General features: G+C 50.1%; 2 long non-coding RNA genes across 5 annotated transcripts; one reads left to right on the forward strand and one right to left on the reverse strand.

The window, feature by feature from the left end:
* The first annotated feature begins 1,369 nt into the window (after window positions 1-1,369).
* Window positions 1,370-44,708, forward strand: LOC110345598 (uncharacterized). 2 transcript variants are annotated; one of them, XR_015452517.1, is made up of 7 exons: window positions 1,370-1,686; window positions 11,644-11,824; window positions 19,237-19,342; window positions 39,422-39,588; window positions 39,789-39,887; window positions 40,409-42,090; window positions 42,462-44,708. It is a non-coding gene; the product is annotated as an uncharacterized LOC110345598 (long non-coding RNA). The 2 variants fall into 2 exon arrangements; XR_002389029.2 differs by having other exon boundaries at window positions 40,409-44,708.
* Window positions 44,709-51,398: 6,690 nt separating this feature from the next.
* On the reverse strand, window positions 51,399-60,599 carry LOC147827370 (uncharacterized). Of its 3 annotated transcripts, XR_015452519.1 has the most exons (5): window positions 60,038-60,593; window positions 58,735-58,832; window positions 57,766-57,884; window positions 55,615-56,641; window positions 51,408-53,046 (listed from the first exon to the last, which is right to left on the reverse strand). It is a non-coding gene; the product is annotated as an uncharacterized LOC147827370 (long non-coding RNA). The 3 variants fall into 3 exon arrangements; XR_015452520.1 differs by having other exon boundaries at window positions 51,399-56,641; window positions 60,210-60,599; XR_015452518.1 differs by having other exon boundaries at window positions 51,399-56,641; window positions 60,038-60,599.
* Between the last annotated feature and the right edge of the window lie 349 nt (window positions 60,600-60,948).

Genomic DNA, 60,948 nt, shown 5'->3' on the forward strand with positions numbered 1-60,948 from the left:
GGCGGTCAGGACCACGCTGACTTTCCTGGCAGGGGTGTTTATTCTGCCTGCTTGAGGAAAGCACTCACTGGGAGCCCCTTTGGTCTCACAGTGGCTGCAAACATTTTTTTGGTAAGCAAGGAATGGCACAGAGGAAGCTACTTCCGCTCTTCCGACAGCTGAAACACCCTCTGAATGCGAATCCTCCATCACTGACTTTGAGTATTATTATTACAATGACTATTTTACAGGCCTTCGCGCCTGCCAGGTGAATGCCACTGAGCTGCACACCTGGTCCGAGTTTGCTGCCATCTTGTAAGAAAGTTACAGCTTCAGGTGCAGACACCGCTTTTTGACCAGTAGCTCTCGGAGCAAAAAGTGCCTGGGGTTCCCTTGTCCGCCTAAGGACAAGGAACTCGCTCCTAGCACCTCCTGAGAAGTCCAGGTGCCGGAGGTGATGAACAGGCGGGTGCTGGAGCTCGGCCCGCCACAGCAGCTCTCGAAGTTTCCCAGGGGTGTCGACACAGCATGCTTGCTGTCCACGTTAGGGACTGTTACGGAAGCCACGCGCTCCATCTTAAGACAGACAGCCTCTCGGATAAATGCAACCATCCTGTGGAAGCTAAATTTGTGCTACATCTTGAAGAACTCCATGGTTGGAAATGAGAAATATAAATTGCATTTTGGGCCAGAGATTTAGCTCAGTGGTTTCGCCACCTGCCTAGCAAGCGCAAGGACCTGAATTTGATCCCTGGTACCAAAAAAAATAAAAATAAAATAAAATAAATTGCATTTTTATCTAAAAAATAAAAAGACGTGGTCATCCTTTTGTTCTTTGAGGTCTACGAGATTTCAAAAATCTTTTCTTCAGATGAGGAAGGAAGATATTTCTTTGGACTATATCATGGAAAAGAATCTATCTTCTTGAAAGGGAAGATGGATGTAGGCTATGTGCACAGCCGCAAAAAGTATATGTGACTTGACAAATAGAAACATTTTTGAAATAGTAGTAAGTTTAAAAAAAAAAAAAAAAAAGAAAGAAAGTGGAATTGAAAACGAAAACACAGTAAATCACAAGATAATTTACTCGGAACTCAGAAATCACCCAACGCTGATAAGGACAGATGGGTCCTCACCCTGCAGGCCCCCTGGAATTTACTACACGTTCAGGTGGTTTAAGAATTTTTGAAGACAATGTGGATTTTGCAATGAGATTTACATGCAATTAACTCCCCAGTAGTTTCTTTTGTGTTCCCTTCCGCCGCCTTCTCTGTTTACCCAGCCAGGCCTTCGGGTTCCTGGAAGTCCCGGAAGAACCGGAGCTGAAGGTCAGGGCCACGTTTGCCCCATCCGGGCGGGAACAATTGGTTTCAGTCTCCGCCTCCCTTGGAATGCGGCTGGGCGGGAGCGGAGGGGAGGCGAGGGCGGCGGCCTCTCCGCTCGGATCCGGACGGGCCCAGCTCCTCTGGCTCCGCTCCTGCCCTGTCACTCGGCCCCTCCTGTGGCCTGCAGGGCGGCCGCCTGCTTCTTCGTCTTCCTCTTGGCTGGTGAACCACCAGGCTGATCCTTCAAGTCCAGGCCTCCCGACCCCCGCAGCCAGGGAGGTTGATGTTTCCAACACAGTGAGCAGCATTAGGAAGGAAACTCCGGGGATGGAACAACCCGGGAATCCTGTCTGAAGTGTTCACTTGGCGGATCTTATTACGGGTAGACGCTTTTATTAATTAGTAATTTGTTTTCCGCGAGTTGTGTTAATGTGCATCTATCTAGAGAAGGTTTCTGAATGTGCGTTGGCAGATTCTGGCCAGATACTCTAAGGAGACCCAGCCTCAGACCCGGCAGACCACCCATTCTTGGTGTTCTTGGGGGGGGGGGGTGCTTGGGACACTTAAGGAACCTATCCCAGGTCATGTCGAGCGTGGGCGAAGGAGATGAAAACTAGGCCTCTGCTTGCTAATCCTGGGTTCTTTGCACACACTGCTTCTCAGAATGCTACGGTTTGGATCTTAAATGTCCCCCGGAAGGCCCAGGTGCTGAAGGCTTGGTCCCCATCTGTGGAGCTATTGAAAGATGGTGGCGGGTCGGGGATTTAGCTCAGTGGTTCTACCGCCTGCCTCACGAGTAGAAGGTCCGGAGTCCCAGGTACCAAAAAAAGAAACAAATAAAAAAAGAGATGGTGGAATCTTTAGGAGGTGGGGCCTAGTGGGAGGAAGTAAGGTCATAGGGGGCATGGCCTTGGAGAGGATATTGGGACCCAAGCCCCGCCTCTTTCTCTCTTACCGCGTCCTGGACACCATGATTAGTCGCTTTGTTGCACATCATGACCCAAAACTATTGGCCAGCCGACTATGGACTGAAACTTCTGAAACCATGAGCCAGAATGAACCTCTGCTTATCCCATTGACTTTCTCAGACATTTTGTCACAGGGATAAGAAGCTGACTAACACACAAAGGAAAGATTTGGGCCTTTTGGAAGCTAAGAATTTTCTGGCAGTGCTGTGTATCTTTCCTGTGCCATACACATTCTACGCTTGGCTTTTCAACCCTAGAAACACCTTCCCCTGACCCTGCTTCCTCCTGGCCCTGGAGGGTGATGGCCTTGCTGAGAAGCCCCTGAATCAATGCTGATGGAAGGTATTTGTGTAGAGGAGCTGGAGGGCAGCCTTCCAGGGTCCCACACACCCAGTGACAGGAATCAGACAAGAGTCCCATCCACATGACAGGGACACTCGAGTGGCTGCAAGGAGGAAGGACCACAAGTAGCCTCAGATTTTGTTACTGAGGACTGGAGGGCCTGTGGCCTTTTGGATGCCATCACCAGGAAGGGTGGGACTGTCCTGGTGGGACGAGTTAATCTCAGCAAGACCACAACAGACAGCGGATCACTGGACCAAGTGCACATTTCTGCCTGAGACACTGTGTAGAGCACACCTGAATCCAGATCCCACCTAGGGTAAGGGAAGAAGGTAGACAGGGGGAGCAGGAGCCCAGACTGACCAGGACACCTGATTATACAAAGGAAATGGCATTCTACCAACTTTGGATGGCTCCCAAATGGCTAATGGCTAGTGTCTAACTTTCAAGAATTAGACACTGTCACTATGTATCCGTCGAGGCTCTCCAAAGAAACAGAACCAGGAGATACATTGTAGGGAGAAATTGGCTTGATTATGCTTGTGGGCACTGGCAAGTCTAAAATCTGCAAAACAGGCCAGATTTCAGGTAGGAGATGAGGCTTCCTTTGGAAGGGTTTGTTTTGTTTTTAGTTGTGATTAAAACAAAATACCATACGATAAGTAGCTTATAAATAACAAATTTATTTCTCACAGCTCCGGAGACTGGGAAGTCCATGGTCAAAGCAGACTAAGATTCCCCCAGTGTCTGGTGAGTGTTGCTCACCTGCTGGCGCCTTCTTGCTGTGTCCTCATGTGGTTGAAGGTCCCTGGGGACCCGGGACAAGGACATCATCCCAGCCACTGTCTCCCTCCTCCCTGCCTGCTAACACAGGCACATTGAGGGTTAGGATTCAACATCCACCTTTGAGGGGGCATAAGCATTTGGACCATAGGAGTGGTAAAGTGGACATAATATAAAATTTGTAATTCTTGGCATGTTTCAAGTGTGTCGTCTGGGGGCATTGAGTTCACTTACACTCTGATGAAACCATTACCACCACTGACCCTCAGAACTTCCTCATCTGCCCCACCTGAGACTCAGGACCCTATAAACCCAGGATCCCCCTTGTCCTTCCAGCGTGGCCGTAGCCACCAGCTGGAGGCAGAATTTCTCCTCTGGGGATCTCAGTTTTTTCTCTTAGGGCTCCAGTTCACTGGAGAAGACCCTCACACAATCAGGAGTAACCCCTTCCATTTCAAGCTGACCCATTGTGGGTGCATAGACCCACATCTACCAAATGTGCTCACAGCAACGTGGTCCCACTAACTGTGTAACCGCGTAGAGACACAGAAAACCGATGGTCACAGTGACACAAAGAGATGAGCCTAAAAGATGGACACATCTTTTGTGTAACATCCAAGTTTTTTTTGTTTTTTTGGTATCGGGGATCGAACTTGGGACCTGTACTTGCAAGGCAGGTAGTGGAACCACTGAGCTAAATCCCTGGCCCCAAGTTTCTGGTTCTGATAAAATTCACCCCTGACACAAATGTACCTCCATAATCCTAGACACTATAATTGAAAAAATATGATAAATATTTAAATTTTAAAATGAGAGTGACAGATACACTGCCAGGAGTCCTCCTCTAAATCCTCCTAGTGCTGGGTGCCCCTTATTCAGGAGCCCTCCCCCTGGGCCCTGCCTCCCTGCTGATCCCCGTCCTCCTGCCTGTCCCTTCTTCACCCCGTCCTTGTCCCATGACTGTAGCTGAGCCCACGTTCCCACCCTTCGCCCTTCAGGCCCTGCCACTCTGTCCCCTGGCCGGCCTGTGTGCTTTCTTACGCACTCCTCGCTCTCAGATCTGATTCTAAGCCGCAGCCTCTGCTTTTTGGTATTGGCAGACACCGAGCTGAGCTGCTCTCTCCTGGAGATGGTGCTGCCCCGTGGTGTCCCCTCAGCAGCCGGAGCCACTCTGGAGAGAGATGCACCCTTGTTAGCCACATGGCCCCACGAGTAAGCCACTGCTGTCCCTAATCCAGAACCCGCCTGGGCCCTGTCCCTCACACTCAGGACTGGCCATTCCCGAGCCTACTGACGGCCACCTGCTGGCCCTGGGACCCTCCCGGTCCTCCCGTCCTGCTCCCAAGTCCAGGCTCTCCTGCTTCCCGTGATGTGATGGCAGCACCTGGCAGCTCCCTGCCTGCGGTTCTGGTGCTGGCATTTCAGTGGTGTTCCTTCCACGCTTGCTTTCAGTGGCTCCTCTCCATTGCTCGGAACCAAGTCCCAGCCCTCACAGAAGCTTCATGGTCACAGAAAGTTCCGTGGTACAGTCCCTCCTGCTGCTCCTTTCATTCATTGACCTGGGGCTCGCCAAACTATGGCCCTCTGCCTTTATTTTTTAAAACCTCACTAAACACTTGAAAAATCGAGCCATAATGTGTGTGCCATAGAGTTTGCACTTTCAAAGTGCACAATTCTGCAGCTCTTCAGCATCACCGTCTGAGCCTGAGCGTGTTCGACATGTTCCCCTGCTGTCACCCACGCTGGCTGGCCCCGGCCCGCCAGCCCAGGGACCCACTAATCCGCTGCTCATCCACGGCTTTGCATGTTCCAGATGGTCCATACAAATGGTGCCCTACAACTTGTAGTCTTTTGTGTCTGGGTTCAACTCAGCATAACACCTTCAAGCTTTATCTAACGTGTTGTAGCATGTATCAGAACATCTTCCTTTTTTGTTTTTGTTTTTTGTTTGCTTGTTTTGGCTTTTTGAGACAGGGTCATGGCAATCCTCCTGCCTCAGACTCCTGCATGCTGGTACTACAGGCATACACTACCACTCCCCGCTTTTTTTTGTTCTTTGTTTTTTAAATACATCTTCCTTTTGGTGACTAAATAATATTCCATTAGAAGGAGAACCACATTTTATTTATCCATTCATCATTTGATAAACATTTGGATATTATAAATAATGCTGATAGAAACACACATGCACACGTTCTGGTGTGGACATATGCTTTTAATTCTCGTGGATATAAATACAGCTAGGAGTGGAATTCCTGGCTCAGATGGTAACTGTCTGACTTCTTCCAGGCTGTTTTCCACAAACTCTGCACTATTTTCCATTCCCACAAGCAATGGAAGAGGGTTCCCACTTGTCCACATCCTCCCCAACACTTGTTATTATCTCTCTTTTTATCATAGTCATCTTAGTGGGTGTGCTTTAGTTTGCTTTTGTTTTTATATGGCCTGTGAGCTAAGAATAGGTTTGACATTTTTAAAGGGACGTAACCCACACAGGCACACACCAAATACATGGCAGGATTTATATGTAGCCTAAAATATTACTGTCTGGCCCTCTAAGTCTAGCCATTTAATCCAGGTGAAAACCAGGATTGAACTATACTTTTTTCACCGGGCCTCTCAGTATGAGTGGCTGACTTTTCCTTTCCTCGTGGGATCCACTCTCCTTAAGGCCCAGATCAGATCTCCTTTCCTAGGAGAAAACCTTTATTGGTTCCCTTCTCATCCCCTTTATGCTTTTATCCCTGCTCTAGCCAAGAGCCCTTCGGACAGAGACTGGGGTGGTGGCTTTCCTCTTCCTGTGCCAGGTCTAGGGCTGAGCACAGCACAGGAAGATCAGACAAACTCGTGCCCCACAGAGAGAGCTTAAAATCGAATCAGCGACACAGCTCATGTTACAAGATGCTGTGGAGCTTTGGAGGCAGCTCAGTATCTGAGAGTGTTTGTTGAGCACCTACCTGAGCCCAGCATGGCGCCGGGCACCAGGGGCACAGCCGCAGACGAGGAAGCCCCCATCTGAACATGCCCATCACCGCCTTGCCACCCTCTGAAGGATGGGGTCTGTTGTACCAGCTGGCTGACCCCGCAGACTCTGCTTCCTTGGCCTGGCCAGCTCTCTAGTTGGCTGCTTTTGAGTGGCCCCGGCCCTGTGATGGCCTGGATGTCGTTAGAGATCGTTAAGGAATCGTCAGGATTTCTTTCCCTAAAATCTCTAGATCAGGCTGAGGCTGGGGAGCTCCTTGCCTCAGTTTGACTGGTGAGCTACACGTGGGGGTGATGGCACAACTACAGGTGGGGACACGACACGGAGGGCCCTGCCTCCTTCCTCGTGCTGTGGCCGCCACCACAGGGAGTGTGAGGCTGACAGCACCTCAGGACTCCACCAACCAAAACCTGATCTTGTTGGCCACGCCGAGTGGGGGCCGTGGCCTGCTTCACGTCCTGCGCGAGTTCACTGGAGGGGGGTGTCTGGGGCAGCTGCTGTGGGAGGGGGCGACCCAGGCCCCGCGGGGTGGATGGGGCTGGGGGAACAGAGGGTGAGGAAAGCCTGGGAGGCGCTGGCTGGCTGCTTGCAAAGGCCTTTCAGAAGCCCTCTCCCGTTTTCGTCTGGGGTAAAGCAGTCCCAAGAGGAAGCACTCCTGAATCCACCTGCCCCGGAAGACGTCCCGTTCCCATGCGCTCCATTTCTGGGCCTGGGTGGGCTCCCAGGGACTGCTGGGCCCACCTCTTCTTTCACTTGGCCTCTGGCCTAGTGGTGAAATTGCTGTGCTGTCTTCAGGTCCCAGGATCACACAAATCTGGTACAGATGAGGGAAAAGGTCCGATGGCTGGTGTATGTCCTGCACACGGTCAGGGCCTCAGGAAGTGACAGGTTCTTGTCCAAGAGTCACCTCTGAGCTGCAGCAATAGTGCTGCACCCTGTTTTGTGCATGAAAACCAGGTAAGGGCTCACTGGATTCTCAGCAAAAATTTGAAAAGCGCTCAGGAGTGTTCAGCACAGGCCACACTGGTTCTGTAGCTCTCCTATTCCTCGTCACTTAGAAATAACGACGCGAATGCTCTTAGTGCCTGTCTGGGTTGCTTGACCAAAACTGTTTCCGCAGCAGCTGCATTTCAGGAAAACACTGAGATTAGCACCGCTGGCTGCTTTTCCAGGAAAACCATCACTGGGGCTAAAGAAACCCTGGGAAATGGGAAATGCACGTCCAGCCAGGGCCCCCAGCTGTGCATCTGCTCAGATGCTGGGGGTGCGGAACAAAGGCTGCACTGAGCCACGGGTAACTAAACAGCTTCACTCCGGCCAAGGAGCCCAGGTGCTGTTTTCTCTGCAGGGAGTGTGCGCCTGGCTTTATGGGCTGCAAACGGCTATCAGGAGGTGATAAGAAAGGCACTGGGCCTTGGGCTCTTTGCTGATTGGAGAAATATTTCATCAGCCCCAAGTGTGAAACAGGATGAATCACCCCATGGAACATGTTCTCCAGAAGAAAATTTAGGCATTGACGCGCACACACACACAAACAGAGCCCTCCCCATACCTTAAACTTGTGATCAGGGCTCCTAAGGAAAAGGGGACTCGTCAGATGATGTGTGGACCTCTTAACAGCTCCACCACCAGTGCCCACCAGAAAGTAAGATTTGACACAGGAGAGGAAGGGGGAGCTGCTGTCGAGGACGGGCGAGTGCTCTCAGTCTCAATGGGCAGGCACTGGCGTCTGCGTGGCCTGTAGTCCTGCGTGGGACACCCTGGCTCTGGGAGGGCTGTGGGGCAGGGCCGGCCTTCCCACAGTCACCTGTTCCCTTGAGAAGGGCGCTCCGGGACAAACTCCCTTCCTGTGGCAGCTTGTCACCTTCTCCATGAGGCCGTGTATCCAGGGCACGGCCTCGCGGGGTCAGGCGCTGCATCGCGTGTCTGAGGGTGGCCCAGCCCCCTGGAGGTGCTGGGGCTCCGGGTGTTCAGACTTAATATTTTACATAGTGAGTCTTCTCCACACAGTGGCCAAGCCCCTCCAGTGGTTCGATCTTCACAGTGTGCCCATTGCACCTGAGGGTGGCTAGAAGGGTTTGATGAGAGATGGAATCTCCCACTGGAAATTCAGAAACGAAAGCTGTTATTTAAAAAAAATTTGTTTTGGAGACAGGGTCTCACTATGCACTTCTGGCCTTGAGCTCACTGTGCAGCCCAGGCTGGCCTCAAACTCACAGTGATTCTCCTGCCTCAGCCTCCCGAGGGCTGGGTTTACAGTCATGTGGCATCATGCCCAGCTTATTTTTTAAGTTTTGAGGGCCAGTCTTCATCAAAATGAACAAAATGTAAAGTGCTTTAAAGTACTACAGGAATGGAATCTAATTGCGGTGGGGCATGAGTCGGGGATCATGAATTTTACAAGTAAAGAAACGAGTCACAGATGCAGGCCCCGTGGTGAGGTCCCAGGGGCTTCCCCATTTGTCCTCCTCTGCCCCGGGATCTGAGCCTGGGTGGGCTGGGGCTACCTTCTGCAGCCCCTGTGGACTCCCCCTGGCCCCAGAATGTCCTCTCTGCCCGAGCTGTCCCACTCACTGGCTCTGATGTCCGCCGTTGCCCTTCAGAAGTCGGGGACTCAAATCTGCAACAAAAACAGGGTGAGCATCGCTGGAGACAATGTGAGATCTGCCCAGCTGGGTTAGCAGCTGGTCTTCACCTGGGTGAGAGGAGAGACAGACAGAAAAGAGAGAGGGGGAAGAAGGGCGGAGGGAGAGCCTGTCTGGCAGTGGCCCCAGCAAGACGGGAGGTTCCGAGGCATAGGCAGTGGCCCATTCCAGGCTGCACCACTCTACTGGCTCCCAGGGGCACGACCCAGGTGGTTTGATTAAAAACACGAAAAGATAGAAGGTGACAAAGGCCAGAGTCTCCTTCTGCTCAGCGTCAGCCTCATTAGGATCCTGGGAAAGGGAGGCCGCCCTCCGGTGAGGGCCACGGGGAGAACGACTGTCGTGGGGACTCAGGTGCCTGCCCTCTGGTTAGTGAGCACCCTGCAGCCACCATGGGCTCCTCCTCGAGGCCACCTCGGCCTTTTCCCCTGGGAGCAGTCAATGGAAGAGTAGGTGCCACCGCCGAGGACAGGGCCCGACACAGAGCCGGCTCCATGTTCCTCTGAACATGGTCGCTGGCAGGAACAGGATGCTTTCTGACGGGGCGCCATGTGACAGCCAGGGCTTAGCCCAGTGAGTGTGTGTCAGCTCCAGCTGCAGGTCTTCTGAGCAAAGAGAAGAAAGGAAGCCGGTGGTGTGGTGTTGCAAGCCTATCATCCTAGCACTCTGGGAGGCTGATGCAGGAGGGTTGCCCACTCTGGGCAATGTAGTGACTTAGCTAGAAAAGTTTTAAAATAAAAATATAAAAGGCAGGGGATGCCTCTCAGTGTGAAGCACCTGGGTTCAATCCTCAGTACTGGAAACAGAGCTGGTGGACAGGGAGCGGGCAGGGAGGAGCAGAGGAGGCCTGGGTGAGCAGCAGACAGCAAGAGGTTCCGCGGGGTCACTGGGCAGGGGACACTACAGAAGCCAGGAGGACCCCAGCCACGTGACTGCCATCGTGGGCTTGTTCCACAAGCAGACAGAGGCTGCTGCAGCTTGGGAAGCAAGTGGATCAGAGGTAGTCGCCCTCCCTCCATTTCTGTGGGCTCCACATCCACGGATTCAACCAGCCACAGGCTGAAATATGCAGAAAATAATTGTACCTATCTGAACACGGGCAGATGTTTTTCTTGCCATTCTTCCCTCAATGACACAGTGCCACAACTGTTCACGCAGTACTTGTGTTGCATTAGGGATCGAGAACCACGTGGGACAGTGTGCAAAGGCTGAGCCCCTTCCTGGAAGGGACTGGAACCCCCACATGGCCTATGGACGCTGAGGGACCACCCTTGTGATTTCAGAGGCCCCCTCGGGGGCTAGATGAAGAAGGCTGAGAGTTTACACCAAGCCCAGACACTGGGGTGGGAGCGAGGTGGGAGGGAGAGGACACTGCAGGGTTGGGGAACTGGGAACCGGAAGCGCAGGGCTCTCCAGGAAGGGCACTGTCCTGAGCTTCCAGGAATGTGTTGCTCTGTGCTCGGTGCCACCACCAGCCATGGCCCTAGCCTCACGTAGCTCATAGTAATGTTTCTGAGATTCTTCCATGCCGTTGAGAATATCAGTAGATATTCTTTTTTATTATAGAGTAATGTTTTATCATACACACAGACCACATTTTGTTCACTATGTAATTCGTGGGTTTCTACTAGGTTGTTTCTAGGTTTCTAGGTTGTTTCTAGGTTGATTCTAGTAGGTTGTTGCCTTTTCTGCATCTGTTGAGATCAACAAATGCTTTTCCTCATTCAACAACTAAGTTGTTTCTAGCCTGGGCTTTTTGTTTTTGTTTTGTTTTGTTTGAGGCAGGGTCTCCCTTTGTAGTACAGGCTGGCCTCAAACTCACAGCAATCCTCCTGCCTCAGCCTCCCGAGTGCTGGGATTACAGGTGTGCACCACCATGTCCAGCTAGCCTGGGCTTTTAAAAAATAATACTGTGTGAATTTTCTCTTTTGTGGATGTGATGCAGAAAAAAAATTTTATCTCAACTGTATGTTTGCTTATTATTCTAGCTTGTTTTTTAGCTCCATGAAAATAGCTTCATGTTGTACCTGAGCTCCTGGGACATTTCCATCACTCAGTATCTTGTCCCTGAGCTAGTCTGTGACCTGCATGCAGTTGATGTTTTAAGCTAGCTTTTACAGGCAGCTACCCTGCTGAACTAGTTTGCTATTTTAAAAAATAAATCTTTACCAAAAAATATATCTTTACATTCTTTAGGATTTTATATATGAAAATCCTACTATCCACTTGTTTCTTCCTTTCTGATTTTTATGCTTTGGAATTATTCTTATTATATGATCACATATATATTATTTTATATTAATTTGGAGGAGAAAGCTGTGATCACAGCCTCCTTGTCTTGATCCTGAGTTTTTTTTGGTTTTTTTTTTTGTACCGGGGATCGAACTCAGGACCTTGGTGCTTGCAGAACAGGTGCTGGCGCCACTGAGCTAAATCCCCAGCCCTTTTGCTCTTGAGTTTAAAGTGAATACTTTGAATACTTTTATGTCTACACCGTTCATGTTCTCTAGAATTTTCTTCTACCCTACTAGGTTTATTTTTAAATTGAAGTGAATAGGGAATTTTATCCATGCCTTTTCTGCACCTGTTGAGATCAACAAAAGCTTTTCCTCATTCAGTCTGTTACCAGAGAGCAACGACAGTGTTAGCTGAACCTGCTGTTCAGGACGGCAACCTCCAGGTGGCCAAATCAGCTCTGGACTTCGGACCCAGCCCCACTCAGACCTGCAAGATCTCTGGCTGCATGTTCCTTCTGGAGCGGGAAGCCCTCGAGCTCCCAGGAAGATGCACAGGACTCAGGCAAGTGCTGCGCTTGCGGCCACAGTTTTATTATGGGTGTGCGTGGAAGAGACACTCAGAGCAGAATCGGAAGCTGGAGGGTCGCAAACACAAACTTTCTGCATCCTCAGGACTCCCGTCCCCTCCTGGCATCGGAGCGGGGCCACCTGCCAACCCGGATGCTCATCTCAGCTCTGGTGTGCAGAATACTGGTGGCAGCTGAACCACAGAGGGGGTGACAGAGCTACTGCTCACGAGGTGGCCCCTGTTTCCCTAACACACGGACCCGTTCCGCCGGGGTCTGGCTCTTTTCGAGTGGCTCCACCCCTCCGACCACAGGGCTGGTCCTACTGGCACCATCAGCCCTGGCTGAGTCAACTCATTAGAATCAGCTCTCAGATGCGGTCCAAGGGGCCCAGGCAGTCGTTCTCAGCACCGGCTCGGGGAGGCCAGGGCCCACGGGAACAGCAGAAATCTCGGAGGGTCAGCCGTCACCACACAGGACTCAAGAAAAACTACATTCCTCACAGCACAGAGACACACACAGATTTGTCTGATGGCAATCTATCCTTATATTCTTGGAATAATATACCACTAGTTAAAAAACAAAACAAAACAGGATTCATGGTGGGATCCATTTTGGTAATGTTTAAAAGGATTTTCTGTCTGTGCTTGTGAATGAGATTGGATACACGAAGTCCATTTTCCTTTCTCTAACTGACCTGGCCTGATGTTTAAATTAAGGTTATCCTGAGCTCACAGGATGAGTTGAAGAGCATTCTTTTTCTTTCTGTGTGCGGGAAGATTTTGTTGTTGTTGTTGCTCTTGCTGTTGTTGTTGTGACATCAGTTCCATGAAAGTTTTGAGAAACTGAGTGAGCCTGTGTTTTGCTGTGGCTGGACTTTCAATACTATTTCTATTTCTTTATAAATCTAGGACTACTCAAACTTTCTATTTCTTCTTGAGCCAAAATAAATTATGTTGTTCTAAAAATTCGTATCTTTCATTTAATTTCTAAATATGTCCATAAAATCATTTATTGTGCTTTCCTATATTTCCCTTATTTTTATTTTTTTAGTTTGTTTCTGGTGTGTGTGTGCGTATGTGATATTGATGTTGTTACCAGTCTTTTGTTGCATATTTTCCCGGTATACCTTTTCCATGTCCTTTTACTTCGTATGTCTCTGTGATGTGTAAACTTGCAGCATCCTAATGAGGGGCGACACCGAGTGTGAACCCCACTGTCACCCCTGCTTGCGGTGACCAAGGCCTGGCCCCTGCCCACACCCCTACCTCAGCTCGCTTGGACTCTTCCTCAACTGCACTTTCATGAACAGCTCTGCGTTTTGATCAAGCGCTATTTTCTGGTTATGTACGGGGAGGAAACCAAATCTTTGGGAAATTAATGAATTCAAATAATTCACAAAGCTTTTCCCAGGAAACATCAACCAGCAGCATGGTGTTGGGAAGAAGTAAGGGCTTCGGTGCTCAAGTTTGCTTTGGCATTTTCAACCTGCAGGATTTGGGGTGAATTCCTTAATCTTTGACTCTGTTTCTTTGTCTGTCAGTAATCACACCCAAGATTTTTTAGGGCGTAAATGGAAGCAGCTGGGGCGAAGTAGGTGCTCCGTGAATATCCACCCCCTCTTTCTTCTCCCTCCTCTTCCAGGGCCTTGGTGTCAATGATACCAAATTCGTATTGTGAATATTACACAATAAGGTGTGGCATTGTGTTTCTTACTTGGAGAATCACTTTATTTCCTGACTTAGGTGCTTCATTGCAACCAAAAGAAAGATTCAGGTTGTCCTGGTTGACAAAAAGCCTTGCAAATCAGTGAATGCTTCTTCTCATCAGCCTGTCACTTGGGTTGTAGGCTCAATCTCCTCCACATCATTTCGGGCAGCAACGAGAGTGTAAACTTTTGGAAGCTTTCTGTTTGCATATTTGTTTTAGGTTACTTGGAATGTGACTTAGGTCACGTGATTGCCTTCTCAGGAGTTCGCAGAGGGTCACAGCACAAATCTGAAAATGCAGTGAAAGAAAAAGTGCTTCCCGGAAAGCTAAAACCCTCCAAGTCTGCCTCCTGTGTGGATGAGTTACTTAGAAGCAGCCACTTCTCTGGGCTTTTTGGACCAGCTTCATGCTGATAAATGAGGGTATCTTCACTAATCTGTCACAGACGTTGGTCTCCTCTGGCCACACTCCCTCATATTCAGCATCAAACATTTCAAACTCCAGCACCTGCAGGTATGAATTAAATGGTTCCATTTGGGAAAATGACTCCATAAGGGGTCATTTGGCCAGAAGGTGTTTGAGCATCACACCGCGTCCACTTTGTGTCATGCTCTGCAGCAGTTTGGAATCTAGTCTGAAATCAAAGAAGGAAAGACAAGGAGCCGGAAATGTGAAAATGCCCACGCAACTCAGAAAGCCAGGACACAAACTTGAGTTTCCCATGTGGGTTGTGTTGGGCTAAGTCGGGGACGTAGTGTAATCCAGGAAAGGTAACTGGGGAGGCTGAGGGCAGCAAGGCGAGGCACTCACGTGCTGGTGTCCTGACAACTACCCCTGTCTGGCTGTGTGATCTCAGGCAAACTCACCTCTGTGTGCCTCAGTTTCCTCAGCCATGAATAGAGGCTCCCGTCAGTCAGGGTCCTTGTAGGGAGCAACTGCTTGCTGCAGCCTAGAGCTGCCCACCAACACAATTATTAAGGACATTAGAAAAGTAAATAAAGGGGAAGATAAATTGACACATGAATAGTGAGGGTGTCACTGCTGGATCATTTTAGAAAAAAAAAAAGACTGGGCCGGGGATTTAGCTCAGTGGTTCCGCCACCTGCCTCGCAAGTGCAGGGTCCCGAGTTCGATCCCTGGTACCTTAAAAAAAAAAAGTGAAAAAGAACTCAGAATGAGAAAAAAAAAAAAAGACATTGTGCCAACAAAGGTTTATAAACGTAAATAATTGCATGAGGCTGAACAAGTGAGATTAGATTATATCAGAATTCCAACTGTTGTGGAATAACTTAGTGATTTGCATTTATGCTATCAAACAAAACATTCAAGAACTATATTTAATTTATGGCTAAACCCATTTAGTTTACCAGTCTTTCAAGGAAAAGTCCCCTTAGGGAAGTCTTCATGTCTTATCTGATGAATTAAAAGGAGAACGTCAAATCATCAGGAAGACAGAATACAAAATTTAGAAAATCAGTAGCTTTTCTATACACCCATAATGAACTAGCTGAGAAAGAAATCAGGAAAACAGTTCTATTCACGATAGCTTCAAACAAACAAAAAACATAGGGATCAACCTAACCAAGGAGGTGAAAGACCTCTCTAAAAGACAAATTACAGAATGCTGAAGAAAGAAATCAGAAAAGACATTAGAAGGTAGAAAGGCCTCCATGTTCATGGATAGACTGAATTAACATTGTTAAGATGGCCAAACCACCAAAGGTGATGTACAGATTCAATGCAATCCCCATCAAAATTCCAATAACATTCTCCACTGGACTAGAAAGTCTATCCTAAAATTCATAAGGAAACACAAAAGACCCCAAATAGCCGAAGCAATCCTAAGAGAAAAGAGCAAGGCTGGAGGCATCACAATACCCAATTTCAAATTGTACAAAGCCACAGTAACAAGGCATCATGGCACAAGCACAAAAATAGACACATAGACCAGTGGAAGAGAGGACACAGAAACCCACACAACTATAGCTATCCAATTCTTGACAAAGTAGTCAAAAAATGTATGTTGGAGAAAAGACAGGCTCTTTAACAAATGGTGCTGCAAAAACTACATACCCACTTGTAGAAGACTGATACTAGACCCACAGTAGAAGGATAGACATGTATCTCTTACTCTGTACAAAAATTAATTCAAGATGGATCAAAAACTTAGGTATAAGAGCTGAAACTTTGAAACTGTTAGAAGAAAACACAGGGAAATATTTGAAGCTGTAGGCACAGGTGAAGACTTCCTGTACAGATTTCAACAGCACAGGAAATAAGAGCAAGCATCACCACCTGGAACTACAACAACTTTAAAAGTTTTGCACAGCAAGGAAAATAACCAACAGAGCCAAGAGACAGCCTATAGAATGAGAGAAAATCTATGTCAGCTAATCTTCAAAAAAACCATTAATATCTAGAATGTATAAAGAACTAAACATCAAAAAAAATCAAACAGCCCCATCCATAAATTGTCAAATGAATAAATGAATTGAACAGATACTTCTCAAGAGAAGGGTATATATATATATATATATATATATATATATATATATGAATTTTTTCCATCATCTTTAGCCATTAGGGAAATGCAAATCAAAACTATTTTGAGATCCCCTCTCACTGCACTCAGAATAGCTATCATCGGGAATACAAAACGCGGTAAACAATGGGAGGACACAGGGAGAAAGACCCCTTCTACACTGCTGATGGGAATGTAAATTAGTACAGCCACGGTGGAAATCAGGGTGGAGCTTCCTCACAAAACTGAAAACAGAAGCACCATATGACCTAGGCATCCCGCTCCTTGGCATATACCCAAAGGAATTAAAGTCAGCAGACTACAGGGGACCTGAATCCATGTGTATTGTGTCACAGTGGCGAAGAAAAGGCAACCAGCACAGGAGCCCATCAAGAGATGAACAGATAAAACACACAACACAGTAGCATATCAGCCGGAAAGGAGAATGAAATTATGGAATTTGTGAGAAAAATGGATGGCCTCAGAGATCACCATTTTAAGCAAACTAACCCAGACTCCTTAAAATGTGGAATCTAAGAAAGGATTCCATGAAAGTAGAAGAGAGACTATTATTAGACAAGAGAAAGGGACAAGGGGAGAGGACAGGAGAGGAAAGGGAGCATTCCAAGAGGGATGGACACGATCAAAACATACCGTATACATTAAAACCCAATATTTTGTAAAATTAATAGGCACTAATAAAACATATCTTTTAAAATGACATCAAGCCTCTGAACAGCACTACTAGGAGTTATGGAACTATGCCTTCAAGATTCCAAGCAGGGGATTATTTTTGTCACAGAATTTTATAACTCAGTCAAGCACGGGAAGAAGCAAAGGCTAACAGTTGTTTTCAGGAAGAGAAAAAGTCTCCAAATTCACGCATAATATATTAATGATAAGTCATCTTCTATCCAGACATTGTGAAGACTATAAAGAGGGAAGAAGTAAAGGAGAAAGTGTTAGAGAAAAAGCAGGAAACATTGAAATAATTTTGCTCTCCCGTCACTGACCAAGAGAGGACTTGTGTTTTTGTGGCTGTCCTTTAGGGCAGCAGCAGTGACCAAGGAGCTGACAGCTGTGAGACATGGCTTTTTCCACACTGTGATATCAACCCTGCAAAATATGACTGCCAAACTTTCTAAGGCTGGGATATTGGACATAAAATTTCAGATGGTGTATGATGTTCCAGGAGCTTATTTTACAAGAAGTATTTATCTTAAGTCAAATATTGGTTTTTTGTTTTGTTTTGGTACCAGGGGTTGAACTCCAGACCTTGTGCACTTTTGAGGCAAGCAGCAGAACCACTGAGCTAAATCCCAGGCCCAATTTAAAGTTATCTTAAAAGTTATTAAATTCTGTAAAAAAGAAAAAAACTATAAAATTCTGCAGAAAATTACAAGACAGAAGAGAAAGTAATTGTTCAAAGATAGGATGGGGAAGAACTTGGCAAGATCGAAGGTCAGAGACTAAAGAGGGTGGGATGAGAGCCAGGTACCAGCTGAATAATAGCATGGAACCCCAAAACCAAACCAAAACAAAGAATGCCGGTGTGGTTTGGGAAGGTAAATACTCCTCCGAGTTTTGTGTCAGCCGAATGTTCGTGACAGTCGAGTGGGCAGTGACATGTTGACACTGGACAGGGTGGCAAACTAATCATAAAAGATTTTTTTTAGCGAATAATTAAACAAACCAGAATCATTTCATCAGAGAAAAAGATGGCCAGGAGGTAGCTTGAATTCTTTTTCAGGACTGTGATAGTTTTTCATTTTGTTTTGTTTTTGCCATGCTGGGGATCAAATGAACGGTTTAAAATATAAAAAGCAAAAGTACATTTCTCATGTCTGTGGAGAGCTGAGAACTACTTTGAAATAAAATCACACTTCTCAGGGAAGAGTCCAGACTTCAGGAGATGGATCCAAAGAATGCGTGATGAGTTCAGCATTGTTATCAGCAAGCACTGCATTAGGCTTGGGGACAGCTGGGGAGTGGACAAAGAAGACTCCTCTCTTCCCCTCTTCCCTGACACCCTACGAGCGCATACGCATCAAAATACGGGACAACTGAACAACTGTTCTGGCTACTAACCACAGAGAAAAGAACCCCACAAAACAACCACAAAAAAAGCAACCAGCCTAATTTTCCAGGCAAGAAGGTAGAGGAGGAAGGTGCATGGCTGGAGTAACAGGGGCCTCTCTGTCACCAGGATGCCACCAAACCTACTTTACTTTTACGTGATGTTATCAGCAACTGAGACACAATTAAAGACAGGGAGAACTGGCCATGCTCGTGGAAAATCTGCAGCTATTAAAATCTATTTCTGGAATTCAGACTGTCAGGTTCAAAACTGAACCGTAAAGAAATGTGCCGGTCGTGCTTGGGTCAGCTGCAAACTCGATGACTCAGGTCCTGGGCTAGATTGTCATAGGTCCTTTGAAAGCAGTGTGCCTGATACGTTGCTTGCCGGTATTCCGAGGACCAAAGGAACTTCAGACTAGTCTGGAAGTTTCTTTTGTTGATTGTCCTGGTCTGGTTGTGACGTTTTGAGGCCACTCGTGCGAACAGCATTGCACTGAAAGGCGAAGCTCTTCTTGGGGGGGCTGGCTATGAATCTCGTCCACCATCTCAGACCTATGAGGCACAGACACAGGCTCGATGAAGTGGAAACATTTTGGTTCTACAAAACGAACTTGGTTTGGTTAGAGAAAGCCAGGGTAATGAACAGTATGAAAAGGTCTTTGCCTTTGAACAAGGGACCGCAGCAGAGGGAGCTCTGGCGCCCATTTCATTGTCTGTGAGTACATAAAAGCAAATCCTTCTAGAACTCCAAGAGATTTTGCTTTGGCCCCCGGATTTATTTTCTATTAGGTCTTTCGCTGATTTGGTGTTGAAAGGAGATTTAAAGGTGGGCTGGGAGAAGCTCAGAGCTGGCACTGCTGCAGAGATAGAGAAGGAAAACTCAAGGGTGGACGAGTCTTTTCCAGAATTGCATCGCTTTGCAGAGAACACTGAGAGCTTCAGGATGCTGCACTCAGGGTAGTTCGCAGTGGGGACAGATCTTGACCCAGCATCACGCCATGTTGACGGGACAGCGGGCTGGTACTGGGTGGGGCTGGAGCTTCATAGGACCAGAACTCCCCTAATTCCTACTCATGTGGCTTCTGCCTGTGTGTACAGGAGGCAGAAGAGACAAAACGAGAACAAAGCCAAGAATGAAGTGCTCGAGTTGAGCTAGGATCTCTGTCTCCAGGAGGAAGAACTAGCACAGTCAAGCCTGGCTCAGGTAAGAGAATTCTTATCGGTCCTGTATGCTCAGAAGTGGGAGAAGACACTGGCCTCCATTTATGAGACAAAAAGTGCTGCTGTTAATTGCCTGGGGTCAGATAAGAAGGGCGACCATCCAGCCAACAGCAGGTGAATGAAGTTTCCAAGTTAAAGAATGCACTTGGGCGAAGTCTAGTAGCACCTGCTGCAGTTTGGCTATGGAAGGTGCCAAAGGGGAGGCTTGGTCTCTAGTGTGGTGGAGTGAGAGGTGATTGAAATCCTTAAGAGGCGGGGCTTAAAGAGAGGTTTTCTGGTCATTGAGGGTGTGTCCTGGAAGGTGATAATGGTCAGCAGCTGGGCTGTGATGTAGCAACGATGTGCCGGCTTCCCACCGGCCCAAGAGCAATTGGGCAACCAACTGTGGACTGAGACTTTCAAAATGGAGCCAAAACCTTTCCTCTTTATAAGTCAATCCCCTCTGGTATTTTGTTATAGTAACAGAAAGCTGAGGAACACAGCAAGCTATGGGTATATTTTCAAAGCAATATTATCTCAGTAGAAACTATCAGGTTATTCTCATTTTTTGGTAAAAATGATACTTTTTCCTTTTAAAAAAATTTATTTAAAAAACCTTCAGTGTGGCTATTTATCATCTTCTTATGTCTACTTTTTAATTGGGTTGTCTATTAATGAGCTCTAAGTATTCTTTATATATTCTGGTCATAGGTTATATGCATTGGAAATATGGTCTGCTTAAGGACTACTTTTCTTTTTAATGATGTCATTTAAAGTTCTAAATTTTGATGGAATCTCATTTATCAATTTTTTTCTTTTATACATCATGTCTTTTGTATCCTAGGTAGTTCTTGCCTACCCTGAATTCATAAACATTTTCCCTTATAATTTCTTCTTAAAGTTTTATACTTTTAGGCTTTCATATTTAGGATCATAGATCCCTTCAAGTTATTTTCATGTATGGAAATAAAGGGTTGAGGTTAATTTTTTATATACGGATACCAGGTGTTCTAGTGCCATTTGCTGAAAACACTATCCCTTCCTTGGCTCTTGAATTGAGTTTATATTCTATAAAATGCTAATGTTAAATAATCTTTCAAAACTCAGTGAACCATATATGTGTGGTTCTATTTCTAGATTCTCTGTTTTATTCCAATGATCTATATGCCTTATACCAACACTGCCTTGATTACTGTAGCTTTAGAAGAAGTCTTAAAATTAGGTACTAAATGTCTTCCAACACTTTTTTAAAAAACTTTTCTAGGTCCTTTGTACTCCTACATAACTTTTGAATTTCAGTATCCAATTCATTTATAGCAAGTATACACAGACCTGAATTTTTATATATACCTTGTGTTTTCTAATCCTGCTAAATTCAAATACAAGTTCTAGGGGCTCCTAGAGATTTCTTAGTATTTTTTCTATAGATGATCATTTCATCTACATATAAAGACTTTGCTTCTATCTTGCCAATCCTATCCTAATTGTGTCATTTTATTGCCAGACTATTTTGGTGGGGCCTAGGTTTCAAAGTTTAATGGACAGATAAAGAGTAAGCATATCTGACCTTGTTCCCCACCTTAAGGAGAAAGCATTATATCTTCTCCATTCATATAAGGCGTTTTTATTGGAAGTATGGAGTACATGTCTTTAATCTGTTGAGAAGGTTCTGTTCTACTTCTAGTCTCCTGATAGCTTTTACCATGAACAGCTGTAGAATTTAGTCCAATATTTTTTCTCCAACTAGTGACAGATCATATGGCTTTTTCCTTTTCTCTGTTAAAATGATGACTTTTGGGGGTGGATCTTCCAGTGCTGAACCAACACTGCCATCCCTATAACAAAACCACTTTCTACATACTGCCAGACTTGACTTCTAATAGTTTGTTTTGTTAAACAAATTTCTATCTATGTTCATACTTTTTTCTTCTATTATCTTTATCCAGTTTTAGGATTAGCACAATGTTGAGTTCCTAAAATGAGGGGAGAAGTGTTCCTTCTTTTTTCTGCTTTAATTGTTTGATATAATTTATCAGTTAAAATGTATATGAGCCTGCTGTTGTCATATAGGTAGGTTTTCAAGCTGGGAATATACTTTCTTTAATAGGTGCTATTCAAATTTTATATTTCCTCCAGAGTCAGTTTCATTAATTTGTCTTCCAAGTTACTTCTTAGAAGTTGTCAAATTTATTTCAAAACAGATTTTTGAAATATGCTTTCTATATCCTTTTAAATTCTGTAAAATCTGTGGTAATGTCTCCTAGATCTTGATATTGCAATTTAAAAAATGTATAATTGATATTGTGTAACAGGAAGAAAAGGTCCAAAGTTGCAGCGGAAGTGGGAGGGGTAGGGGAAAGGAAAAAAGGGAAAAGAAAAAATATGAGAAAAGGAAAAAAATGGAAACAAAGTCTTTGCAAATAGGGAAGGGTGGAGGGGGTGAAGGGAGGGCAGGGGAAGGGGAAAAAAATAAGACTCAAGATACCCATGTAAAGGTACAAGATCCCAATGGTGAATGTAACTGTATTTTATACCGAAAATGTACCAATAAACTTAATGGGAAAAATAAAATAAAATTTAAAAAAGTAAAAAAAAAAACCTTCAGTGCAATATTAAATAGCAATACACCCAGTTGGAGCAACAACCAACAGAAAGAAAGGGGAGGGAAGAGAAGACTCAGGGACCCCACCCAGCTGTCCCCCAATCCCCCCGTGGCTGGAGGCCAGGGGCAGAAGGCTGGGAAGGGGGCATGAGTGGTGGGGGAGGCCAGAGAGACTGCCCACCATTGAAATAATTTAACTTTTACAACAGTATGCTCTGTGATGAATGTCAAAATTGGCAGATTGATTGATTTAATTTACACTGTAGCAGAAATCAGTCATTACTAAAGCATTTAAAATTTGTATATCAATGCAAGTTTCACCCAGAATTGCCATTTTCACCAGATTTTACTGCAAGACACACCTCCGGTCCTGTTTGAAATAGTCTCTTTTTATAAAAAAACCCCTCAAAAATCGAATTAATGTTTACATGTCTATTAACCACAGCATAGTGGCATCATTGTTAATTTATAATAAATCTCATTACATTGGAAGCCTCTCTGCTGGTGACCAATTCTGCCTCTTGCACAATTTCCCAAGTTTGTATGGTAATGGCTCAGAAAACTATAGCTAATCATAGATCAGTTCTTTGTAGGGCAATGATTTCAAAAACAAAATATAAACGTGGTCTCCTATGTTTCCATGGAAAGTAGTACAACTACTGTAGAACTTTAGTGATTTTTAATGTTTGCAATGGTGTGTGAGAGTCCTTGGAGTTGAAAGGTCTTTAAAACATTCTGGAATAGGAGAGGGGATAAGAGGTTTGTCTTGCTTCCCTGAGTGCGTGAATGCATGGTGTTTGCACACTTCTAAAGGTAGTGGAGGGTACACAAATGGAACTGCAAGATAATCCCACATTTAGACACAACCACTATTAATATTTTGATGAAACATAATTTCCAAAGTTTTTCCTTTGCTTCTATACCTATAAATTTTTAACATTATTATCCCGCTACGTAATTCACCCATTTTAAAGTATACAGTTCAATGGTTTATTCATAGAGTTGTGCAACCATCACCACAATCAATTTTAGAACAATTTTATTGGTCCAAAAAGAAACCTCATACCCATTAGCAACCCCATTCCCCTTGCCCGAACCCTAGCCACCCACTAATCTGTTCCTATAGAGTTGCCTATTCTGGACATTCTATCTACTTTTCATATGAATGGAAGTCTTCACAAAAGACAAAATATGGTTTTTGGTTAATAAGCATAATGTTGCCGGGGATTCAGCTCAGTGGTTTCACTGCCTGCTGCACAAGCACAAGGACCCGAGTTCGATCCCCGGTACCAAAAAAATAAATAAATAAAATAAGCATAATGTTTTCAAAATTAGTCATCCCATAGCATGTATCTGTTCTTTGTTTCTTCTTAAGGTTGAATAATACCTCCGTAGTACAAACATACCACTTTTTACTTATGCACCAGCGGATGGGCATTTGACTTGTTTCTGCTTTGAGGATGTGTTGAATAATTCTGCTATGAAATTCATGTGTAAGTTTTTGTGTGGACATATGCCTTATTTCTTTGGGGCATATGGATTTCAGGGTCGTTTTTTTCAAAGCACCATTTTAGGGCCAGGGCTTTAGCTCAGTGGTTCAGCTGCCTGCCTCACAAGTGCAAGGCCCCGAGTTCGATCTCTGGTACAAAAAAAACCAAACAAAAACAAAGCACCATTTTACATCCCCATTAGCAAGGTTTCTCAACATCTTCCCCAAGTTTTACTGTCTTTAAAAAAGTTACAGGCATCCTAGCAGGTACAAAGTGGTACACAGATTTCTTAAGAAGGAAGTGAAATGAGTCAGTCTCTCTCTCCCTCGCTCTCTCTCTCTCTCTCTCTGGAAGCACTGGGGGTTGAACCCAGTGCTCTACCACTGAGCTACATCCCCCTCCCACATTGCTATTTTCATGTCACAGTTTATAGTAGATACATTCCATGTCAATAAACATAAATCTTGCACCATCATCTTAAATATCTGCATGGTGTTCTATGAAAAGGAAGTCCCGTGATGTTCAGAATCACCCCTACTGTCAGTCACTGCCTCTGCTTCCAGTTTTGCTATTAAACACAGCACTGTGGGCCATGACTAAGGGCCACCCTTCTGGTTCCTGCTGTATCTTTGTGATTTGCCCTTGTTTCTGCTGTGTACTAAAAACATGCTCTTGGGCCGGGAATTTAGCTCAGTGGGTTCGCCACCTGCAGTGCAAGCACAAGGACCGGAGTTCAATACCCGGTACCAAAAAAAGTGCTCTTTCTAAGAGGTTTGATTGATACTGATGAATATCTTTCCCAAAAGATCCTGCTGATAGATTCCTCCCCACCTCCAGATCTTTGTCCAAATGATATATAATATATAAGTCTTTTAAATATACTAGTCTTTTTCAACGCTCAGACTATGGCATGGCTCAATAAGAGAACACTTGCCTAGCATATACAAAGCTCTGGGTTTGATCTCCACCACTGCCAAAAAGAACAGAAAAAAGCCTCATTTTAATTCAACATCTTTGATTGCTAATGTGATGCAACATCTTTGGGTCGCTTCTCAGCCATTTAAAAAATTGTCTAGTCACTGTCTTTTATTTTTCTAATAGAGAATTCATCTTCTCTTACTGACCTGTAAAACCCATCTACTACCTAATTTGGCCTATGATTCCTATGTTTTTAGGAACATTTGTTTAGCATACATTTGTCATCAGCTTTTTAACTCTGAATATGGTATTTTTGCAGTCAGCAGTATAAATACTGATGTAGGCAAATGTTGGAATTTAAAATTGTGGTATAGGAAGTTCTTTCTCATATTTTCTGACAATGTTTACTTGTATTTTCATCAAATATATTAATATATATTTTAAACATTAACTCTTTAATCCAGTCTATTTTTTAGGTGATGTGAGGTAGAGAATCTAGCTTTTCTCCATATTGTGAATCAGTCCCCAAACTGTTAAGTGATCTTTCCAGGCTGATCCAATATGCTGTCTTTTGTCATACACTCCATTTCCATGTTGATCTGGTTCTGTTTCTCCGGGTGCTACCCTCCATTGTTTTTTATTTTAGTTAGCAGAGCTGAATGATCAGTTTAAAAACTTTTAGGGCAAATTCTCCCTTACTGCATCTTTCGCCCCCCAAAAACCTTCTAGCAATCCTTTACACATTTCTTCCAAACAAATCTTATACTATTAGGCCATTTGAATGTGTTATGTTCAAAACTGAAGTGAGAACAATTTCTTTTTAATGACTTACATATTCCCTGGTGGTGACTCACACCTGTAATCCAACACTTGAGCAGCTGAGGCAGGGTTATCGCTGAGAGTCCAAGACTGGCGTGAGAGAAAGCCAGAAAGAGAGAAAGAAAGAAAGAAAGAAAGAAAGAAAGAAAGAAAGAAAGAAAGAAAGAAAGAAAGAAAGAAAGAAAGAAAGAAAGAAAGAAAGAAAGAAAGAAAGAAAGACGTATTATATGTATTCTAATCCAGGGACCCACCCACCTTCAATGTTATTAATTCTCAAACATCTTTGAGCTTCTGGCTCTTTTATCTGCTTAATCACGTCTGTCTCCCCACTTAAGAGTCGCCCCATTTAGCAAATAAAAATCCAAGACATGCAGTCCACTGTGAATTTCAGATGAACTAGACCCAGGTTTTAAGCAGAAGCAGGAGGCTTGCAGTACTTTCCCCGGCCGCGGTCCCCTCCCACACTGGGCTCCGAGAGGCGCTCTGGTGGCCCTGGTCTTGGAACACTCCGGCTGCCTTGGCCTCTCCGTCCAGCAGAATCGCCAAGAGTTCCAAAGCCATGTGCGTGTGTGTCACTAGGGTGTGTGTCACTAGTTGAAAGCTAGGGGTGGGTGGGAGAAACGGTTGACATTTATTCTAATACTGCATTTTAATTTTTCTTTGGCAAGGCGGAGAAACCACGGGGCGGGAGGCAGGGGTGCGGTGAGGACTGTTTTTGCAGGAAGACCGAAGCCATGGGACTCACTCACCCTGTCCCCCGGCCCTGGCGCCTGTGTCTCCTTGGTGTCCCCAACTGTCTCCCTGCGTGGCCCTTTTCCATGATCAGCACCTCGCACAGCTTCCATCCGGGGTCCTGGGGGTGGGGGTCAGAGGGGCCCAAAACTGTCCACAGGACAATCGCTGGCCTTTTCAGCAGAGAGGAAGGAGGAGGGGCCCAGTGAGTGGATTCCAGGCCAGTCCTACCTCCTACCTGGGGCCTTGCACGCCATAACCGTGGGTGACTTCTGCTTCCGCAGGAGCCCAAATGGGAGAATCTGGATCAGGGAGTTGTGGAGATTTTTCCTCTCCCGTGAAGGGTGGTGGTATGAAGATCCTTAAATGAGAGGTTCATTGTCTGGTGAGGCTACAGCATAGTTTGAACACCTTCCATATCAAGGACATCTCTGCCTCTGGACCTGCGAATAGCTCATTGAGGTCCTAATGTCAAATGGGACCAGAGAGGAATCTGTCTATGAACCAGAAAAACACAGGGCACCTGGACAAACACGTCCTCACGGCAGGTGGTCCACCAAAGAGGGCCCGACGTGCTGTGTTCGTGCAGAAAGGTTAGAATCCTGCTCCGGGAACTACAAAGAACTATTTACCATCTCCCCCGAAAAGTACACAAGAGGAAACGGGCTAAAATCACAACAGGAAGTGCATATTACAGCAATAAAAAACATTTGCCCACAGTAAGTAGTTGTTGATAATATTATTGCAGTTCTGGGGAGATATAAATGTTTGGTCTGCGTCCCCCCATGCGGCAGGGATGCCAGCTTGTGTTTCTTGTGTGGTCTTGGACCAAGCTTTGAAGTTCACCATGTCAAAGAGATCAAATGGACAGATAAAAACCTCTGTGTGCTGCTAGGAACCAGCACCTCAGGGGCCAAGTTCCAGGCCAACAGGTAGCTGAATGTTTGCCCGGGCTGACCTGTCTCAGGCACACTGCCACGTGTGGTGTCGCCTCTCTAGAGGACCACTTGGCATTGAGGAGGCATGACATCATTCTCTCCTTCGTGTGCCGAAATGAGGCAATACAGGAGGAGGACTCCAGGCGGGGGCCTGGGCTGGGAGGCATCGCGCTTTGATGACTTAGTCAGAAAGTGACCTAAGGAGGGTCAGGCGCCGGCCCCTTCCTGGGTAGGACAGCACCTCGGCCACTGGAGTTGTTTATGAAGCAAGTAGACGTAGACGCAGCTGCTGTCTGCCATGATATGAGAACTCTGTCTTGGGCTGAGGAAGGAGAGCTCTCCCCCACAGGCAGCACACGCCCAGGGTGTTTGAAACCAGGCTAAATTTTGGAACATTTATGGAAAAGTCAGTATGAGGCGTAACTGAAAACTATGATGAATGTTTAAATTTTTAAAACTTTAAGCACATTGCCACGAACCTCTCCTCCCTCCCCGCTTTAAACCCATCCCATTTTTCTTGTCGCTTTCTGGAGCAGCTCTGGAGCTCTCTTTTCTCAGTGACTTTAGTTGTGATGTCCTGGCTTCCTCGATGTCCTGAACTGACTGAAAACGTGGACCTGCCATGGTCATTTGACTTTGGGTAGAGCCAGAAGTTGCGTGGTATCAGATACGATGAACAAAGTGGATGAGGACACTGTGTATGTCTTTACAAGCCTGCCTTTCAGCTGGACGGCACTCATCACTTTTTTTTTGGCGGGGGGGATTGGGGGTCGAACTCAGGACCTTGCACCTGCAAGCCAGGCAGTGGAACCACTGAGCTAAATCCCCGGCCAATCACATTTTATATTTCACCTCATAAAGCCCCTCCCAAAGAGGACTCCCTAAACTGCTGCAGAAAGTGGCCGGAACCATGGGGTAGCTGTTTGAAGTATTTTGAGGGGGAGGGTTAATGGCAATATGTCTTTCACTGAAATAAAAATTTTAAAATGTAAACATTCACCATAGTTCTTGGTTGCCCTGGGTGTATTCTAGTGCAGTACCACGCTGTTAGGGTGCTTTCTATGGAAGTGTGAAAACCCAGAGCCCTTGGAAGCAGCCTTTCACCCCTCAGGCTTCCTGCCACAGAGCCTTATGTGTGGTCACAGTGACATCGGCCTCTGACCCCAGGGCCACTGCAAAACCCAAAGGTTGGCGTCATACCCCGAGCTCTCCTCTCCTCTAGTGTCTGTGTGAGGTGAGCATGTGGAGCGCTCTAAGTAGAACCGAACAACACAGAAATGAGGAAAACCCAGCCCACCAATTAGGTGTCTGCTCTGCTCTGCAACACACCCAGCCGTGTGCCGAGGCAGGTACTCGAGATGGGATGAGCACCTGCTTCCAGGGACTTCTGACAAAGCTGGATGCGAAGACAAACATTTGTGAAAAAATCAGAAAGCTAGGTATGGTGGGTGGCCCATGAGCTTAGTCCCAGCTACTAGGGAGGCTGAAACAGGAGGACTGCGGGGTCTTGGGTACGTTCTGGAGCACTGGGATCAGACTCCTCCAGGAGAATGAGGCTGGCCACAGCCACAGTGTCCATGGATGGAAGGAGCTGTGGGAGCTGCAGCCAGGCAGGAGGCTGCAGCCGTGATCCCAGGACGCTCTGCCAAGAGCTGGAGTTAGAGAGAGAAGGTGAGAAGCACCGGCCAGAGGGCGACTCGGGCATGGCAACAACGTGGACTTAGGGCAAAGGAAGGGGAGGCAAAGGCGGCGAGAACCTCAACTTTCTAGAGGATTCTGGGGGCCTCGCCATTCGTGGAGGCCCCCAGGTGAGATGGGATGGGCTGGGGAGGAAGAGGGAAGGTCAGTTTGGGTCCCTGAGTCATAGCAACAACGGCAGGAAGGCCAGGCGAGTCTCCGTGCCGCTGTGCCAAGTGTGGGACCGAGCTGGAGATAAGGCTGTGGAGTCACCCTCCTGCAAGATTTAAAGTGGGAGAACAATGAGCACCTCAGTGAGAGCCTGCAGCCAGGCGTGGGGATGCAGGCCTGTAACCCCAGCACTCTGGGAGGCTGAGGCAGGAGGATCAGAACTAATTTCCTCCCTCCCTTCCTCCCCGCCCCCGCTCTGCCTCGCTTCCCCTTTCTTCCTCCCCTGCCCCTCCCTCTCTTCTCCTCTGTTAGAGTCTGCCTTATTTGTTCCAATTCTTTTCTCTCTCCCTTTCTCACTCTCTCCTTGTCACCGTCAGTCATTCCGCCACACTTGTTGGGTTTTGCTTGGTTTTGAGATGTTGCCATCGGTGTGCTGCTGTTGAAGCGTGTGTATCTTGGTAACTTGACTCTGATACCATTTCAAACGTACCGCAAAGTTGCTGAGGTAGTGCAAGGACCCCCCCTCCCCGGGCTGACTGGTGGTGTGGACTCTGGCAGCTTCACTGTCTCGTTCCCATTTGCACTCTAGCTCCTCCACTCACGCACACTCACGCAGCTACATGCACTCGTGTGTTCTGTCTGGGTCACGTGGGACTGAGGAGAGGCGCCATGGCCCTGGATTCTTCGATGTGCATTTCCTAAGAACTAAAGCATTCCTCAAAACCACACATAAATTTAATTGAACAGAACACCATGGCCCCACCCAGGGTCACCACCTTTCTGTTGGTCGCAACCCCTGCTGCTGTTCCTTGGTCTTACTTGGGCCCGGGCCAGGTCCAGGAGGGCAGAAGCCTGAGTCACGCACCTCCTTCGCCTGGCCTTCCCTGCCTGCCCTTCTTATCTCCCAGGTCCCGAGGCTCCCGGACTCCCTGCTGGCTCAGCTGAAGCAGGGCATGGCTCTCTCACAGCCTTGCTTCTGCCCTTGGAAGCCTGCCTCAGCCTACCCTGTCATCCCTGTCCTGCCTGTCCTTCCCCTCAGCCCAAGCAAGCGCGATCCCAGGGACACAGGCTGCCCCTCGCCAGAGGGTTTTGCTTTGTGTTTTTTGGAGTGCTAGGAGTTGAACCCAGGGCCTTGCACATGCTGGGTAAGTAAGGGCTCTACTACTGACCCACATCCCCAGCCCCACTGGGGTTCTCTGAGGAGTAAACAGGCGGTAGTAAGAATTACGAGTCCATATATGCCAATGAGCATGTAAATGTGTCTGTGTATGTAAAGCGTGCACATGTAAATGGGTCGCTGTATGCAAATGAGCATGGACACGCAGACCTGTAAATGAGTCCATATAGGAGAAGCCCTCCGGACAGTGCCTGCCACATGGCATGTGCTCAGTAAGGGAGAGCTCCTCCCCTCCTCTTCTCCTTTTCCTTCTCCCTCTTCACCCTCCACCTCTTCTCTTCTTCCTGCTTTGTCCTCACCATCACTATCATCATTGTCACCTAGCCTGGGCACTGTGGATGCTCAGCAGAACCCAGGTGTAGGCCGAGGGACAGTGGAAGGGGGGTGAATCCCAGCAGAGCTTTTGAGCTGGGCAGGGCATCGTCCCACTCAGCACATCATGGACAGGTCAGTGAGGGCCAAGAAATGCATTTGTGGACTCCAGCGAGGGAAGAATGAGCTGTACACCTGAGGAGGTGGCGGCACTCTAACCCGGTTTCAAGTGTGTAAGGACCAGGTAACGTGACTGGCTCAGCAGTGCTGTGTGTGCCACTGAGAGAAGGGAGGCTCTCTGGGTTGACCCACGGGGTGCTGGGGACAGGTTCATTATCAGCACCGCCACATCACCATCGCCACCTCCTCAGCATCCCTCCCTTCTTCCCTAGCACGGGTGTACAAGACGGACACGAGCATCCTCGCCTTGCCAGCGAGCAATTGGGGCCTGAGAGGTCCGGGCTGCCCAGGTCAAGAAGCGGAAATGGGATGAGGCGGGGGCTTGGAAGGTGGTGGCAGAGCTTGCGGAGAGGGGAAGCGGAGGCCCTGTCTGCCTGAAACCGGAAGAGAAGCTGGAGAGGGCGGGGTGGGATTCGGAGCCCAGACCCTGGTCAGTCCCCAGCCTCTGTGGGCTTTGGGGGGAAGAGGGCGGACCCAGGAGTTGGAAGATCTCCTATGGCAGGGCTGGGGACTTCACGGGAAAGAAAAGACGTAGTGGACACAAAGATGGAGCCGTGTGAGCGGTTTGAGCCCGGGAAGCCAGGACCTGTGTGTCTAAAGCAGGAATGGGGGTGGGAAGGGCTCCGCCAGGAGCACCAGGTCGGGGGTCCCGGGGGGAAGGCTGAGCCGGGCGAGAGCCTGTACCCGGAGCCTGCCAGCGTGAGTCGGTGTGCCGTGCTGACTCAGGAGGGAGTGCAAGCCCTGGGTAAACTGCGAGCAGCGGCCGGAGGGAGGGGCAAGGCCAGAACCTTTGGACAGGTCGGCAGCGGCGGGAGGAAAGAGGGGCGAGGTGGCCCGGATCCTCGGAGTCACAGAAGGGGTCTCGGGGGACAGAGCCCGATTGCAAGGCCTGAAGGACCAATATGGCGCGAGGACCCAGCAAAGGCGCTACCCGACGTTTACCACACGGAAACACAAGAGCCACCGGAGGCGGGGCCTCCCTGCTCACTTCCCTCACCAGGTGGCCTCCCCACGTGGCCCCTGCAGCAGGCCTGGCCATGTGACCCTGGGAGATGTGGCACTTCCAAGCTACGAGCTACGGTAGCTCGGGGCCACGCTCGGGGCCACCTCTGTTGTCCCGGGACTCAGATGGGAGGAGAACTCAGACTTGTAATTTAAATAAAACGAGGCCCCCAGGGCCGCAGCCCAGGCCCTCCCCCCAGGCCTTCCTCCCTGGGGTCTCCTGCAAAGGCTGAGGTCAGGAGGTCAACGAGGGAGTTGATAATAGCCCACGGACAGAAAATAGTAAGTGAACGTCCCAGAGCTAAATAGTTCATGAGTTTTAAATTGCACACAGCTGGATGCGGCCTGCTCACGTGCCATGGTCTCTTTGTCCCGCACGTCCACACTGTAACTGTCACCCGCCTTAGTCACTGGGCAGCCCTCTCGCCCGCCGGGTGGACTGTCCCTCTCCCACACAGCTTGTGTCCCAGTGACCTTTACTGAGTAACAGCCCCAAAGCACAAGAGCAGTAATACTGGCGATTCAGATATGCCAGAAAGTGCTTGCTTTGGGTGAAAAGGTGAAAGTTCTTGATTTAATAAGGAAGGGGGGAAATCACACATTAAGGTTGCTAAGATCGATGGTAACAGAATTGTGAAGAAGTAAACGAAATGTGTCCTTTGCTGTCCCATCTCAAACTGCAAGAGTTTCAGCCACAGCACGACACCATGTAAGTGTTTAGTTATGATAGAAAAGCTGACTGGGCATTGGTGGTGCACGCCTGTAATCCCAGCTACCTGAGAGGCTGAAGCAGGAGGATCACATGGATGAGGCCGGCATAGACAGTTTAGCAAAAACCTGTCTCAAAATAAAATAAAAAGGGCTGGGATGTCGCTCAGTGGCAGAATGCTTGCCTAGCATGAACCGGCCTCCAGGTAGCACACACACACAAAGAAAGAGGGAGAGAGAAGGCTGGGGATTTAGCTCAGTGGTTCCGCCATGCCTGCCTTGAAAGTGCAAGGTCCCGAGTTCAATCCCCGGTACCAAAACAGAGAGAAAGAGAGAGAGAGAAGGAAAGAAAGGAAGAGAAAATTCATTAAATCTGCGCATGCACACATAGCTGAAAACATATATGGAGCTTGGAACTCCACGACTTCATGCATCCACAGGGCCTTGGAATGCATGTCCTTGAATAAGGGGACCCTCTAACTGGATCGTCCCCTGGTAAGGGCAGGGCACACTTGGGCAGAATGCGTCTGTGCCTGGGCAGCAGGGCTGGGGAGGACCCGCTGCCCTCTGTCCCTTGTTGGGCCGGGTAGGGCTGGGGATGCCTGTAAGTCCTCAACCTTGAGGGGGAACCTTGGGGAGCTCTAGGTCAAGTCCTAGGAAGCCAGGCAGCAAAGACAGGACCCTCGAGGAGCGCTAGAGGGACAGTGACTGGTACTGCTGTCCACCTTGCCCGAGGACACCAAAGCCGTCACTTTTGATCTGTAAACACAAGCGGCAGGCCTTGCACCAGCCCTCTGTGCCCCGGGTGTTAACTGACTTCTGCTGCAAATGTGCAGGCTGCCCACACCCATCCGATGTCCCTGTGCACGCGCCAGCTTCAAGCAGGACGCCGGGAGGGGAGGGGAGGGACGCGTTTGTGATTTCACACCTGACGCCAGGGAGGCTGTGTCAACAGAGCCAGACACACGTGCCGCCTGGCTGCCCACTCACGGTGCGCGGTGATTACAGGCTGCGCTGCACGTATGAAGTGCGGTGAGGTCATGGCTCCGGTCCTGTGACTGTCACCTTTGCACATGAAGTGACTTTCCCCAAGGCCTCCTGCCAGGCCAGCAGCAGGCTCCCGGCTGGAAAGAAGGGAGAGAGGAGTTGTTTTATGCCTGTCTAAGAAAGCAGGGGCCCGAGGACACTGGCCGAGTTTCAAAGGGAACTGAAAGCTCTTTGAGGTCGGTCAGTGCCGGCTCTGGGCTTCCAGCCCTGAGAATGGCGAGCCTGTCATCCTTCAACCTGATTCCATCAGGATTATTTACATTCTCCGTCTTTCTTCTCTTTCAAGACTATTTTTTTGACATTTGCCTTCTGGCAGAGCCGGGGCCAATGAGTGGGAGTTGCAGGGAGATGGATTTTGGCGGAACACAAGGAAGAATTCTCTTAGTCAGAGCCGTCCAAAACTGGAACAGCTGACTCGGAAGCCGGCGTGTCCCCAGCCCAAGTGAGGCCCTGGAGGTGGCTTCTGGGGACACTGCCCAAGGTCTGACAGATGGAGCGGATGAAAGGTGACTCTGTTTCTGAGTTCAGGCCCTGCTCCAAGCACTTTCATTAGACAAACTCCACGAATCTTCACACCACCCTGAGTCAGGCACTGTTGTTTTCTCCATCTCACAGATGAGGAAACTAAGGTGCAAAGGGGCTTCATAACCTGCCCAGGGGGACACAGTTGGGGTGTGAGGGGGCGGGATTATGCCCCAGTAGCCTTACTGTCTGCTTGCTCCTCTGCACACAGCTTGAGCATCTCTAATCTGAAAATCCAAAATCTGAAATGCTCCAAAATCTGAAATTTTGTGAGCATCGACAAGATGCCACAAATAGAAAGTTCCACACCCACTGTCATGACAAGCTACAGTCAAAAGTATTAAAAATATTGTATAATGTTGCCTTTAGGCTGTGTATAAGGTGTTATGAAACATAAATAAATTTTTTCTTTAGACTTGGGTGCCAACTCCAAATTTGTCTTTATGGATATGCAGATATTCCAGAATTGGGGAAAAACCCAAACTCTGCAACGCTTGCGGCCCCAAGCTTTCAGATAAAGGACACCATGCCTGTGCCCTGATGCACACTTACTCCCTAGGCCTCTGGGGGCCACAAGACCGGCAGTCCAGCTGTCCTGGTCCTCCAGGAGTTTAAAAGGCAGCTGCTGCAGCATAATACCATCTGTTGGGAGTCAGGGGCCATGGGAGCCTGAGGAAGAGGCTGGGCTGGATTCACAGGGAAGAGGCCCTGGGATGGTGATTCGAATCTGCCCCACGCAGGATTGGGGGCAAATGTCTGGTCAGCGCTGTGCCCCAGTGCCCCAGGTCTGAGAACTGGCTTTTTGTCCAATCCTCCAAGCGTGACACCAGCTTCCTCTGTGGTTTCAGGAATCCACTTCGGCTTCTTCCTGCGCTGAGCCCCTGCCTTGTTCATCTGCCCAGGACACAGTTTCTCTGAGACAGCCCTAGGGGCAGTGGCACGAACCCCAGCCTCAGAATCTGGGCTTGCAGCCTGGATCTACCACCCTCTGGAGAAGAGGTTGCCCCTACTAACCCTCCTTCCCTTAGCTGTGTGGGAGTTCGGTGACTCTTTCACAAGATCGAAGTGCAGACTGCAGCGCACAAACACGGGAGATCGCGTAGCATGGGGCGGCCTCTGTGGGCAGTGACTGGCTTCCTACATTTCCGTACCATGGTCCCGGGGTGAAGGGTCCTGAGTTCAACCCTTCCACACTCAGCACACGAGGCTGAACCTGAGCCGGCTGGGAAGCTTCAACAAAAGGTAGTCAGCACGGTGGTGCACACCTGTAATTATAACACTCTGGGACACTGAGGCAGGAGATCTCATTTGAGCCCAGCCTGGCAACTTAGCCACTTATGAAACCTGTCTCGAAAGGGCTGGGGATTATAGCTCCATGCAAAGACCTTAGCTCAGTCTCCAGTAACACAGAAGAAGAAGAAGCAGGAGGAAGAGGAAGAGGAGGAGGAAGACACAAGTTCAGCAAGGGCAGAAAAAGAGTGGTCTTGCTACCTGCTGGCCCTGCAGGGGACAACATAAGCAGGGACTACCAGATGTTTCAGGGCCAAATGATCAAACCCTGAAAACAATGCTTCAATCAATGATGGGCCACTGAGCGCTTGGTTATAATGCAGCTGAAGACTTACCTCCCGTAAGGTTATAATGCAGCTGAAGACTTCCCGTCGCCTAGAGAAGACGTAGCTGGCGTACCATCTCAGCACAATGCATTGCTCACGCTCACGTGTTCCTGGTGACACTGCCGTAAACAAACCAAGCTGCCTTGTAAAAGTCTAGCCGATGAAATCACGTGCAGTAATCACACTTGATAATGACCATCAGCCGCTGTGCCACTGGTTTGTGTATTTACTGTTCTGCCTTTTATCATTGTTTTAGGGCTGTCCTTCTACTTACAGTTTTAAAAAGCTAGCTGTCAAACAGCCTCCGGCAGGGCGCCTGGGAGGGATTGCAGAAGAAGGCATTGGTATGGTAGGAGAGGACAGCCCTGTGCTCTGCTGCTTGAAGACCTTCCAGTGTGACAGGAAGTGCGGGTGGAGGACAGCAAGGCTGAGGTGTGTGTGTGTGTGTGTGTGTGTGTGTGTGTCTTAGCCTACACAGTATGTAGTACGTCATAGGCTCCACATCTACATATGTGCAAGTGCGCTCTATTATGTCCACACGACAATGGCTGTCAGTAAGGAAGCCCGGCCTGAAGTCCAGCCGGGTGGAGCTGGACAAGTCCTTCAGACCAGGGTCTGAGTCAGAAAACTTGGGTCCTGCTCAGCCCCAGCAGCCTCAGGGCCTGCTGTGTCTGTAAAAGGAGAAACAACTGGAACAACCCTAAAAATTCTTTGAGCTATAAAATGTTCTAATTTACTACCAATGAAAGGAAGAAAATGTGTACGTAGTAAAATAAAAATTCTTTCTCTAGTGGGCCAAGAAAGAGTACCAGAAGCATTTGGCTTCCCAGCTGCTCTCTGCCCTGTTGAAAATTCAGGCTCTGGCATGCTGATGCCCCGTCTGGTTTCCTTATGCTTTAGTCCTTGGTGGGCCCCAGATGGGACGTTCAGTAATGCCCCAATAATATATCCTAATCAGATGAGTTGGCCTAAAGGCTGTAACTTTATGCTACACAGACTTCCCAGAGCCCCGCAATCGTACTCAACTATGGGATAATTACCTAAGAGTAAAATATTTCTCCCAGCTTACCTATTGTTGCGTTTTCCTGGCAATAGTTCTCTAAAATGGGTTAAAATAATTTTTCTGATGTCGTGCCTGAAAAAACATATACAGAAAGTTTTAGACCTTTATCCAAAAGGTGTCAGTGTAGGAAAAGTGGGTGTATTGGTCAGCCTTCCTGTTACTGGGTCAAAACACTCTGACACCCACAATTTAAAGCAGAAGAGTTGAATTTGGCTCATGGTTTCAGAGGATTCAGTCCATGGTCAGCTGTTCCCAGGCAGAAACATCACGGTAGAAAGGTGTGGTGGAACACAGGGGAAGAGCCACCCGCAAGAGATGTACCTTCCAAAGGTACAACCTCAGTGACCCCCTTCTCCAGCTGGGCCCTACGTCCTAACAGCACATCCAATTCTGAACATTAGTGGATTAATCAACTGTTGAGTATGACACTTCTGTGATCCAATCACTTCTCCAGGAAGCTCAATCTAGTCAGGTTGACAATGGAGATTATCTGGCACAGTAGGAGAAGTTTGATCCTGGAATTATCTAGATCCTTCCTAACTAAGCAAGCCTTGGGACTGCCTACCTCTTGCATCCTCAAACGGAAGAAAATATCTTCTTTCTCCTTGCCAAACATTTGCCCCCAAGTCACTGCACCTGCTGTAAAATAAGACAAATCTCCTGAGAGCTGAAGGGGGTTGAAGCTTCTGTCTTCTGCCTTTCTTTCAAGATGCTTGGATCTGCTGCTAAGCCTTCATTTGGAATAAAGGAGGAAATATAATCAGCCCACAGTATCTGAGGGTTTCGAAAATATTTGAAAAAAAATCTGACTGTATTGAACATATACAGACTTTTCTTGTTGTTATTTAGGGAAAAATACAGTAGAGTTATTTACATAGAACTTAGGTTGGATTAGGTATTATAAGTAATCCAGAGCTGATTTAAGTACAGTAAGTCCCTGGTTTACAAACGAGTTCCATTCTGGGAGAACATTCATAAATCAGATTCATCCATAAGACCGACAAAGTGAGTCCTACACACCTTTGACACAGATACGCAAGGCATATTGCTATGCGCGCCCTTGCAGTACCCTGCACATGACCACTGCTTTCCCTCCGGCTTCCCGACATGCTGGGCTCTGGCTGAGCACTGGACCACTGTACACTACTGCACTTTCAGGAAGCACCCGGCGGCACAGCTGTTACAATGTCCAGCAGACATGTGAGCTACTGTCGTGGTTCATGCAATCTACGAATGTGTGTAAGGCGAGGTCCATTCATATCTGTGAAAGTTCACCACTCGAATGTTTATAAGTCGAGGATTTACTGTATATGGGGGCGTGCATAGGTTCTAAGCAAATACTGTGCCACTTTTTTTTCTTTTTGGTTTTTTTGAGGCAGGCTCTCGCTATGTAGTCTAGGCTGGCCTCAAACTCATGGCAATCCTCCTGCCTCAGCTTCTAAGTGCTGAGATTACAGGCCTGTGCACCATGTCTGGCTGTACCACTTTACATAAGGAATTTGAGCATCGCAGGACACAGTATCGATGTGCGTCCTAGAACCCATCCCCAGAGCACACCAAGGCCCGACTGTACCTTCATTGCTAACTCCACTGCCTTGGGAAACAGTTTGGGCCAGAATCAATCAGGCACTAAAATCTCGCTAAGCCTTTCGTGTCGGGAGGCACTCTTTAAAGCCTTTTTGTTAATTTTCCTCCAGATTATATTCCCCTTATTTTCTTTCTCATGGCCTCCTGGCCAGACAATCTGAACTCACAGTTTCTGAAATCCTGACTATGCTCTACCCACAAACACAGTTTGGCTCCTGCGGGCCCAGTGAGCAGGTTCCAAACACCAGGTGCTGGTGCCAAACAAGTGTGGTACGTTCCAGTGGAGGATGCTTTGCCCCATTGGGGGACACCAGACAGGAATGTGGGCAGCTTCAGTGTCATTAAAATCCTGTGCTGCAGATACAAATAAAAGTAGGCTTCCATGTGGGGCGTGCTTGTCATTGTACTGACATCTCAGAAGTAATCTTCGCTGGTTCCTGTATGTTCGCTAGCTTTCTCTCCTCCAGATTAGAACCCGTGAGAATTCTAAAACCGATAAGGTAATAGTACTGTTTCTTAGGACCTATGTGTAACTTTGGGGGAAAGGAAATGTTTAGGAAATGTTGAAAGAGTCTCCTTCTTACTCAAGGAAAATTGTCACAGATGTGGGGTGACAAAGATCTTAGGACATTGAATGTGGGTCAGATTCTCCAGTCTCTATGGGTTGGCTTGGAAGGGTGGAGGAGCTCATTTTCTGCACAGATGGGGAATTGCTGAGGTGCCGGAACACCCACGGGACACACAACCCAGTCCTTTGCTGCAGATTTTTTTTTCTTTTTTTTTTGGTATCAGGGATCAAACTCAGGTCCTTGAGTTTTCAAGGCAGGCAGGGTAACAACTGAGCTAAATCCCTGGCCCTCTTTGCTGGGGATTTTTACAATGACCAGGATGCAGATCGGGATTTCTTTCCTTTTCTGGTTGCCTTTAGACTTGACACGATGATCTGGAAGGGGAGATATTTGCCAATCTGTCACTTCCCTCTCTACCACATTGCCATAATTTCCTAGAGAACAACATGAGTCTAACACCCAGCGTGCCTAAATCCCATGCAGCTCTGTATAAACAAACAGCCCACGATAGGCCCCGGGTCAGTTCAACATTTCCTGATTTAGGATGTGATGCTAAGTTAAATCTTATGCCTTTGATTCATTTCCCAGTAACGCATGGCCTTCCTTATTCTACCCTGGCCAACGGCAGAAATGATATTCGCTAGCTTCCCACCCCAGTGCCCACCAAGCCCAGGACCTGAGATGGCGTGAATTTCTCCCACAGTAAATCCAGATCATAAAATGACACTTCAGACCCTAGGTCCTCTTCCATTGTTTCCAGCTGCTGTTCATTCTAAGCATTCCAGCTGCTGGGCGAGTGACTTCCAGGATGGTCTTCGGAAACCAGAGGGTCCCATGCTGTCCCTGGCGCTGGGTTTTCGGAGCTGAACATGGGCTTTATTGTGCGCTGGGAATCACAGGCATTTTCAGAACTAGAAAAGACCTTGAAAATCGTGTCTGACATCCTTTCGCAGGTGGGAAAATCAAGTCTTCTTGGAGCAGGTGACAGTGGGCCTCAAGCCATGGTGGCCACCCTGAAGAATGCCAGAGTCCTCAGCTCAGTCACAGCCCACGTGCCTCTGTCATCTGCTCTGCAACCCTCGAACCCTGAAATGCAGGGCTCGAGTCAGCCCGGCTGGAGGTGAGGTGTCACCCCGAGGAAGGATGCGGGCCCAAGGCAGAGCCAGCTCCGCCTTTCCTTCCCAAAGCCGGAGGAGGGCGTTTTCTATTCCTCTAGGGTCTCGCTCTCTCAGTCTGTCATGATCTTTATTTGCTGTTTCGTGGAGTGCACCCCAGGACACAGAGATTCTCAAAGACCATGAATCCCGCCCTCAACTCCAGGAACCCAACTCTGATCTCCTGGAGCACCACCCCCCAGATCTGCCTGAGCTCCAGAGTCCCCCAGGACTTGACTTATGAACCACAGAGTCAGAGAGAAAGGTATTCAGCTCAAGACAGCTGTCAGGGAGCGTTCAGGTCCCAGGGCAGGGTTCCCTCTGGGCACAGGGAGTCTTCATGTCTGCACTGGCCATGGCAGTGGGCAGTGGGCAGTGGGCAGCTGCTCAGACCCCTGTGACAGAGACTCACACACAGAAGGTGGGCTGAAGTGTGAGCCACACACCCTGCAGCTTTGGGCTGCAATGTCTTGGGTGGGGGGGTCACCCAGTCCCTGGGTGGGGTAGGAAATGGGCATAGGCTGTCTCTACTGGTGTTCCAAAGATTGAGCTCAGTCTGTTTCTCTCCCTCTCCCTCTCTTCTTTCTTTCATTACTGGGGATTGGACACAGGGCTTTTGCACTGAGCTGTACCCTGTCTTTTTTTTTTTTTTTTTTGAGACAGAGTCTCACTGTCACTAAGTTGCCTCAGCTGAGCTAGAACTTGCAAACCTCCTGCCCTAGCCTCCTAGAGTGCTGGGATTATAGGTGTGCACCACCATGCCCCACTTCTTTCTTTTTCTTTTAGCGCTGGAGATCAAACCCAGGGCCTGCACGTGTGAGGCGAGCGCCCTACCTGAGCGTCACCACAGCTCTGATACCACACCTTAAAGCGACCTCACCTTGGCACTGCAGTCCTGAGGGGAGTGGGAGAGAATTGCCTTGGGCCCTGGCCTCCTCGTCCGAGGCTTTCATGTGGTACATACAAGTTTTGCAGCGAATATGGCCTCATCTGAGGACCTGGCTGTTTCTCTCTGTGTCTGCCGAGCCTCAAATGTGACTCTGGCTCCCTGCCCTTTGCTGACCCCAGCATGTTTAACACCATCCCGGGGGAGCCCATGGACTGACCCCTTAGAGGCCACAGTGCAAACCTGGAGGCCCTGAGGCTGTCAGATGGTGAGTCCCACGACGGGAAGCACCCCTTGTGGTCACAGCCCCAGCGAGGGACATGGGTGTTATTCACGTGCACGGCGTATCACAAGGCTGTGGCCTGTCCCGGGCACTTGGGAGAAGGATGCGGTTCAGTCCTGATTTGGCCCCGATCACAGCTGCGACACGGGGGCTGTTCCTGGTCCTGGTTTTCAGATTCATAGGGCGGAGCGCACCAATGCTCGGACTGTTGCAGCAGGAAGCGGGAGCTGGACCAGCCCAGGCCTGGGAGCCCCTGCACCCCACATGCGATGGCTCCACATCCCTGCCCCAGGCAGGCAGTGCAGGGAACATGGCCACTTCCCCTGTGCATCTCCCACCGAGGCAGGGCAGGGATGGTTCGAGCAACAGCGAGTGCGGGAGCTCCATGCCTGTCTGCTTCTTTCCGTGCTCCTGGACCGTGCAAACCCGGTTTTGCTCGGGGAGAACCTCGGGGACATCTAAAGCCCGAGTGAGCACATCCCACCACTGGCGGGGCGATGCTTGTTAGCGACCTTGACAAACTGGGTTTGCTTTCTTCCTGGCGAGTAAGCGTGTGTTTGGAAATAAGAGCCTTCAGGCTGCTGGTCCCAGGACAGCGACCCCAACAAGCCAGCCAGAGGGGACCTGGGGCTGGGGCATTGGGGACAAGGGTGCAAGGAGGCCTTTGCAGTGCAGCCTAGGACTGGGCAGGGCCCACGGCTCATAGCCCAGTGGCTGCGAGTCTGGAGGTGGGCAGAAGAAGCAGGTGGCTCCTCTGTGGAATGTCATAAAACCCGGGCAGAGCTGGGCTTCATTCTCAGGGACAGCTGCCAGATTCTTGCCCTTGAAATAATTTTTCCAGGTCTTTCTATTAGGAAAATGTTCAATTTGGAGGATGAGGGAGGCAGTGTGAAGACTTGGAAGGAACAGGCAGATGGGAGCTGAGCCCTGTGACCTCTGATAGAAGAGGGAGGTGACGCCGGCGCAGGAGCCAGTTTGGGGACAGCATCAGGGCCACAGGCAGGGGTGGCAGAGCTGGGTTGGGCCGACACCACCCTGACTTCCTCCCTGAAACACCCCCTCTGCAGACACCCGAACAGCTAAGAATCTGCACGTAGGCAGCGGGCTCCTGGCCCTGACCCCTGTGGACCTCTCCCCGCTGCTCTGCACCGGCAAGGCCACAGTAGCCCCAGCGGGGAGGTGACCCTGTCCTGAGAACTCGCACTTCGCAGGGAGCCCTGGACTGCCAGGAACTCTGAGTCACCCCTCCTTTCAGCAGCCCTGGCCATGCTGCACTTCTGGGATCGACAGCCTCGGAGGGTACGTGACATTCCTTAGCTCGCAGTGGTAAGTCAGCCACCCACTTCCGCACTAGTCATGGGGAACAGGACCAAACAGATTGACTTGACGTTTAACATGCCTCTAGCGGGGGACAGGGGAGCCCAGGCCAGAGCTCCACCCCTCTCTGGAGGGCAGAGCTAGGTACCCTGCCCGGGGACATGGGCAGCCCCTCACCTGTCCCCGGATGGGAAACAGTCCCCGGCACTGTCGGTCGCAGGCACGGCTGCCTCAGAGACTTTGTCCGAGATGCTCAGGACAAGTCCTGAGAAAGGTGACCACTCTCTGAAACCCTTGGCCCCTGGGTAAACGTTTGTGCGTCCGAATCCCAGAAAAACGTCATCTATTACCAGGACAGTGAACACACAACCGAGGGCAGCCTGGGCAGGCGGCCACCACTGTCGCCATGGAGAAGGACCTCGTGGTGGAGCATGACATCCTGGGCAGTGCCAGAGGCTGCTTGGAAGACGGGTACCGGGGAAGACACTCTCGGGGCGCCGCGTGGGCAGGGCGGGGCTGCAGCCACAGACAGAGGCGGGCTTCTTGGGGGCACCCTTCACGGAGGGGTGGGGCTCTCGGAGAAGGGGCTGGGAGCAGACAGTGACACGCTCCGGACTGGCCTGCAGAGCTCATCCGATCCCTGGGATCAGGCCTGGAGGAAGCCGAGGCGGGGCCTCTTTGGGGGCCTTGTCCGTGCCGCACGAGGGCTGAACTAGGGTTGATGGACAGTGGCAGCTGGCGATGGCAAGGATAATGACTATGGGACTCATCCCAGCCTCCCCCGGAGAGCACCCTGTGACCAGTCGTGTGACACCAGGCACTCACCGGCACTGTCACCTGTGCTGTCAGAGCCATGGCCCTAAGTGGCAGGTGCGCTATCAGCCCATCTTACAGAAGAAGCAACTGAGGCTCAGGGAGGGCAGCGACAGCTCACAGTGGCTGCGTCAAGCGGCAGGGCCAGGACTCACACCAAGTGCCATCTGGCTCCAGCTGCACCCCGAAAGACGGGGTAACAGAAGTGCTGGGAACCAGTTAACCATGGGTCCCTCGGGGGACAGATGGCAGGACCAGGGCAGGCAGGTGAGGAAGGAGGAACTTGGAACTCCCTCCAGCCTGACTGGCGGAGGTGACAGACTGCAGTGGCAGGGTGAGGTCCAGGTAAAAGACAGGCTGGAAGGCAGGTTGCCTTGACCCAAGCGACAACTCGGGGGAAGAAGCAAGGGGCAGACAGTGACGGGGAGTGAGGTACTGTGCCAGGCATCCCCATGACACCAGGGACACGTCCTCCTGTGTCTCCAGCTGGAGGAAACGGAAGTCTGGAGATGGGAGGCTCTCGCGGAAGCCCTCAGAGCTAGGAAGTGGGAAGTGTGGGACTCCAGATGAAGCTGAACTCACGTTTGTCTGCACAGACCAAACACGCAGAGAATTCTCCTGCAGGGCAGAAAGCTACCTGCTGGAACCCCAGACACCTTACATGCTTTTTCTGTATTCTCTAAACCTTCTATCATCAATGCGCAAGACTTTTATAACAAGCAAAAGAAAAGCAGAAACTTGGAACTATAAACTGATAGATGTTTTGGAAGATAATTCGCCAGCCTCCACTTTCCAAAGCTGAAAATTTGGCATATTCTTTGACCCTCTGCTTCCAATTTTAGAAGACAAACAAGCAGGCATAGACGTATGTATAAAAATATCCAAAGCAGCAGATTAGAGAAAGCTTGGACGTAGTTTCCATATCAAGAATAAGGAATGGAAATAAACTTTGGCTCCGTCACCCGGTTGAACACAATAGGCGGCAGCGTATGGGCTGTCATGGTGCCATGATGTGAATGTCCTTCCAACACTCAAGCTGAGACACAATTGCCATTGTGATGGGATGAAGAGGTGGATTCGTCCTGTTTCTGTGGGAGTGGGATCCCCATAAAGAAGATGGGTTTGGCCCCATGTGCTCACTGCCTTGCCTTATGCCATGGGATGACCCAGCCCAGAGGCCCTGTCACGTGCTCCCACCATGCTCTTGGACTTTGCAGCCTTCAGAATCATGAGCCAAATAAACTTCCGTGTTTATAATTTACCCAGTTGGTGGGATTCTATTATAACAGCAGAAAACAAACGAAGACACATGAGTAAAGATTGTTCCCAATATATCAATACAAGAGAAAAATTAGTCTTAAAACTATCTACCAATTGATCTCATTTTGGTTAAAAAATGCAATTATACAAATGTCTTCATTAAAGCACTTGGTTTTGTGGAGAAGGAACAACACAAGTGATCATTTAGGGACTGGAGTTTTAACTCAGTGGTTCTGTTGCCCGCCTCGCAAGTGCAAGGTCCTGAGATCAATCTCCAGTACCAAAAAAAGGGTCCTGTGAATTAAATGCAGGACCCAGAAACAAGTGACCATTTAACCCTAACTGGGGCCAGTGTTACTTGGAAGAAGCCACGCAGAGTGTGTGTGACAGACAGAAAGCCCGGCCTGGTCAGGTGCTGGTCACACAGGAATTATGAGAATGGAAAGCATCTAATCTACCCCAGAATGCTCTGTGACTTTTTTTTTCTTGTTAATTGTCTGTATTTTTTCTTGCTTTTTACCCCTAAAATAAAGATGGATTACTCAGAAAGAAATATACTTTGAAATGATGTTTTTAAACAAAATAAGAGACAAATGTAGAGTAAGAAAAGGGGAACAGAGTCAGAGTGTAGCTCAGTGCCTAGCATGTGAAAGGGCCCTAGGTTTGAGGCTGTTACCAGGTTCGGGGGTCTGGAGTCTCCTTCTAAAGATTCTTTCTGAGTTCTTCTTGTCCTGCACAAAGAATTGAACAAAACAAGTGCAAAAAGCAGCAAGGTTTTGCATTTATTCAAGGTAGGGGAAAAAAACCTGCTCTGTAGCGTGAGCATGAACCACTTAAAAGAAGGAAAAGAAGTGCACTCTACAGGGTGAGAGCAACCAGTGTGAAAGAGAAGAACACCCAGTGGCCAGGATCTTAATGAAGGCCACCTTTTGTGTCCCTCACTCCTCGGCCTGGAGTCATATCTAGGTCGTCCTATCAAAAACCTGCCTGAGTTCTAGTGAGAAGAGTTGAAGATGGCACTTTCTGATTGGCTCCAGGTAAGGGCTTGGGTCCATGTCTCCTGGATATCTGTGATTGGCAGGTCCCACCCATTTGCACAGCCTGTTTGCTATGCCCTAATCTCCTGCCTTGGCCCCAGCACAGAGGTGGGGTGGAGAATGTGCACATTCAGACACAGAAGATGTCTCTGAAAGACTTAGCAGGATAAGGACCAAGTAGGACAAAGGAGAAGGAAGTCCCTGATGACCTTAGATATTTCTCTGGAAAAGGAGAAAGTTATGTCCAGTCACCTTCCTGCCTCAGCTGAGGCCCGAATTTTCCATTGGTGGATGTCATCATTTTGGGCTGTTCGTGCCCCGAACAGAACTGCCAACTCCTCCATGCAGGCGGACCCAGCACTCACTGGTATCCCTGTCTGGCCTGCGGTTGCATCACTATCTGCTCTGAATCTCATTCTAGATTCTTCTTCCTTCCGCCCCCCTATTCACATTTAAACGAGCCTTGAATATCTCCTAATCTGCCTCCTCATCTCACCACCTCCCTGCCTCCAGTCCTCCCTGTCCTCACCCCATTTCCATGCCTTCTCAGCAGAGCACCCCGGCCTGTGGAATAGTCCAGCCCCTTCGGAATACTGCAAGTCATGAAGCAATAAGCACCCACCTATGCACGTGTACAGACTTGTAAAAGTTTGATCAAATTATCATTAGATTATTATTCAAATGATTTCCTTGGGAGAAATTTCCAAGAATGGATTCACTTCCATGTTTCTGAATGGCACCCTAATGCACCTCCTCCTCCAACAAATATTTTTAAGGCAAGTGGGGGGGGATCTTAATTTTTGTGCCCTGTCTCTGCCTATATTCTTTTCTTTTGTCTCTTAAACCAGGTTATCTTTTCACCAAGAAAGAGCACAGTATTTTAATTTTAAAACATTACGTATTTAAGAACCTCATTCACTCCAGATTTTTGGTTTGCTTTTACATGGATATTGCTTCAGGTTATAGAAACTTTTTTCTAATTGGCTGGCATTTCACAAGTTTCCAATGGGGCAATTTCTCCCCAGTGAACTCCCATTCCAAAACCAGACAAGGGCCCGGGATGTAGCTCAGTGGCGCCACACCTGCCTCTCAAGCGCAAGCTCCTGAGATCCATCCCCGGTACCAGGGGAAAAAAACAACACAAACAAGCCAACCAACCAGAGCAAAGATAGCACGGGTGAACTTATTTTCTTCCATGTGTTCCAAGCCAACAGTGAGAACCAAATAGAAATAAATGGGGGCTCATCTGTATTTATTCTCATTAGCATAATTGGTCATTTCCCAATCTTAATAAAGACAAAAACTTGGTAGTCGAAGCTCTGTGGGTCTGGAGACGCCTTTTCCTTTGAATTGTCTTTCAGCAGTTTTTGGCAAAGTTGGACAGTGCTGGAATTTTCAAGGGGATAAAATGATAACTGAATAAGTGATTTGCATGTCGTTCCTCTGGGGCATTCCTTCTTGGTCTTTCTCTCTCTCTCTCTCTGTCCCTGGAATTATTCAGGATTCCTACCCGAGGGTGGCTGGGCCATGAGTATTTGCAACTGCAACACTGACTTTTGTGAGCTCTTTCGGGCTAAGGGGAGAGATTTCAGAATTTTAGATCCTCAACGTCAACCATCAACTTCAAATAAAACATATCGTGTCCAGGCCAAATACTCATTTTCAGCTCTAGAGAGTTCCCCTGGAACATGCTTTTCAATGCCCTTAGCAAAGTCTCCACTCTCCAAACTTCAGGCTGGCTGTCTCATCCTCACAGGTGACACAAATCAGTTGGCCCCATCTTTTGCTAAAAAGAACAAATCACTGGCTTGCTCCCTCCTCCCTTTTTTGCTCAATTCTGCTCAATGCAGGTTCTCAGAAGGAACTTGCCCTTTGTGCCCCAGGGCCTTTACATGTGCTTTTTCTCTGCCCTCCAGGCTCTCCAGCCTGCCCCTCTCACTTTCTCCCAGTCTCAGGTCCTGTGGGACTGCCTGGAGCCTTCTGGACAGCTTCCTGGCTGTAGACCAATTTGTATGTCTATTTTCTGTCCCCACAAAGAGGTGGAGCCCAACAGAGGGAGGACCAATGTTTGTGATCCTCCATTGATAATGTCACCGTATGGAGGGGCCGCAGGGCTTCTTTCCTGGTCCGTGGGGTCCTGAACAAAGAATTGGACACAACACACAGAAAAGACAGTAAAACTGTACTTTTATTGAAGCAGAAAAGAAGCCCGCTCTGCAGAGTGAGAGGAGCTGCTAAAAAGGCTCACAGCAGCCAAGGATAAGGGAAAGGGATCCTTTGTACCCCAAATTCCCGGGTTCGCTTTCTTCCATGCAAACAAGGCAGGGGGACATTTGTCCTATCAGACACTCACTGTTGTCACACCACGTGCAAGGTGTTCCATCAAAAATCTTGTGTGTGGGCCGGGGATTTAGCTCAGTGCTTCCGCCTCCTGCCTCACAAACTCAAGGACCTGAGTTCAATCTCCAGTACCAAAAAAAAAAAAAAAGCTTGTGTGGCTTCCTGTTCTATGTAAATGAAGGATCAGAAATGGAGTCTTTTGATTGGCTGTGCTCATATGCAAATGAAGGACTGAAAAGAGTGTCTTCTGATTGGTCCCGTGAACAATCTCTCCTAAGCAGCAGTGTCAGACCAGGAGCAGTCTTGGAAGGGCTGGGGTAGCAGCACACTAGAGAGCTGTCCCCTCCTGGCAGAAGGTCCCTACCTCCACAGGACACACCGCCATCTAGACAGAGGCTGTCGGGCAGGCCTGTGGAGTCACCACTGCTCCTCCTGGGGATCCCTTAAATACCCTCCAGTGGTGCCATACCCCAGCCTTCCACTCCACTCTGAAAACCACCATCTACAGCGGCTGGGCCCGGGAGGTGGTCCGAGCCTCTGCCTACAGTCCCATCTCCACCCGGCTGGGGCCCAGTGACACCACCTTCCTATTCAGACGCCCACCCTGGGCTCGGTGGCCCCAGGCCCCTGGCCCCACCTGCCTCTCTCCTCACCCCCCCACCCCCACCCCAATCGGCCACATGGGCTGTTTTGGGGAACCTTGGACACTTGGAGCTTGTGCTTGTCCCGCGCTGGGCTCCCTGGGGCTGTCTCCCCTCCAGGCTGCTTCCCGGTCCTCAGGTCAGAGGCCTCCCATGCCCTCAGGCGGGAGGCACTGACATTCCCACGAGATTTCCTCCTCTTATCTTTCTCTGAGCTGCTCATTTGGAGGATGTGTCCCAGCACCCACTTTCCTGACAGTGGGGTGCTCAGTGCGGAAGGGGACCCAGCTGGCTTCTGGGAAGAGCAAATCTACTCTGAATTATCATCCAGTGGAAGGCTGTGGCTGGCATGGTGGAGAAATGCAGAATGTAGAAAACAGGGAGATCTTTTGGGAGTGGAAGGGGATGAAAACAGATCTCAGACGTGCTGGTTGTGTATGCGTACCAACCCCCTAAGAGAATGCAGCCATACACTGCAAACACACACGAATACAAGTAAACTTTTTTTTAAAGGATGTAGGATTGCAAGGGGCCAGGACTCACTTGACCCAGGTTGATACCCTGATGTGACCCCACACCCTATCTGGCCCTGCCACGAGTGACAGCTACTCATGGCTCACAGATGTGGGGACATCAAGCACAGCCTCTGAGGCGACACTGTGCCATGATCCAAGGACAGGACACCACATAGCCCAACCATCCACTCAGATTCACCCGTTCACCTACTACTTAGGAAACACATACAGTGGGCAAAGTAAGCTTGTAAAAATGACCTGTGCTGGTGCCCCAAGTCAGGGACAGCTGGGTGGGCCACAGAGGCTGCAAGTTATGAGATTTGGGCTTTCCGCCCCAGCTTCGCCTTTTCCTAGCTGTGCCTCAGGGCTGGTAGGAGGCACGTCCACAGCCATAGCACCCAGCCCACCCAAGGATCCAACCAATACATTTGCTTTAACACAGACATCCCAGAAGCCTGGCCCGCGTAGGCACTCTCAACGGGCAGCTGCAAATTCCTGCAAAAAGGCATCCTACTCTGGAGAAGTCTGCAGGCCTGGAAGTTCTCCTCAGACTCTCCCGCTTGTCAGTGCACAGATTCCGGGGCCTCCTTCGCCCCAGCCGACACTACCTCACAGCTCTGGATCAGAACCATAGCACCTCAGCCGGAGGCACTGGGCTGGCCAAGGAGCTGCCCAGGGAAGGGGCGGGGTGGCTCAGGAAGCACAGTGAGATGAAAACAAGGGGTCTTAGACCCCATGGAAACTTGAACCTCAGCACACAGGCTTGTGTTGCTTAACTCCAGGGAGCGATGTGGGAATGACACAAATTCCTGTAAACTTTCAAAGACACATATAATCCTTTCCCCAGAAAATGCTTCCTGGGCCCGAGATTTGAATACATTTGTAGGGTCCCGAATCCATTCTCCAGAGCCAGGAAGGGATTTCAATCAGGAAAATCATGGCCACGCCGCGGGTGCAGGGGCCCCATGGTGAGCCCGGGCCCCCCAAGTAGTCCAGCCAGCAGAGCTGGGCAGCCGGAGGGGATGGAGTTCAAGCCGGATGGGTTCTCGGCCATGTAGGGGCAGATGAGACTTTTGGGGCGTGTGGGGGCAGTGAGGGGTGCAGAATTTCCTGCTGGGAAAGGGCTGTGGGGAGGAGTAGGCTCTTGGGGTGGGCAGGAGAGAGGTGGAGGGACCATGACGTCAGTGCTTTGACGACAAGTTCAGTGTCCAACCGTGTGTGCAAGGACTCTCTCTGAGGGGCTCCGGGAAGTCGTGGAAACCCAGGCAGAAGCTCAGAAGGCTTCGAGGCTGAAGGTCCCATGCTCACTGAGGACAGGCGACGGTGGACCACTGACACCTGAGACTGTGGCCTCCTCCGGGGAGCAGCCGAGAACAAAGCAGAAAGGAAGAACCAGAGGAAGCCACCTCAGAGGGTGGGAAAGAGGAGACAGGGAAAGGAAAGAATCCATAGAGCCAGAGACTAGAACCCTGAGAGGCCCCAGGACCGACAGCTCCGAGGTTGCTAGGGCCTTGGTCTTTCTGGGCTACTAAGTCTGCCCAGGGGGCCTCTGACTTTAGAGAAAACAATGGAGCATTTAGAGATGAGGAGACAGGACATCAGCCGGGGTTGTGTGCGATCCTCCCTTCCTGTCGGACAGAGGAACACTGAGTCCTTCCTTCCTTCGTCTCACTGTTGTAGCCCAGGCTGGCCTCAAACTCTGCATCCTCCTACCTCAGCCTCAAGACCAGGGATCACAGGAGCAAGCGCACACCAGGCCCTGCCCTCCTATATTCTTTTAAAATACATTTTTATTAGTCCATGTTTGCAATGCATGTTTATGTTCCTTGTGTGGAGTTGGAACGTGTCCACAACACGTCTGAATTCTCACTTAACATTATGGCCTCACCATGCACCCATTTTCCCACAATTGACTCAAGTGTATCCTTCATGGCAGAGTAGTACTCCACTGTGTGTAAGCACTATTTTCTTTATCCAGTCATCTGCTGCAGGACATATAGGTGGCTTCCAAATCTCTAGATTACTTACAACACAGGATAAAATGTAAATGCTATGTATGTAGTTGCTGTACTGTACATGTTTAGTAAGGATGTAATATTTTTTGTGCAGAACACTTTAGGTTAGCAGTTGGGTCAATCTATAGAAGCGAGCCCGTGGACAGCTCGGCCCGCACGTATTTGGAGAAATGAGGAAGGAAGGCAGGGAGAGCAACAGCTCCCAGGAAGGGAGCCCGCCGAGGGCTGGTAAAGTTCTTGCACCCTCGTCTTTGCGTTTGAAAGGATGTCAGTGTAAAAATCCCCTCGTTTTAAAAAGAATGCTCTGAGAAGGGATGCTAGGGAGCGGGGCGCACCAAGCTTCGAAGCTGGAGGGTGAGGGGGGGACGGGGCTCGAGTGACAGTGGCAGGGTTGCTGCGAGAGATGGGGCTGTGGCAGGCGCGGCCGGGGGCCCAGGAAGCGAACGCCCTTTGAAGGCGCTGGCTGAGGCGCTGAGTCAGGCCTGGCGGGGGCGCTGCGGGCTCCACCCAGGGCACCCGCGGACCAGCCCCGCCCACTCCCCGCCCACTCAGCAGAGGCCACCCCCACTCGGCAGCAGCCCCGCCCTGCGCCGCATGGCCCCGCCCCGCCCTGTCCCCGGCTGGCTGGGCGGGGCCGCGGTGTAGCGCGGCACCGCCGGAAGTGGGTCTCGAGCACGCGTTCATTCCTTTCCCGTGAGCCAAGCAACTTCCCGCATTTACCGGAGTTATTTTTAGGCGTTTGGAAGTTTTCAAGTGCACGCTTGTGCGGCGGCTCCGTCTTCGGATCGCGCGTGCGCCTTGCCGGAGCTGGCGGGCTTCGCTGTCCGCGGTCGGTCGCGCTCACTCGCGCCTCGCCCGGGCCGGCCCGCCAGGTCCTGACCCAAGCTCTGTGCGGTGCTGCATCAAGGGGGACACGGCGACCCGCACCCCACACGCGGTGCTCCCCTCGTGTCCCCAGGCATTGGGGTGTCTGGGACCAGGCGAGTGGGCTGAGAAGGCGGAGAGAGCGCCCAAAGGAGTGCTAGATAATGGCGTTTTAATGCAGTGTTTTAAAAGTTCAAATCGGTAACAATTCACGGTGAGCAAAATATCACAAATGGATGTGAACCCGGGAAGGGTGGCAGGAAGGAGGCAGGAAGGAAGCTGAGCCCCCACCCGAGCCTCCTGTGCAGGGGCTTCCTGGGTCACAGGGAGGGCGAGGGCAGGGCCCACGAGTGGCTCTCCATTCGGGGGGGGGGGGCTCTTGCTTAGAAGATAGGTTTGTCCTCAGAGGCCGACTTGAGTACCAGCTGCCCTACCCTGGCCCAGAAGGTGGGGACCCAGCATCCTGGCACGGACGCCCAGTCCTCAGTCCTCGGAGTGGGATCACACGTGGGGCTGTCAAGAACAGGAGGACAAAGGACTCAGCCTACCTGCAGCTTAGACCCAGAAGGTCCACAGCGGCCTTCGGCTCAGGGTCCTGCTCCGCCTTGGGCCTGTTTGGCTATTTCCCAGCCATTTTCAAGAAAGATGCTCAGGTTTCTGGAACAGGGAACGTGGGGATCCTGGCCTCAGCCCCTCTCCCCACCCATAGCTGGTTGCTCCCCTTTATGGCCAGAGCAATGATGCTTAGAAGTTGAAGGAAAAAGATGGATTCGTTGTGGGTGCACCTTGAAGATCAGACATATGTATGCCTGGAACTTTTGGGGGGCTCAGTAGGGCACTATGGACCCTCATTTCAGACACAGCTTGGGCACTGGAGAAGTTTCATCAGGTGGCACAGAGTTACCCCAGGAAGATGGAGCAGGCCCGAGGGACCGCTCCCTCTTACCCCACCCAGACATCTGGGGAACAGGAAAGAGCCACTTAAAGACGAAACATAAAGGGGTGGATTTCGAAGCTGCCACCTGTGACCCCTCCCACCGTTAGTCACCATGACGTACAGGAATCTCCCCAAGGTCCCCAGAGAGGGTGTGAACCCAGTCCTGAGAGGCAATTCTGGCAAAGACCAGATCTGTACTCCAGTGTTGCCTGGGATGTGTATCAGGGTGGCTCCGGCCTGCGGACCTTTATTACAGGCCATCTTTGGGGTCTCGGCCTTGAAGCCCGATGCACCTCGGCTTGGCTCCTGTCCATTTGCCCAGAGTTTCTGGTGGGCCACTGTGTCCTGTGACACAGGGCCTTCGGAATTTCTGGTGACTCTGAGAGAAGTGGACCTGGCTAAAGGCGTCCTTTGGCCCGTTCCGTGCTGTAAAGCCCTTAGCAGTCGGGGCTGAAGAGAGGGGCAGGGTAGAGGCTCTTCCGTTTGAGTGCGCCTTTTCTCTTCCCAGGAAGCCACCTGTGGGTGGAAGGGCATGGATTACAAACTGACTGTGAGAGATTCTACAGCCACAAGTGACAGGCTGTGCCATGCCACCTCCCCTGCAGCCTGAGGGCACCCTGGTGCCTTTTGTGTGCGGTAGCCGGACAGACTTGGTATCTGCAGGCCATGCAGGGTGAGGGGCATTGGGGCAGAGGAGACTGGCTGAAGTGGCCCGTGGTGGGCAGGGGCAGGGGAGGTCCCCTAGACTCCCCCAGCCTGGGCACAGGGGTTCAGTCCCTTCCTGGAGGGTGAGCTCGGGCCCTCCATCCCAGCACACTTGTTGCAAGCTTCCTCCAGGTCTGGGATACGGACCCCCTCCCCACCAGGGGACAGAAGGCTCCTTCCTGCTAAAATTGGAGTCCGGCTGCAGGGTGTTTAAAACAATGCCTTCATCTCTCAGTGTCCTTCCGTCATGTTTGGTGGATTGAAAGGCTTCCTTATTGGATAGTTTAAAAATTATAAAGCTCATAAGAGTAAAAAGACAAAAGTACTTTTACTCTGTCTAACTCCAGTGTTCTGTGATTTCAGCTGAATTTGCTTAGGTATATCATAAAATCAGTTCCAATTTCTTGCCTTTATACCCCAGGAGGTGGGATGGCTATGTTCAAAATGTGATTTTGTACAATGCTGTGCTTTTTGAAAGAAATATTCAAGCTAAGTGTCGCTCACGGGGCCCTAGATCCAGACCAGTGTCGCCGTCATCATCTACAGAGATCGCTGCCGATGAGACTGTGGCCCCAGCTGGGGTCAGTGGGGCCAGAGCAGGTGCTAGACCAAGCAGAGCCCCGACCTGTACCCTGGGGCCTCAGCCTGAGATGGCGAAGGCTGAGCAGAGACTTGGAGGATGGGGAGATGCCCTCCATTCATACGCATTCTAGGACTAAGCTGCTCAGGAAACCTAGAAATAAGATATTTGTGCTCTGATGATTCACCAGCTTCCAGATAGTGACAGTCACACCATTTATTTATCAATGTGTAAGACATAATTTATTTCAACCTTGATAGTTTGTACTCTGCAATAGTTGATATTCGTGTTGGAAAAAGAAGTTTTACCAAGCAAGGTCAGAGAGAAGACGTTGAATTTATATAAGAGAAAAACCTACTTGTCGTGGCTTTAGAAGTCCTGATTTGTTCAGTAGTAATTTATTGTTAGTTTAAATTCTCTGTTCCCTAAATAAATCTGCCAGTGTCTGTAATGGTGACGAAGCCCCATTTTCTTCTACTCTGGGTTTCTATAGAGTTTGGAGGGTATTATAACTAAATTCCTTTTAAAATGTCACAGAGGATCAGCATATGAGCCTATAAGATAGGCTGATTGGGCATAAAGATTATTGTGAGTGGAAGGCAACTGAGAAAAAGCAGACACAGGAAAAGCTGTCTGTCCTCCCCTCATCCACCTGGGGCAGAGCATAAATTTCCCCTGTGAAAAAGTCCACCCCATCCCGCTGGTATCAGGAAGGGAAAAAAGCTTTTTCACCAGAGACGCCACTTGCTGGGTCTGCACAAACACACTACCTGGGAGGCTGAGGCAGGAGGACTGCAAGTTTGAGCCCTGCCTGGGCAACTTAGGGACTTAGGCCCTGCTTCAAGGCATAAAAGAAAAAAAAATCTAACAAGGGCTGGGCATTGCCTCAATCCAAAGGCCCTGGCTTCAGTCCCTAGTATCCTCGCAAAATAAAACAAACTAGCCCTGATCTTTCCCTAGCTGCCTGTTATGGTTTATATCCAGACGTCCCCCACCAGAGCTGGGCTTTTTGGAATTCGGGGACTCTGCAGTTAGAGTTGTTCCTGGCACGGCACAGCGGATGCGAAGCAGAGCGAGGCCGAGGCACAGAAGAGAGAGGAAAGGTTTTGTTCCCCTACTGTAATCTCTAATCGAGTAAAAACCTGCATTCCTACCATTTCATGTCACCTATAAGATTATACCACATGGTAAACAGTGGGCGATTTGGATAAATAGATCTGGGTTGGATGTGGATCCAGCACTTGGATCCATTTGAAAAGTTCAGCCGGCTCCTGTCCCTGGAGAGCAGCAGCAGGTCATCGCTGCAGACCCGGCCGAAGGTCAGGGAAAGTGTAGGGAGGAAGTGGTTCAGGTCCTCGGGCTGCAGTGGAGTGGACCTCGGGGAAGCCAGGGAGCCTCGGCCACCAGCCAGCCTTGCCTTCCCCCTGCCCTCCCCTCCTCGCTGCTCCATGCCCAGCCCCACAGCTGCTTCCTTACAGCCAGGCACCAACCTCCCTCTAGAGGCCACATCCTACCCGACCCTGTCCCCGGGACAGCCAGTGGCCTGGGGCTAGTGTGTCCCGGGGCTAGTGTGTCCCGGGGCTAGTGTGTCCCGGGTGTGGAGAACCACACATGCCTCCTGATCCCAAGAAAACGAACCGGTTTCAGACCATCTGGGCTTCTCCTGGAGGAAGAAGCATTTGCATCAATAACGTACTCGATCGTCAGCGAATACCGTGGAGTGCAGCCGCTGGGGAGCAGGCCTGTCCTCAGGAGAGGTGGAGCCAGCCCTCCCTTCGAGGGTGGCAGATGCTACTTACTATAAACAGGGAGCAAGGATGGTCTCTGACGTGGAAGACAGAGCCAGCCAGGCCCTCTGGCGCCGGCTGAGGGGCACTTGGAGGAAGGAGTGCAGAGCTGTCCCTGTGCACCAGCCTCCCTTCTGAGGAAGGAAGTCACACTGTGTCTGTCCAGGAGGGAAAATTTCGCCTCTATCTGCTTAGGTTCAGGGAGTGGCAACCGCAAATTAGACTGACAAAAACAGATTAAGTCAGCCCGGTGGCAAAGGACTGTTAATCCCAGCATTCAGGAGGCTGAGGCAGGAAGATTGGGAGTGAGAGGCCAGCCTGGGCTACATACTGAGACTCTGTCTTAAAAAAAAAACAAGGAAAAAAAAGACAGATTAACAGGAGAAAAGGCATGCACACTGTGTTTGCTGCTAATATTTTACCAGAGGGTGAGGGGTCCGAGGTCAAAGCGTGGGCAGAGGTGTGAGAAGGAAGGGGCACAGGAAATCATGTGGCACTGGAGACAAAGGAGGCCCAGGGAGAAAACACACTCTCTGGAGAAGCAGGAGGTGGTGAATCACAGGGCTTGGGTGGGAACTGGAAGTGAGCAAGCACGGCTGCAGTCTCGGCCGTGACCCCCAGGCCTGGCTCCAGGCTGGGCTGGGTGTTTTCTCCTCTCCCTCCGGGGCTCTTGGAGACATCCCCCAGAGCTGTGGATCCACACGAGCAGGGCAGGCATGGGGACACGCAGAGCCCAGTTCGCGAGGAGGCGTAACAGCGGTCGGGCAGCGAGGGGCTCTCATGCTTCCTGGAAGTGAGAGCCCTAGGGACACCGCTGGGACAGCGCTGCCTGGAGGCCGGGAGCGGGACTTCCTCCTCTCTGTCGTTCCTCTCGGGTAAACGTGGCGGCCTGGCCTCGCCGATTGATGAGCCGGAAACCAGACCCCAAGAGGAGCAGGCCGCCAGGGACAAGATGACATCCAGGACAACTGGAACTCCGCTGGCTTTGGCATCTGCAGCCCCCACCTTCCCAGCGTGGCAACAGAGCCGGCGGGGAGCGCTGCTGTGACAAAGCCCAGCGTTGAGTGTCCAGGCGGGGCCGGGACACGGGCTCTCCCGGAAGAGGACTTTGGCCCCTGCCGTGGGCGGCTTCCCACACCCATTCTGGCTGCTCTGCCTACCTGAGAGTGTGGGCGGCCTGGCTGAGAGCCACTGAGGGCCCGGCTGTCTCCTCCCAGGGCTCTGAGACCTGGGCCTGGCTGACCAGGGGCCCCTTGGGTGCCCCCCGTGGAACAGGGCCTGGGCTAGCAGAGGGTTCGGGCAGAGGCTTCAGCCCCACCCTGCACCTATGGGGTGCTCTGGCCTGGGCCCCAACCCCTGTTCCAGTCCCCCCAAACCTGCCAGGTTTTTCTCTTTGTATTTGGAAATAACTACAGATTCATAGAAAGCCGCACTGGTGGCACCGAGGGGTCCTCTGGTGCTGGCTGTCACGTAACCACAACGCAGCACCTGCCCTAGCACTGTCCCTGTGTCTCTCAGGGAATGGCTCCTCTGTCCACATTCACTGGGTTGGCTTGGCCGTCTGTCACTGAGTGTGGACAGGTCCAGTGGGACCGGAAGGGTTCCTGCAGCCTGGGGCCTGGGGGCCTGGGGGGCTGGGGGTTGGGTGGGGACCCCGGGACCAGGGACTTGGGAAAGGGGCTCAAGGGTCACTTGGACTCAGCTCCCAGGGCATGGGATGGGCACAGGCTCCCCGCCTGCCACAGAGTAGCTGGTGGGCTGGAAACTGGGATCCCACCCAGACTCTCCAGGTATGTGACCATGAGAGGAGGGGCCACCCTGGCGGGCCTGGGACGTGCTGAGGAGGAGGAAGAGGAGGGGCCGGGCTCCCAGCAGGAAAATGACAGGCATCTGAGTCACCCCCTCCAGCTGCCACATGAGTGGTTTCAGGGCTCCCAGGAAGTGGGAGGCGCCTCCCCCAGACCTCGCCCACCGGCTTCACCGCAGCACCCTCAGCTCTGGGGTCACCGAGGGCTTCTTGCTGTTGGCCCCACTCTGTCCCTCCTCACTGAGAGGAAGGCTTTCCCCGGGGTCCCCAGAGCTTCGCCGGGGCTGACACGTGTCCCCTCCCCTTGCAGGTGGAGGACAGAGACGATGCCCTCAGCCCTGCTGTCTGTGCCTCACCTTCACTTCTGCTTAATAATCGCCATTCCAGGGCAGATGCTGTTCAGTCCCCACTTTGCTGCAGGCTGGGGAGACACCAAAGCCTCATTTCCATGCAGAGCCCCCAGCCTGGCCTTCTCCTGGGGAAGGAGGGGGAGAAGAGAGGTCACCAGGGGTCACCTGGAAATGCCTCCCCAGCCAGGGCCAGAAGAGCAGCTGTGATCATGGAAGGTGGGGAGGTCTCAGGCTCAGAAGCCGCAGGGCCCTGGGCTCACGAGGACTGGGGTGGCATGAAGGCCTTCAGAGAGCAGACCGGGCTTAGGTGTGCATGACAGTGACAGGGTGAGGGATGCTCACGAGACCAGGAGACAGGAGCAGACACAGGCTCGGGTGGGGAGGGCCAGATGGGTTTTCAAGAGTTAGAAGCACTTTGGTCTCAGGGCTGCTGCGGCCAGGGGCTGGCTGGAAACGCATATTTTAAACATCAGCAAACATTTTTCCAGCACCTAATGTATGCAGGAGGTTTCCGGAGTGCTGGGAATGTCATGAGAGAAAGAGGACCCACACACCAGGTTGGAATCTAGTGGGGGGAGATAGACAGAGAGTGGAAATGTATGCATCATAAATATGTGATGGTGAATTAGCTGGGGCTCAGGGAAGACCCAGGCAACACATGCAAAGGTCCTGTGGCAGGAAGAAGTTCATCTGCCCACAGAGCAAAAATAAGGCCAGTGTGGCTAAGAGGATGGCAGAGGACAGATGTGGTGAAGAAGTTGCAGAGTTAGGCACGGCACAGGCTGTTTGGATTTTATTCCAGGTCCTTTAGGACATCAATCACAAGTAATATGCAAGAAAGGAAAGGAGACTTCGGGAGTAGTTCAGGTGAGAAATTCTGGTGACTTGGCCTAACTAAAGTGGTTGCCATGGAGATGGAGAGATGGGAGGGATCCTGAATATTTCGGAGATGAACCAGTAAGCCTGGGGGATCACCTGGGTTTGGGGATGAGAGGGGCAGCAGGTCGTCCGGGTTGTGCTAGACTGGCCCAGGTGGGGCCACCGCTCCGGCGAGGCAGCTGGGAGTCGTGGACCTGCAGTGCGACACGGATGTCGGGGACAGGTGCAGGAGACGTTGGCTGATGGATGGTGCTGTGGTCACCGGGCAGGGAACAGAACTTCAGCAGGGTGATTGGAGGGGAAGCCCAGGACCAGCACTGGGAGGACCTGTGTCCCTCACCAGGCAGGGGAAGGGGAGGCATTGTCAGGACAGAGCTGGGTGTGGGGTGGCCGTCATCCTGGAGAAAAGGGTAAGATGCCTCTGATTTTTTTTGTTTTTTTTTTTTGGTACCAGGGATCAAACTCGGGACCTTGGGCTTGTGAGGCAGGCAGCAGAACCACTGAGCTAAATCCCCGGTCCAAGATGCCTCTCATGTTTGAGGAGCAACCAGGTGTAAGGGTTCGGATTCACAGCCAGGCATGGTGGTGCATGCTTGTAACCCCCGCACTCAGGGAGACTGAGGCAGGAAGAGAGCGAGACCCAGGCTCAAAAAAAGAAGAGAAAAAAAGTGTGGGTTTGTTTTGTCTGCAGTCGAGGTGCGGTATTTAGCCTAACCTAAGGAAAAAGCCCCCCATGCCTGAGCTGAGCAGAGTCGGCTGAAACGGTGGAGGGGGAATTGGGTCTCAATGCTCTAGGAGATTATCCTTTCAACCCTGAGTTTTTATTGCTCTGCTTCTCCTTTGTGTCCAGAATAAGGAGTGAAAAAAAATGTGTTTATGTCAAAATGAACTTTTTAACGCAAGGCTAAGTAACTGGATCCAGCCTTTGGACACATACAGCACAGCTCATCCAGGGCGCTGGCTGTGGGGACATGGAGGTGGACAGCTGTGCAGAGAACGGCGAGGCCCCGTGCAGTGCGGCCCGGAAACCTCTAGTCCCTCAGTGTCAGTCAGCTTGCAGTCACTTTAACAAGCACCAGGGATGATCGCCTTATCCAGAGGAAAGATTTGCTGGGGCTCACAGCCTTGGAGGGCTCAGTCAACGGATAGTTGGCCCCGTTTCTTCTGGGCCGAGGGGAGGCTGCACGTCATGGGGTGTGTGGGGCAAAACCATTCACTTCATAGCCAGGAGGTAAAGGAGAGGAAAAAGAGAGGTGTGGGATCCTTTAATCCCCCTCAAGGGCACCCCAAAGACCTAAAGACCTCCCCTGGGCACCATCTCCAAAGATTCCAGGCCCTCTTCATAGCACCAACCCTTCAACACGTGACCCAAAGTGCAGACAGCCCGTCTTGCATTTACCTTCTCCCAGGAAGCACAGGGCAGCAGCCACTTCTGTGTGTTCCCCAGGGACAGAGCCCACCCCAGACGGGCTGCACTGAGCAGTTTCCAGTGTCCACGCTTCGTCCGGCCTTCCAGGCTCTGCCAGAGAATGCAGCATAACCAAAAGCTCACGATGCAGTGAGCTGCTTACCCTTGCTCCAGATGCCTCACTCCTGTTCCTTTTCCCCTCAGAGAATGCCACAAATTCGCCACAGCTTTTGTTGTTCCTGCAGCAAGTGTGTACCAAGGGCTTCTGTGTGCACACAGGAGCTGGGCACAGGGTGCATGGGGCACTAGATGCAGCCCCCCAAGGCTAGAGAGTGTTGGGCAGGATCCCCTGAGTGCAGAGGGCAGAAGCCAGGCCAGCTTAGAGAATGGGCAAGGGTTGGAGCAGGAAGCGGGGAGCCCAGTGGATGGGCAGGAGCAGAATATGAGGAGCAGCAGGGTCAGGGCGGCCTCCTCCGCAGCCCCTGTGAGATAAAGAAACAAAGCTGCCCAGTTGTTTTCTTGTGGTAAACTCTAAGGTCTCCACAGCGCTCAAGGGTCAAATTCCAGAGAGAAGGGACTGACTGGAGCAGCTGAGCCACACCCTCTGGGAAGGTGGCCCAGACTGGTGGCTCCATCTCATGAGGGACAGGTCACTCCTCCAAGGACAAGCCAGGGCACCACAGTTGGGGAGACAAGGTGACCACTGTGAGGGAAGAGAGGAGGACAGGTCCTTTCGTGGGCCGAGAGCAAGACGATGAAGCTAAGGCTGCCGAACGGGTAGGGGACCTAACACAGAGGGGGACACGTCCAGCACAGGACATGTGCAAGGCCCGATGGGAGCCAGGCCGGGAGGGACAGCTGGATGTCTAGGCGGAGGGGTTGGAAGAGGAGCCCACGAGGTG

This window comes from Heterocephalus glaber, unplaced genomic scaffold, assembly GCF_053883595.1.
Source record: "Heterocephalus glaber isolate CG9 unplaced genomic scaffold, H.glaber_assembly_v1.0 deba00001447, whole genome shotgun sequence".
Lineage (NCBI taxonomy): Eukaryota > Metazoa > Chordata > Mammalia > Rodentia > Bathyergidae > Heterocephalus > Heterocephalus glaber.